Here is a 68,267-nt window from a genome sequence, read left to right as displayed (position 1 = left end):
TACAGAATGATTAAATTCCCTAAATAGACATAGGGTGATTAATAAAAGAGGGCATTGGAGTTCGTGTTTATGATTAAATTTCCTAAATCAGTGATGAGTGAGGTCCTTGTTATGGATTGAATTATGTGGCCCCCCAATATATATATATGCTGAAGTCCTAAACCCCAGCACCTAAAAATGTGACCTTATTTGGGAATAGGGTCATTGCAGACATAATTAGTTAAGACGAGGTCATACTGGTTTCTTTGCGAGAAGATAGCCATAAGAAAACAAAGAGACACATAGGAAGAATGTCATTTTCTGGCAGAGGCAGACATTAGTGTTATATAGCTCTATATCATGGAATGCCAAGGACTGCTGGGGAAACCAGAAGCTAAGAGATAGGCAAGGAGTAAATTCTGCCCTAGAACCTTCATGAGAGCATGGTCCTGCTGACATCTTGAACTTCCAGTCTCGAAAACTGTGAGAGAATAAATTTCTGTTGTTTTAAGCCACCCAGTTTATGGTTATTTGCTGCAGCAGCCCTAGGAAACTATTACAGTTATTATAGTTCTCTTCTCCCAGGATGTCCTGAACCTCTTTTTAGGTAAGGAATAGCAATTTCAATGGCACTAACCCCAGTTGCCAGAGCAGAGAGGCACTCAAAACACTTCCAAAACTGGTGTATCTCTTAATCTGCCGTAAAACTGGTGGCTTGGATATGTGTGAAAAACCGAGTTTTGGAGGATGAAGCTAGTCTCTATAGCACTGTCCAGCCCCTGGCTGGACTTATTTAGGACCTTAATATTTCTGCTAAGAGTTTAGGAAAGTGCAAACATTTCTCTCCCCACCCCCTGCTACTGCTACTTTGTGGTAAAAATAGACAATTCCTAAATTCACAAAGAGAATCTATTTAAGCAGAAGCTAAGAGTCATCAGCCCTGACTTCACTCAACCAGTACCAGTCTGCTTACCCCTGGACATCTTGGTAAGTAAGAGAAACAACTCTTTATTAAGCCAGTGATATTCAAGTTTTCTGCTGTTGATAGCCATTGCTAACTATAATGCCAATAACAAAGCATAAAACAGGAAAAAGAAAGGAGTCAATTCTTGTCTTTTGAATTTTAAAACCTAGATGTCAGGGTGGTAAAAAAAACCACTACTACCCTCAGGGTATGGGCAATAGGTTTGGAAGATTAAATGATGGCTACTCAACCCTTAGGCCACATAAATATTCCTTGGTCTGGAAATAATAAAAAATAAATTGAGTTATGGAAAAAATAAAATTACATTTCTTGTTACATGAGTTTCTACACTAAGATTTATACTTACCATATGATAACTCTCATTTGACTGAAAATGTTATTCCTGTCTTACCCTATGAAGTCTTGCTGCTGCTGCTGCTGCTAAGTCGCTTCAGTCGTGTCTGACTCTGTGCGACCCCATAGACAGCAGCCCATGAGGCTCCCCAATCCCTGGGATCCTCCAAACAAGAACACTGGAGTGGGTTGCCATTTCCTTCTCCTATGCATGAAAATGAAAAGTGAAAGTGAAGTCACTCAGTCGTGCCTGACTCTTAGCGACCCCATGGACTGTAGCCTACCAGGCTCCTCCGTCCATGGATTTTCCAGGCAAGAGTACTGGAGTGGGGTGCCACCGCCTTCTCTGTATGAAGACTTACTACCACTCAGAACAGTACTCGTGGTCGTTATCTGAAAATTCACTTCTATTCTATACTTCTTAATAGAAATCACCATTCTTTCTCTTCCCAGACTTGAAGACTTGAGGTTGTCCTTCACTTTTCCATCTTTTTTGTCTCAGGATAGATCCATTATTTCTTGCCTTTTCTTCTATTTCTCTTTCCTTCTCCCTCTCTCCCACTCTCTCCCCTCCCTTTTAGTCCACTTGCCTCCCTCTCTCTTCCCATTTCCTTCTTGAGGACTTCCATTATTGGGACTGTTGACATTTTTAGTACATTAATTCTCCCCCCTAAATGGAACTTCAGCTCCAGCAAAACTGATCTGTGGAGGGAGGTGTTCAGATAGACTGTCTCACACAAAACAACTAAAAATGCTGGATACTATTTTAAAACAAACAAAACTTCTTAAAACCATTAAAGAGATGACAAGACAATAAGGAATCATTGGGCCAAAGTCAATGTGGAATCTCAGAAACAGACAGGGAGCACAGAAGTCTCTTCTCTTTGAGGGTGTATGACAGATCCAGCGAACATGAGCTGCAATTTTCACAGCCCCTTGGGGCCTGGAGTAAAGAAAAAAGCCAGGGTCATGCAAAGTGGGTAGTGGTATTAGTAGGGCTGCCATTACCAAGTACCACAAATTGGGCGGCTTGAACAGCAGAAATGCATTTTCTTCACAGTTTTGGAGGCTAGAAATCCAAGATCAAGGCGTCCACAGGTTTAGTTTAACTCTGAGGCCTCTCTCCTTGGCTTACAGATGGCTACATTTTCTCTGTGTCTTCACTTGGTCTTTCATCTGTGCATGCAGCCCCTGGTGTCTTCTTTTGTATCCACATTTCCTCTTAATGAAGACACCAGTCAGGGAATTCCCTGGAAGTCCACTGGTTAGGGCTCGGTGCTTTCACTGACAGGGCCTGGGTTCAGGCCCTGGTAAGGAAAATGGGATCCTGCATGTCATGCAGCACGGGCAAGGGTAAGATAGTAAATTGTTTTAGTATTAAAAAAGAAAAAAGAAAAACACCAGTCAGAATGTATTACAATCGCCCTAAGGACCTAGTTTTAACAAAGCATCTCTTTCAAGTCCCTGTCTCCAAATACAGTCACATTCTAAGGTGCTAGATACTAGCCCTTCACATGCAAATCTGAGAGTGACACAATTTAGCTCATAAAAAAAGAGTACAGTACAAAACACACCCCATGCATTTGACCCCTCTGATGACACAGAACCAGAAGTAAACAACCTTTCCACCCTCTGTCACCATAGAGATGCATGGAAGGTTGCCTCAATGATGTGTAATGGGGGGTGAGGGCTCTCTCTGAGAAGCTGTATCCCCAGGCCTGCTCTCACTGTTGATTAGCAACCCCAATTCATTGGTTCAGAAAGTCTCATGCGCTTAATTCAAATTGGTCCTGCTGTGCTAGCGCTGACCTAAAGCAAACAAACTGCCAGGTATTTCTCCAGCAAAGATGGGTTTATTCAGGATCAGCAAAGAACTGCAATTGGGGGCCTACAAATGTGACACACAGCAAGGGAAGGAAAAGCTTTTACAGAGAGGAAAAGGAAGTTGGGGGGGCTAGAGTAATTGAAGAGCCCATGGCTTCTCATTGGTTGAGCCCTCACCAGGAAAGAAGTTCTTCTTCATGTTGGGATCTGCTATGGCATGGGGCATGAGTGGTCCCCCTTTTGGTTTCCAGACTCTTACTTAACTGAGATTTCCATTTATTAATTTTTAAATAGTAGTGCCTCTAAATGGTTGATGGAATCAAAATAAATCTCTAGAGAAATATAACTTCAATCTTAAATTCTGAAGAATTCTTAAGTCATTTTGCAAAAAATAAGCACCTCAGGGTTAAAATAAATAAATAAACTAAACAAAGGGCTGCACTCAATATGCCAGCAAATTTAGAAAACTCAGCAGTGGCCACAGGACTGGAAAAGGTCAGTTTTCATTCCAATCCCAAAGAAAGGGAATGTCAAAGAATGCTCAAACTACCGCACAACTGCACTCATCTCACACGCTAGTCAAGTAACACTCAAAATTCTCCAAGCCAAGCTTCAGCAACACGTGAACCATGAACTTCCAGATGTTCAAGCTGGTTTTAGAAAAGACAGAGGAACCAGAGATCAAATTGTCAAAATCTGCTGGATCATCGAAAAAGGAAGAGAGTTCCAGAAAAACATCTACTTCTGCTTTATTGACTATGCCAAAGCCTTTGACTATGTGAATCACAATAAACTGTGGGAAATTCTGAAAGACAGGGAATACCAGACCACCTGACCTGCCTCTTGAGAAATCTGTATGCAGGCCAGGAAGCAACAGTTAGAAATGGACATGGAACAACAGACTAGTTCCAAATAGGAAAAGGAGTATGTCAAGGCTGTATATTGTCACTCTGCTTATTTAACTTCTATGCAGAGTACATCATGAGAAATGCTGGGCTGGAGGAAGCACAAGCTGGAATCAAGATTGCCAGGAGAACTATCAATAACCTCAGATATGCAGATGACACCACCCTTATGGCAGAAAGTGAAGAAGAACTAAAGAGCCTCCTGATGAAAGTGAAAGAGGAGAGTGAAAAAGTTGGCTTAAAGCTCAACATTCAAAAAATGAAGATCATGGCATCCTGTCCCATCACTTCATGGTAAATAGATGGGGAAACAGAGGAAACAGTGGCTGACTTTATTTTTCTGGGCTCCAAAATCACTGCAGATGGTAACTGCAGCCATGAAATTAAAAGATGCTTGCTCCTTGGAAGAAAAGTTATGACCAACCTAGACAGCATAGTAAAAAGCAGAGACATTACTTTGCCAACAAAGGTCCTTCTAGTTAAAGCTATGGTTTTTCCAGTGGTCATGTATGGATGTTAGAGTTGGACTATAAAGAAAGCTGAGTGCCAAAGAATTGATGGTTTTGAGCTGTGGTGTTGGAGAAGACTCTTGAGAGTCTCTTGAACTGCAAGGAAATCCAACCAGTCCCTTCTAAAGGAGATCAGTCCTGGGTGTTCATTGGAAGGACTGATGTTGAAGCTGAAACTCCAATACTTTGGCCGACTGATGCGAAGAGCTGACTCATTGGAAAAGTCCCTGATGCTGGGAAAGATTGAAGGCAGGAGGAGAAGGGGACAACAGAGGATGAGATGGTTGGATGGCATCACTGACTCAATGGACAGAAGTATGGGTAAACTCTAGCAGTTGGTGATGGACGGGGAGGCCTGGCGTGCTGCAGTCCATGGGGTTGCAAAGAGTCAGACGTGACTGAGTGACTGAACTGAACTGAAGCACACACAGAGAGATCCAGGCATCATGTATGAGAAGCAGGATAAATAACAATGAACGAACATGCAAAGTCTTCAGATACTGAATTTACCAGACAACGATTAAAAATAACTGCAACAATCATGTGTAAAGAAATAAATGAAAGTTTGAAAGCACCTGCAAGTAACAAGAAAATTTTTAAATACTTAATCAGATTTGAAATACAAATAGAACTTATAGAAATAAAAAGTACAATAATTTGATTTTTTCCAGCTATTTCATACAAGTTTTAAACAAACAGAGAATCTGAAAGAAACCTGTACACTACTACCTAGATTCAGTAATTGTTAACATTTTATTATAGCTATGTTACATATTTTTGAATTTGCTGAACTATTTAAAAGTAAATTGCAGACATCATTAATAGTTTACCCCTAAATATGTTAGAATGTACTTCTGTGAAATAAAAAAATTTTTATAACTACAATGTCATTATCTTATTTAAGAAAATTAATAATTGACTAATGTCATCTCATATTGAGTCCATATTAAAATTCTGTCTGCAAAAAATGGTTTTTATAGCTGCTTTTTGTTATTTTATAACTAGCATCCAGTGAAGGCATTGATTTTGGCGGTTTCCTTTTCATTCCCTTTTCATCTAGGAGAATCCTCTCGCCTTCTCCCTCCCCAACTACCTGCCTGCCCCCACCTATGACACTGATTCTTTTGAAGAGACTAGCATGGTGAAGGCTTACGTTCTGGATCTATCTGATTGCTTCCTTATAGAATTCTTTACCTTGTTTTTTGATTTGTCTTATATTCTGGAAATTAAGCCTGGAAGTTTAAGTTTTGCCAAGAATATGTCACAGGTGATGCTTGTTTATTTCTTAACATATCACGTTAGGAACTTCCCTAGCAGTCCAGTGGTTAAGACTCTGTACTTCCACTGCCAGGGGCCTGGGTTCTATCCCTAGTCGGGGAACTAAGGTCTCACATGCTGTGCAGTCAAAAGAAAAACGAATACAATATATTATTCTGTCTCATTCTTAGTAATATTAACTTTAATGATTTGGTTGAGGGGATGATTGCCAGACATCTTCCCCAAAATGAAATTTTAAAAATATCTGGACAGTTTATCAATTTCTTATAAAGTTAAACATACATTCACTATATGACCCAGCAATTCTGCTCCCAAGTATTTCCCAAGAGAAGTGAAAACTTATGTTCATACAAAAACTTCTACATGAGTTGGTAGTAGCTTTATTCATAATCGCAACTGGAAACAACCCAAATACCCTTCAACTGATGAGTGAACAACTGTAGTACATGCTTACAACTGAATCCTATTTAGCAGTAAAAAGGGATGAAATACTGATATAGACAACATATGGGTGACTCTTTTTAAAATTTATTTATTTTTGGCTGCATTGGGTCCTTATTGCTGCACGCGAGCTTTCTCTAGCTGCAGCTAGTGGGGGCAAATCTTCATTTTGACGTGCCGGCTTCTCATTGCAGTGGCTTCTCTTGTTGTGAAGCATGGGCTCTAGAGTGCAGGCTTAGTAGTTGTGGCGCACGGGGTTAGTTCTTCTGTGGCATGTGAGATCTTCCTCGATCAGGGATTGAAGGATCAAATCCATGTTCTCTGCATTGGCAGGTGGATTCTTTTTTTTTTTTAATTTTACTTTACAATACTGTATTGGTTTTGCCATACATTGACATGAATCTGCCACGGGTGTACATGAGTTCCCAATCCTGAACCCCCCTCCCACCTCTCTCCCCATATCATCTCTCTGGGTCATCGCAGTGCACCATCCCCAAGCATCCTGTATCCTGTATTGAACCTAGACTGGCGATTTGTTTCTTACATGATAGTATACATGTTTCAATGCCATTCTCCCAAATCATCCCACCCTCGCCCTCTCCCACAGAGTCCAAAAGTCTGTTTTATACATCTGTGTCTCTTTTACTGTCTCGCATACAGGGTTATCATTACCATCTTTCTAAATTCCATATATATGTGTTAGTATACTGTATTGGTGTTTTTCTTTCTGGCTTACTTCACTCTGTATAATCGGCTCCAGTTTCATCCACCTCATTAGAATGGATTCAAATGTATTCCTTTTAATGGCTGAGTAATACTGCATTGTGTATATGTACCACAGCTTTCTTATCCATTCATCTGCTGATGGACATCTAGGCTGCTTCCATGTCCTGGCTATTATAAACAGTGCTGCGATGAACATTGGGGTACACGTGTCTCTTTCAATTCCGTTTTCCTCAGTGTGTATGCCCAGCAGTGGGACTGCTTGGTCATAAGGCGGTTCTATTTGCAGTTTTTTAAGGAATCACCACACTGTTCTCCATAGTGGCTGTACTAGTTTGCATTCCCACCAACAGTGTTAAGAGGGTTCCCTTTACTCCACACCCTCTCCAGCATTTATTGCTTGTAGACTTTTGGATTGCAGCCATTCTGACTGGTGGGAAATGGTATCTCATTATGGTCTTGATTTGCATTTCTCTGATAATAAGTGATGTTGAGCATCTTTTCAGTTGTTTGTTAGCCATCTGTATGTCTTCTATGGAGAAATGTCTATTTAGTTCTTTGGCCCATTTTTTGATTGGGTCGCTTATTTTTCTGGAATTGAGCTGCAGGAGTTGCTTGTATATTTTTGAGATTAGTTGTTTGTCGGTTGCTTAATTTGCTATTATTTTCTCCCATTCCGAAGGCTGTCTTTTCACGGCAGGTGGATTCTTAACCACTGGACCACCAGGGAAGTTCTGCATGAATCTTAAATGCATTATGCTAAGGGAAAGATGCCAGACTCAAAAGGCTCAACTGTGTATATTCTATTTATGTAACATTCTGGAAATATTAAAAAAAGTGGGAACAGAAAACTCTAACCCTAAACCAAGTACCAGTCTTTAAATCTCATATTGAGAGACAGAAGTTTCCAATGACCAACATACTCACACACTGTTTTCCTGGTGTGAAGGAACCTAGAAAGGTAAAATATCATTGGGAGGATTATAGGTAAAGGTAAAATCAGAACAAAGGAGTACAGGGGTAATTCATCTGGCTCAGAGTGAAGCTTTATGAATGGAGCAGATTTTGACAATTGCCTAATTAACACCCATTCCCCTCCTTCTTCCTAAAAGGACCAGACTTCAGGGAGGTATCCACCTTCCTCCACAAAGCCATATGCTTTACTAAAAACCAGTTATGTTTATCTCACATTCTTTGGCAGGGACAGCTTTAGGAACAGAATTGTGACTCAATTCAAACTGATGAAATCTGAAGGAAAGTCTCTCAAGGGACTTCCAGGGAATGTTTCCTTTCTCAATTAAAAAAGAAAAGAGAAAAAGGCAGAAGAGATGAGCGGGCTCTTTTTTCCTCTGGATGTTATTGTATCTGGATGTGATGTTTGCAAACAGGTGGATTCTCAACCACTGGACCACCAGAGAAGTCCAGACATTTCTAGTTATAGTATAGTCAAATTTATTACTTTTTCCCTTCATAGTTTATGATTTTATGTTTTAATAATTTTTTCACTTCCTTGATCAAAACCTGCTGATCCACAACTTTAGGGCTTTCTGTATATGCAGGTCAGGAAGCAACAGTTAGAACTGGACATGGAACAACAGACTGATTCCAAATAGGGAAAGAAGTATGTCAAGGCTGTATATTTTCACCCTGCTTATTTCACTTATATACAGAGTACACCATGAGAAACGCTGGGCTGGAAGAAACACAAGCTAGAATCAAGATTGCCTGGAGAAATATCAATAACCTCAGAGATGTAGATGACGCCACCTTTATGGCAGAAAGTGAAGAGGAACTAAAAAGCCTCTTGATGAAAGTGAAAGAGGAGAGTGAAAAAGTTGGCTTAAAGCTCAACATTCAGAAAACGAAGATCATGGCATCTGATCCCATCACTTCATGGTAGATAGATGGGGAAACAGTGGCTGACTTTATTTTTCTGGGCTCCAAGATCACTGCAGATGGTGATTGCAGCCATGAAATTAAAAGACGCCAAAAAAAAAAAAAAAGATGCTTACTCCTTGGAAGGAAACTTATGACCAACCTAGACAGCATATTCAAAAGCAGAGACATTACTTTGCCAACAAAGGTCCATCTAGTCAAGGCTATGGTTTTTCCTGTGGTCATGTATGGATGTGAGAGTTGAACTGTGAAGAAAGCTGAGTGCTGAAGAAGCTATGCTTTTGAACTGTGGTGTTGGAGAAGATTCTTGGGAGTCCCTTGGACTGAAGGGATATCCAACCAGTCCATCATATTAAAGGAGATCAGTCCTGGGTGTTCATTGGAAGGAGTGATGCTAAAGCTGAAACTCCAATACTTTGGCCACCTCATGCGAAGTTGACTCACTGGAAAAGACCCTGATGCTGGGAGGGATTGGGGGCAGGAGGAGAAGGGGACGACAGAGGATGAGATGGCTGGATGGCATCACTGACTCGATGGACGTGAGTCTGAGTGAACTCCGGGAGTTGGTGATGGATAGGGAGGCCTGGCGTGCTGAGACTCATGGGGTCGCAGAGTTGGACACGCATGAGCGACTGAACTGAATCACCCTCTGGCCTATATGAATGGTGCCCCCTGGAGCACTAGGTACATAGCACTCCCTTCTTAAGTTTTGCAAGGCAGTCTGACTTAAAGTCTTTAGGAGAAGCCCCTATAAATATGCTATCATGAAAGTTGCAAAGTTTTGCTCCTCTTACTTAAATCTTAATGAATCTATAATCTATTTTTGTCTCTAAGGTTAGGATCTAGTTGTATTTAGGTCCCAGGGTTATTGATTGGTTAGTCCATCCTTTCCCTCACTAATCACCATGACCTCACCTCTGTCATGGTGTCCATATAACTTTGTGTTTGTGTATGGTCTCTCTGTTCTGTGTTCTGTCTATCCCCCACCCATACCATACAATCTTAGTTACTGTACCTTATGTTTTGATATCTTGTAGGCAAAACTTCCACCTGTTCTACTTAAAAAGTGTCTTATTATTGATTTTTTGGTTTTGAATTTTAAAATCACTTTAGTAAAATGTTGGAGAAATTCTGTGGGATTTTGATTGGAATTACATTGAATTTATCAATTATTGTATAGAAAATTAGCATCTTTATAACATTGGGTCTTCCTACACACGAATATAGTAGATTTCTTCATTTAATGCCTATCAGTAAAGTTTATCATTTTCTTTACAAGGCCTTTTGCATTTTTGTTAAATCTATACTTAAACATATTTTATGTTCTGTTTCCCCATCTATCTACCATGAAGTGATGGGATCAGATGCCATGATCTTAGTTTTCTGAATGTTGAGCTTTAAGCCAACACTATCATGAATGGGATATTTTTAAAATTACAGTTCCAAACTATTTGCTGTTCATCTTTAGGAATAGTTTTAAAATATGCATTTTGGTTTTATATCCAGAAATATCCTTGAATTTTTCTGTTGATTTTAAAATTTGTTAGTTTGCTTAGATTTTCTGTGCAAATAATCATATAGTATACAATAACAATTTTTTCTTCTTTAAAAAATTTTTAATATATTCTTTCTTGTCTTACTACTGTGGCTAGGACTACTGAATAGAAATAGTGTTAGGGTGCATACTTGTTTTTTACTTTAAATGTTTTATTATTAGTTATAACACTGTTTACTCTGTGCTTTTAGTAAATATACTTCATTAAGTTAAGGAAGCTTTTTCCTCTACCTAGAGCATTAAGGATGTTTTTAGTTTTGTTTTGTGGAAGGATATTGATTTACATCAATGTTTTTTCTGTGTCTGATCAAATGGATCAAATGGTTTCTTATATTTTATTCTACTATCAAAATTACATTGAAAAGATTTTGTTATAAAATTATACCTGCATTCCTGAATAACTCTAGTTAAAAAGTAATGCATATATGTGTGTGTCTTATTGGATTTCTAAATTTTGGTTTAGTATAGCATTTTTATCTTGATTAACCATGAGTGAGGCTGAGTTTCCATTTACTGCTTTGTTTTCAGAAGGAGTTATTTGTCCCTATTGTTCCTTTTCTGGAATAATCTGCATAAGTTTAGGACCACCTGTTTCTTTTCTTTTTTTTCCTGTGTCTTTTTTCTTTCTTTCTTTTTGGTAGAAATCACCTGTAAAGTCATCTGGGTCTGGTTGTTTATTTGTGTAACTAAGTCAATTTTGTTAACTGTCGTTAAGTCTACTGATAGTTGAGTCAATTTTGGTAAATTATATTTTTCAGGAACCTGCCATCTATTTCCTAATTCATAGGCATAATGTTGTTCATAATATTCTCTTATTTTAAAAATCACTGCTCTATCTGTTACGTCCCTTTTTTTTCTTAATCTAATTTGTAAAAGGATTTCGATTTTACTTGTTATTTCAGAGAACTAGCTTTTGTATTTTGTTTTCTATTTTATTGATTTCTGCATTTTCCCCTTTAACTTTCCCTGGGTTAATTCTGTTGTTCCTTTATTAACCTCTTGATTACTGAGGTCCTCATTTTCTAACCCTCTCTAATATAACCATTTAAGGTTGCAAACTTGTCCCTTAGGTACTCTTAAAACTGCATTTCACAAATTCTGATATGTATTTTCTCGACAATTCAGTTTTAAATATTTTTCACTTTCTACTTGTGCCTAACAACCTGCCTTTGGCTCTCCAGACCCACTCACTGTCTTCTCTCTCCACTCTGCTCTCTGCCCCACAGGCTGTTGTGTCCTCTGTCTTCCAGTTGAGTCTCTTGGAGCTATCTGAGATGCTGCCTCCAGGCTGCAGTCCTCATTTTGTCCCAAATAAAACTTAACTCACAACTCTCAAGTTGTACATCTTTTTTGAGTCGACATTCTCATCAACTAGATTTAAGAGTTTCATTTGCTTTACATACTCTCTAACACTTGGTATAGTAAGTCACTGAATCATTCTGGTAAGTGTGGCATGGTATTTTACTGCAATTTTAATTTGTATTTGTCACAGGGAGGCCTGGCGTGCTGTAGTTCATGGGGTCGCAAAGAGTCGGACAAGACTTGAGCGACTGAACTGAACTGAATGACTAATAGGGTTTCCTTGGTGGCTCAGACTGTAAAGAATCTGCCTGCGATGCAGGAGATGTGGATTCAATCCCTGGGTCCAAGAAATCCCCTGCAGAAGGAAATGGCAACCCACTCCAGTATTCTTGCCTGGGAAATCCCATAGACAGAGGAGGCTGGCAGGCTACAGTCCATGGGGTTGCAAAGAGTCAGACACGACTGAAGCAACTTACCACTTAGCACTCATGCTGTCTTCCAGTTGGGTTGCTAGTAGAGATTCCTGGCAAGATATGGTAGAGGAGGAGGAGAGTGAGATTAGGGTATTTATTTTCCTGGTCTTATAGTGATATACTTACTGCTGCTGCTGCTGCTAAGTTGCTTCAGTTGTGTCCAACTCTGTGTGACATCATAGACAGCAGCCCACCAGGATCCCCCGTCCCTGGGATTCTTCAGGCAAGAACACTGGAGTGGGTTGCCATTTCCTTCTCCAATGCATGAAAGTGAAAAAGGAAAATGAAGTTGCTCAGTCATGTCCGATTCTGTGCGATCCCATGGACTGCAGAATGCCAGGCTTCCCTGTCCCTCACCATCTACCCGAGCTTGTTCAAACTCATGTCCATTGAGTCGGTGATGCCATCCAACCATCTCATCTTCTGTCATCCCCTTCTCCTCACGCCTTCAATATTGCCCAGCATTAAGGTCTTTTCCAGTGAGTCAGTTCTTCTAATCAGGTGGCCAAACTATTGGAGCTTCAGCTTCAGCATCAGTCTTTCCAATGGATATTCAGGACAGATTTCCTTTAAGATTCACTGGTTGGATCTCCTTGTGGTTCAACGGACTCTCAAGAGTCTTCTCCAACACCACAGTGCAAAATCATCAATTCTTTGGTGCTCAGCTTTCTTTATAGTCCAACTCTCACATCCATACATGACTACTGGAAAAACCATAGCTTTGACTCTGAGGACCTTTGTCAGCAAAGTGATGTCTCTGCTTTTTAAAATGCTGTCTAGGTTGGTCATAGCTTTTCTTCCAAGGAGCAAGCGTCTTTTAATTTCAAGACTGCAGTCACCATCTGCAATGATTCTGGAGCTCAAGAAAATAGTCTGTCACTGTTTTCACTGTTTTATCATGTATTTGCCATGAAGTGATGGGACAGGATGCCATGATCTTCATTTTTTGAATGTTGAGCTTTAAGCCAGCTTTTTCACTCTCTTCTTTCACTTTCATCAAGAGGCTCTTTAGTTCTTCTTTTCTTTCTGCCGTAAGGTTTGTGTCATCTGCATATCTGACACTATTGATAGTTCTCCTGGCAATCTTGATTCTAGCTGCGCTTCATCCAGCCCGGCATTTCCCATGATGTACTCTACATATAAGTTGAATAAGAAGGGTGACAATATACAGCCTTGACATACTCCTTTCCCAATTTGGAACCAGTCAGCTCTTCAATGTCCAGTTCTAACTGTTGCTTCTTGACCTGCATACAGATTTCTCAGGAGGCAGGTCAGGTGGTCTGGTATTCCCATCTCTTTCAGAATTTCCCACAGTTTGTTGTGATTCACAGAGTCAAAGGCTTTGGTGTAGTCAATAAAGCAGAAGTAGATGTTTTTCTGGAATTCTCTCGCTTTTTCGATGATCCAACAGATGTTAGCAATTTGACCTTTGGTTCCTCTGCCTTTTCTAAATCCAGCTTGAACATCTGGAAGTTCTCGGTTCACGTACTGTTGAAGCCCCACCTGGAGAATTTTGAGCATTGCTTTGCTAGCATGTGAGATGAGTGCAGTTGTGTGGTAGTTTGAACATTCTTTGGCATTGCCTTTCTTTGGGACTGGAATGAAAACTGACCTTTTCCAGTCTTGTGGCCACTCTGAATTTTCCAAATTTGCTGGCATACTGAGTGCAGCACTTTCACAGCATCATCTTTTAGGACTTGAAATAGCTCAACTGGAATTCCATCAACTCCACTAGCTTTGTTCGTAGTGATGCTTCCTAAGGCCCACTTGACTTTGCATTCCAGGATGTCTGGCTCTAGGTGAGTGATCACACCATCGTGGTTATCTGTTCATTAAGATCTTTTTTGTATAGTTCTTCCATGTATTCTTGCCACCTTTTCTTAGTATCTTCTTCTTCTGTTAGGTCCATACCGCTTCTGTCCTTTATTGTGCCCATCTTTGCACAAAATGTTCCCTTGGTATCTCTAATTTTCTTGAAGAGATCACTAGTCTTTCCCATTCTGTTCTTTTCCTCTATTTCTTTGCATTGATCACTGAGGAAGGCTTTCTTATCTCTCCTTGCTATTCTTTGGAACTCTGCATTCAGATGGGTATAACTTTCCTTTTCTCCTTTGCCTTTCACTTCTCTTCTTTTCTTTTCTCAGCTATTTGGAAGGCCTCCTCAGACAGCCAGTTTGCCTTTTTGCATTTCTTTTTCTTGGAGATGGTCTTGATCACTGCCTCCTGTACAATGTCATGAACCTCTGTCCATAGTTCTTTAGGCACTTTGTCTTTAACATCTAATCCCTTGGATCTATTTGTCACTTCCACTGTATAATAGTAAAGGCTTTGATTTAGGTCATACCTGAATGGTCTGTGGTTTTCCCTACTTTCTTCAATTCAATTTTCTTGAATTTGGCAATAAAAAGTTCATGATCTGAGCCACAGTCAGCTCCCAGTCTTGTTTTTGCTGACTGTATAGAGCTTTGCCATCTTCAGCTCCAAAGAATATAATCAATCTGATTTCAGTATTAACCACCTGGTGACGTCCATGTGTAGAGTCATCTCTTGTGTTGTTGGAAGGGAGTGTTTGCTATGACCAGTGTGTTCTCTTGGCAAAGCTCTGTTAGCCTTTGCCCTGCTTCATTTTGTTCTCCAAGGCGAAACTTGTCTGATCCTCCAGGTATCTCTTGACTTCCTATTTTTGTATTCCAGTTCCCTATGATGAAAAGGACATCTTTTTTTGGTGTGTTCTACAAAGTCTTGTAGATCATAGAACCACTGAACTTCAGTTTGTTCAGCATTAGTGGTTGGGGCATAGACTTGCATTACTGTGATACTGAATGGTTTGCCTTGGAAATGAACAGAGATCATTCTGTCATTTTTGAGATTGCACCCAAGTATTGCATTTCAGACTCTTTTGTTGACTATGAGGGCTACTCCATTTCTTCTAAGGGATTCTTGCCCACAATAGTAGATATTAGAGTCATCTGAATTAAATTCACCCATTCCAGTCCACTTAGTTCACTGATTCCTAGAATGTTGATATTCATTCTTGCCATCTCCTGTTTGACTACTTCCAATTTACCTTGATTGATGGACCTAACATTCCAGGTTCCTATGCAATATTGGCATCGGATATTTACAGCATTGGACTTTACTTTCATCAGCAGTCACATCTACACCTGGGTGTTGTTTTCACTTTGGCTCCATCCCTTCATTCTTTCTGGAGTTATTTCTCCACTCTTCTCCAGTAGCATATTGGGCACCTACTGACCGGGGGAGTTTATCTTTCAGTGTCATATCTTTTTGCCTTTTCATACTGATGATCAAGTTTGGGATAGTTGCTCTTTGTCATCCAAAACTTTAATTTTCCATTATTCAATGTACCACATTTTTGCAATTTAATTTCTTGAGCGTAATCCATGATTTTTAAAGAATGTATTTTCCATGATTTGGGGGACATATTTAAATATATTTTCTTGTGATTCTAAAGAACTTTCATATTCTTTAAAAATAAAAAAAAAATCTATCAAGGTTTTGTTATTAATTTCCTGTCTCCTTTCTTTTAGCTTATTTTTAAAATTTCAACAAAATCTTTTCTAGAGTCGTGGATATCACAATCTTTACCACTTTTTCATAAGATTTATTTAAAAACGATATCATGATATCTGAACCCTAAGACTTTGGAAATAAACCTACAGATCTCATTGTTAGCCTCTGCATTTAATGAAGATACAGAAATAATTGCACATAGTTTTTGTAGTCAGTGGTGTTAGATTAACTTACTTGGAACCTGATTTTGCATGATGGCTTCAGAGACACAGACTTTAGGATTAAGGCCTTTAGGAAGGAAGAGGTCACACTGTTTCTTGCTCTGGTTTTTCCTCTCCTTTTTTTGCAACTTTGTGTGAATGTGAACCAGTTTCCCAAATCCACCACTGGTTCCTGGGCTTCCTCAACCCACCTAGAAACTGTAGCAACCTGGGAGGTGTGTCATTTAACTGACAATACTCTTGATTAGGAGTACAGGCCAATCATATAACCCTATGGTTACTTTGGTTTGACTTGTTTTTAAAATTCATCTCAATAGCACATTTACAGACTTTTAGGATGGGTCAATTCTCCAGATGACTCATCTCCTCTTTTATTGGGCCATTTTTCTGTGTAGACGCAAACTATGTAGTTGGGAGGTAGTCTAAGAGCCGAAATTGAGTCTTTTTAACTTTATTTTCAAGGTAAGGGATCATCAGATTTAAGCGTACTCCTATAATTGTTTTTAAACATACTTTAAATCATATAATTAACAAAATAATGTTACCTTTGCTTAAAAATAAAGGATGCAGAGTACATCATGAGAAATGCCAGGCTGATGAAGCACAGGCTGGAATCAAGATTGTCGAGAGAAATGTCAATAATCTCAGATATGCAGATTAAGACAGAAAGTGAAGAGGAACTGAAGAGCCTCTTGATGAATGTGAAAGGGAAGAATGAAAAAGCTGGCTTGAAACTCAACATTCAAAAACTGAAGATCATGGCTTCTGATCCCATCACTTCATGGCAAATAGATGGCGAAACAACGGAAACAGTGACTTTATTTTCTTCAGCTCCAAAATCACTGCAGATGGTGACTGCAGCCATGAAATTAAAAGACGCTTGCTCTTTGGAAGAAAAGCTATGACCAAGCTAGACAGCATTTAAAAAAGCAGAGACGTTACTTTGCTGACAAAGGTCCGTAGAGTCAAAGGTGTGGTTTTTCCAGTAGTCTTGTATGGATGTGTAAAGAAAGCTGAGTGCCGAAGAATTGATGGTTTTGAACTGTGGTGTTGGAGAAGACTCTTGAGAGTCCCTTGGACTGCAAAGAGATCAAACCAGTGAATCCTAAAGGAAATTAATCCTGAATATTCATTGGAAGGACTGATGCTGAATCTGAAGCTCCAATACTTTGGCCACCTTATTCAAAGAATGGATTCATTAGAAGAAACCCTGATGCTGGGCAAGATTGAAGGCAGGAGAAGAAGGGGAGGACAGAGGATGGGATGGTTAGATGGCATCATGGACTCAATGGACATGAGTTTAAGCAAGCTCGGGTAGACGGTGAGGGACAAGGAAGCCTGGCCTGCTGCAGTCCATAGGGTCGAAAAGAGTCAGACATGACTGAGTGAACAAGAAGAAAGGATTAATAAAGACCCTCAAAGTCCCCTTTCACATGCCCTCCATTCCTCCTCTCTAGAGGTAACTATTATATTTTGACCTTTCCAGTGACCTTTCTATACATTTCTATTCTACACATTCTATTCTATTCTTTTTTACACATATACACACTTTTTTCCCTTGCATGAGGAAACTGAGACCTTGAAGGGAGACCTATTGCAAATTTATTGAACGAAAGCGGACTGGACAACCGTTTACTAAAACCTACAATGTGTCAGGCTCTGCGCCCAGAACTTTCTTTGCACTAATGATCCTGGTATTTTACTTCTGCTGCATGGGTTGCCGCACTAATCAGTTTGGAAGTTGGGAAGCAGGTGCAAAAGTCGCTTCGGTGTAGTGATAAAGTATATGTATTTTGATGCCAGTTGCAGGAAACCTAGCAGAGTTGCAGAAACAACAAAACAGTCATACGAAGTTGGGTCTGTTAAAAAAAAAAAAAAAAGCTTGTGAAGCTGAGACGCTAAACGTCTACTACTTCTCAAGACTTTCGGAAACTTATGAAGCGATATCGCATCTATGAGATTAGTCTTGGAGCTCAAAGAAGGCACCAGAGGTCGCAAAGGATGCGGCGGCAGGCAGCAACACAGCAGCCAACCGGGAGAGCCGAGAGCGCTCCCACCGTCTGGAAGTGCGCCTGCGCTGATGGCCGCGGGGAGGCGGGGCGGGGGGCGGAGCTTGGGGTGGTCAATGAGCCTGCGCAAGCCGTGAGGCGAGTTGGGGGAGGGCGTTCCGTGTGTGTCTGTGTTGTTGTTCGGCGGCAGCGGCGGCGGCGGTAAGATGGCTGCCCACGGGGGCTCCGCGGCGGCGTCGGCGCTGAAGGGGTTAATTCAGCAGTTCACCGCCATCACCGGTAAGAGACGCGGTTACCGGAAGGTGGAGAGTGGGGTCTGGAGCGGGCGGCCGGTGTGCCCCGGGCTTCTCTTTACCTTCATGCATTCTTCCCTCGGGCTTTACCCACAGCTCCCGTCCTCCCTCCTGAGGAAGAAGCGACGACGGCGTCGGGTCTCCGGGTTCAGGCGGGAGACACCCCCCCATCCCCGTGCACCCCATACCTTCATTCTCGGTCTTCTCGCAGTGTGGAGGGAGATCTCCCCACCCCCTTTCAGCCTAGACTCAGGGAATGGGCCGAGCCTATCCGCCCCCGCCGGCCCGGGGACCTGGGGGCGGGAGAGGTGGGGGGCCGCACCCGGGCCACCGCCCTCCTCCTTCATCATCATCTCCTCTTCTCTGTGCAGCCTTGGGGTGCAGCGCATCCCCTCACCTCTTTTTCCCTTTCTTCCATGGCCAGGTCATTCTTCACCCGTCCCTGGCCTGCCCTTCCCCTTTCTGGGCCCCTCGGAGCCATCACTGTGGCCCTGGCGTGTTCGGGCCCTCCCGCCTTAACGGCGAGGCTGGTGGGTTCGGCAGCGCCTTTACCGATCTCGGGGGATAGGCCACCAGAAAGCCGGGGGTGCTGAGGAGTACCCTCCAGACTGAGGTTTTAAGAAAAGAATGAGGGGGAACCCCCCAACCTTAATTGGAAAGATCTGGAGGAATCCTTGGTGGCGTTTCCCACCTCCCCATAATAAAATAATAAAGACTGAAACGATGGCGCCCAGGCCTCCTGCTGATAAAATAGGAATGACGGCAAAAACTTCTTTTAGACAAAATCGGTTTTTGGATGTCAGTATCCCCTAATCCTCGGTTTTTCTTTTCGTTTGGACCCCTGCGAAGGGCACACGCAGATCCTCTTACTGCCTGGAGGAAAGGCCCTAAGCCATTCTATGAATTCTCTGTGTCTTGTTCTCTCTGATGGTGCTGAACTTTTTTTGCATGAGTTATTAGAGGGCGGAGCAAATGATGAAGTTCTCTGTGGAGTGATTTGAGAGAAGAGTACTCCATGTGCCTGAGTGTAATTTTGCCGTTCTAGTTTGTCCTTTTGGAAGGAGGTCGGAATGTTAGCAGATCTATACTTTATCTGGTAGTTAGATGCAGGGAACATTGCCACTTTTAGTGTATCCAGCGTTTGATGTGCAAGCTGGTTAAGTGAAATTTTATATTTTAACCACTGCCGGTTGTTTACGAGCTGCCGTTTCATGGTTAAAGCTAGTTTTATTTTTTACTTTGCAAGAATAACTAGATGTTCGATGCATTGTCTAGCTTGTGGGCATGAAACATCAGGTCAAAGTTGATAAAATTTGTAACAAAATTGGGATGAAGAATGGAATGATAACTTTTCTTAATATTTTAAAATTGTGTTTGGAGTATTATATTAGAGATATAATGCATTTCCCAGTGTGTAAGCAGGTCATTATTAGGAAAATTTAAAAAATTATTGTATATATAATACATTATGTTTATACAGAAAAATCTTAGTAGTGAATCAGGTATCACTTTAGATTTTCTAGAGATGGTTTAAGATGCCACCTATTTAATTCCAGTTTTTTGGCTAACTGCTAACTACCACTTTAGTAACTCAGATTGTGTTAGACTTACATTATTTTTTCTAATGCAGCATTTTTGGTAGGTGTAGACAAAACCCAAATGTGGTGAGATGAAGTGACTCACATAATTGCTTTAATTCTGTTTCTGTCTGCTAGTCTTCATGGGTCCTTTCCTGGTCACAGGCCTTTCTACTCCTGAATCAAGTTGGAGACCCTCAGTAGACAGTGGTATATGGAAGTCTGCAAAAGGGAAAATACCTTAGATTGTTCTTAATGTATTATGGATTTCTAATAACAATTTTTTACAAGATTGTAATTAATTATTAGAAACACATAATTGACCCCTTTAGTCCATTTCATATATCTTAAAAAAATTGGTGGGATCTGTCCACATATATTTTAGATTATACATGACAAAAAGGTATTTGAAATTTATTTATTGCTAGATGAATGAAATGGACCTTAAGAACTTACACTCTATTTCAGAAATATTTTACTTACTTGGAAGCCCAACATTCTGATAAAAGCAATACATTTTCAAAAATATGAGTCTTGCCTCTTCTGTGGCATTTAGAAGTAGAAGAGAAAATTGAAAGAATTTTATTTCTCACTAAATAGAACAAATTTCTCCCTATGATATGTGAGTATGAAATAGTGACTTTGACTTTTAAAAAGTACTAAAAAGACATCTAACGTGAACTAATTTTGAAAAAAAAAAATCCATTCTCGCAATAACAATATTATTTATTTCACATATTATCTTCCAGTTCTTATTTACATATGTATTTCTTAAATTACTTTTAAATTATTCTTACATTATGGATCAAAATATATATAATTTAGAATCCTGAAAGTTGATTAACATTACATCATAAACATTTTTCCTATTATTAAACTTTTATAAGCAAATAGCCAGGGAAATGATGGTCTTCAAAGTGATCACACTGAGCAGTTTTGTACCTTTACTATTGATGCCATTTATATTATTTGAGGCTACATAGAAAACCTTCCACTTATTTTATAGTCTACCACATTTTATAGTATTGCTCAGTTTGATCTCCCTTAATATTCTCATACATGGCTTTGAATGACTGCTGACTACTTTCAGAAGTTATATCAATTCTCAAAACCTGAGGAAAGAATGTGTCACTGGATCTGAAGTTAATTCCAAAAGAACAATTTTTGAAAATGTTTTTGAATCATGGCAGTATCCCATTAACACCAACTTGAGCTGAGATCCAGCCATACATATACAGAATGCATAGATGTAACTAGAATAAATCATGAGATGAAGGATACATAGATGCTATACAGTGGGTAAAAAATACACAATCAGAAAACAGACTGAAGTGTGAGGTAATAGAAAGTGAGGCTGAGAAGAGTACAGGTGATTGCTAGTATAGCATTCCTTCATAAGGCTTGGTGCATAGTAGGCATTCACCAACCTTAGGAAATTATAGAGCCACTTTCCTTTACTCTTTCTTTAAAATTGTTGAATGAATCCATATTTGTTAAAGAAATTAGAAACTCTCGTATTATTTGGATTTGTGGTCCATTTCCATTCATATTCTGTACAATATATTTTTCTTGGTTAGTATTTAAGTTCTCTGAAGAAAGGTGGTTGCCAGTGTTCTAGATATTAAAAGAAAACCCTTTTGGAATTTTAAGAGCTATTTCAAAGAGTGTTAATGAAGTTTGAGTAAAAATTTAGGGAGGAAATACATTTTTTTGAGTTGTGAATAGACTCTTACTAGTAAACTCAATGTTTATTAATAGGCTACCAAGTGCCAGGCATGGTTCAGGTCTTGGGGATACTACCATGAATAAGACGTGGTGAGGCTGCCTTGAAAAAAGCTTAAAGGTTAATGGGAATACAGACACATAGGTATTGTAATACACTGGAATCATGGTAAGGAGCAGTTAAGGTAGCACAGAAGAAGGAGATCAAGAAATAATTTCTTAGCTGGAGGAGAGATAAACATGTGCAGAGACCTGAATGAGAGAGGCACAGATAAACATACAGGAACAAGAAAGGAGAGATGGTTGAGGGAATTGATGAGAATTCCCAATGAAGAGAGCATAGCTCCTGGGAGATGAAGTAAATGGGATTGAAGAGGTAAGAGGGTACCAGATTAGGTAGGGCCTTACAACTCATGTTAAGAAATCTTGGCTTTATTCAAAATGTTGTGGGAAGTTAGTGAAAAGTTTTAATTAGGGGAGTGACATGATAAGATTTGGGTTTTTTCAAACGAGCTACTTGGCTATAGTGGAAAAGAGGTTAGGCCTAGAGATGAGTAGAAGACTGTTAAAATAATTGAAGATACTGATGTCCTGAAATAAGATAAGGAAAGAAGTCAGAGGAGTCAGAATGAAGTTTAGGATTCTGTTTTCGACATCTAAGCATATCTAGTACAATTTGTGACGATTTAGAATAGTAGAAGAGGTTTAGGGAGATGATTAGTTCAGATTTAGATAAGTTGCTGTCTCTAGGACTTCTAAATGGGGCTGTTCAGTAAGGAAATGAATATTTGGATCCAGAAAGAAGAGTGACATCTAATGAGTCATGTTGATGGCAACTGAAGCTATAAAAGTGGATGGCATCTTGTAGGGAGAGTGTCGTGTGAGACTGTAACAGGCTGTAAAGCTGAAGAAACACATCAAACAGATAGTAAAGAAGAAAGTGCAAAGACTGGAAGAAACTAAAGATGTAGGAGGAAAACCAGGAGACTGTGGTATTTCAAACATCAGGAGTAGGGTGATACCTTAGATAGTATGTAGGCACTTTAGGAAAATAGAAATTATAGATTTTTCCTGGTTAGGGCTGGAAGACATCTTCGCAACCATACTGACCCATTTCTGAGTTAAAATGAGGAATTGAAGGCTCAGAGAAGTAAAACGATTTAAGGTTATATGTTTAGGTCAGTGCGTCTCAAACTTATTTGTAGGAAGAATCGCCTCCTCCTTAAAAAAAAAATCTTTATAAAACAATGTATTTTTCTGGCCATGCCACATGTGGCTTGTGGGATCTCAGTTCCCTGACCAGGGATCAAACCCAGGCCCTCAGCAGTGAAAGTGTGGTGTCTTAACCACAGGACTGCCAGGGAGTTCCCCATTGACCAATACTTTTGTAAAACTACAACAAAAATTTATTGCTTAAAAATTGAAATAAAAAGAACACATACCAAATATAAGCCTAAATCATGTTCTTTAAAAAAGGCATAATTTGCATACAGTAAAATTTAATGTTTTTAGTGTATAATATTTTTATATGTGCATACAATCATAAAGCCACAGTCAAGATGTAGGCCAGTTCTAGGCTCAGAATTTCCTCCTTCCCATTTGTAGTCAGCCCCTCTTCTTACCTGTAACCTAATGTTTTTGCCTATTGTCTTCTTTTCCAGAATGTCATATAAATCTGCGGTCCCCACCTTTTTTTTTTAGCACCAGGGACTGGTTTTGTGGAAGTCAATTTTTGCACAGACTAGGGGAGCAGGAGATGGTTTGGGGATGATTCAAGCATGTTACATTTACTGTGCACTATATTTCTAATCTCATGCTTGTGGCCTGGAGATTGGGGACCCCTGACATAAATAGAATCACCATGTGTGGTCAGGTTTCTTTTTAGTCTGGCTTCTTTTACTTAGGATACTGCGTTTGAGACTCATTCATGTCATTGTGCTATGAGTGGTTCCTTTTTATTGTGAATAATATGCCATTGTATGGATATACTGCAATTTGTTTATGCAGTGATGAAATGAATGGATAATTGTTTCTTGTTTGGGAGATTATATAAATAAAGCTGCTAAAAATGTTAGTGTACAGTGTATGAATGTAAGTTTTCATTTCCTTTGGATAACTAGGAGTGGGATTGTATGATAGGTGTGTAATTTTAAGGAATTACTGTACTATTTTCCTGAGTCTTAACCATTTTATGTTCCTGTCAGCAGTGTATAAGAGTTCCAGCTGCCCTTCTGGTATTTTTAATTTTCTATAACTATTTTAATAGATGTGTTATTGTAGGGCATTGTGGTTTTAATTTGCATTTCCTTAGTGACTAATAATATTATTTTTTCATATGATAGTTTGCCATCCAAACATCTTTCAAGCCCAACTTTATTTTATTAGCGACAACAGACATAAAATTACTCTTAATCAGATTGCTATGAAAGTTTCCGTGTCCCCTGCATTGTAAGGTGTATTATAAACCACCAGGGAAGTCCCTATATTCATTCTTTTTTAGATTCTTTTCTCATACTGGTTATCACAGTTCCCTGTGCTATACAGTAGGCCCTTGTTGGTTATCTGTCTTATGTATAGTAGTGTGTGTATGTTTATCCCAACTCCTAATTTATTCCCTGCTCCCCTCCAACCCACGTTTCCGCTTTGGTAACCATAAGTTTGTTTTCAGTATCTGTTTCTATTTTGTTAATCTGTTCCTTTGTATTGTTTTTTAAAAAATAATTACGTTCTACACCTGAATGATATCTTACGATATTTGTCTTTCTCTGCCCAACTTACTTCACTTAGTATGATAATCTCCAGGTCCATCCATGTTGCTGCAAATGGCATTATTTCATTCTTTTTTTATGGCTGAGTAATATTCCTCTGTGTGTGTGTGTGTGTGTGTGTGAGTGACATATCTTCTTTATCCATTGCTCTGTCAGTGGATATTTAGGTTGCTTCCATGTCTTGGCTCCTATAAACAGCACTGCAGTGAACATTGGGGTGCATGTATCCTTTCGGATTATCGTTTTCTCTGGATATATGCCCAAGAGTGGAACTGCTGTATCACATGGTAGTTCCGTTTTTAAGGAACCTCCATACTGTTCTCCATAGTTATTGTATATAAAATTAAAAAAGTATTTTCTATTCCTCAATGCTCAAAAACTCCTGGATGGGAAACTGATGAGGAGGTTGAACTTGCATTTTACTTCTTGCAACTATCACTGACTCTCATTTCCTTGGTAGACTGTCTGGCTTACTTTGTTATCATTTCTAGGGGAAATGTAGAATCAAAATGTAACCAATTTGTGTCCCTGTCATTTCTGTGCTCTAACCCTTTGGGAAAGAAAAGGTCTATAGAGGGATTTTTCTTTCTTTCTTTTAAAAGAAGTCTCTGTGACTGCTCTACTTAGGTTCCTTGATAATAGTGAAGAGACTATTTGGGCATTGAAAATAGTGTAGAGGATAGGTATAAGGGACTACTAAAGTTTGGAATGTCTCTTCATCCTTCGAGCTGTGGTAGAGACATAGACTACATTATAGGTTTGGTGCTCTTTCCTATATTATGTCGTTAATAGGGAAGGTGTAAACTAAGAGGCATCAAGCAACAAGGAGATGGCCACTGATAAATTGTGTGCCAAAGCTGGGTTAATGCCCTTTGGTGCCATTAGCAAGCTAAAGCCTATGGAAAAAAAGGTAATGGATAGGTAAAAAGAGCGCAAGCGGTGAGAAACAGTAAAGTGAGATTCCTGCTGTAGATATGATTACTGGGTTTTATGGACTGAGTTTTTGTGTCCTTCCCCAAATTCGTATTTTGAAATCCAGATTACCCCCTTGCCCAGTGTCATGGTGTTAGGAGGTGGGGCCTTTGGAAAGTGATTAGTTCATGAAGGTGGGGTCCTTATAAATGGGACTAGTCCTTAACAGAGAAGGAAATGACAACCCCCACCAGCATTCTTGCCTGGAAAATCCCATGGACAGAGGAGCCCTATCATCCATGGGGTCAAAGAGAGTCGGACACGACTTAGTAACTAAACCATCACTACTAGTGTCCTTAAACTAGAGACCCCAGAGAGTGTTTGGCCCCTTCCACCATGCAGGTACACACTGAGAGCAGAACTGTCTTATCAACCAGGAGGAGGGCCTGCGCTATACACCATATCTGCTGGAGGCTGACCTTTGACTTCCCAGCCTCCAAAATTGTGGGAAATAAATGTATGTTGTTTAAGCTACCCGATCTATGATATTTTTGTTACAGCAGCCTGAACAAACTAAGGCACAGCAGAATTAAGCTGTCCTGCTGCTACCTATAATATTGAGACCTCAAACTAAGCCCAGAACAGCTTTATAGATAGTTTGAATCTGCAAGCTGCTTTGTTGTTTTTGTTTTTTTGCCACAATATAGGGCATGTGGGATCTTAGTTTCCCAACCAGGGATTGAACCCATGCTCCCTGAAGTGGAAGGGCAGAGTCTTAACCACTGGACCACCAGGAAGACCCTGCAAGCTTCTTTTAAAGGTCTCCCCTTCCCCTTTAAAAAAAGATTTGTTCTTCATTCTGAATGTAATTAGAAGTTCAAATTTTTTTACTGCTGACTCATCAAAAATTGTTACTACCTCTAAGTATATGGGTAAAACTTGTAACTTGATTAAATTTGTTTTATTGCTATTCTTTTCCTCTATATCATTTAGGCCTCCTCACTTTTCCTCTGCTCTCTCAGTTAACTTTCTGTTCCGCTGTTTAGCTAAGTGGAAGTATTGTTGGCATTTCGGCTAAAACAATGTTTTGTTTTATAGGTCTGTTCTATTCATTGCAGAAGATTTAGCACTTGTATTAGTGTCCTGGGGCTGCTATAACACATTAATACAAACTACATTGCTTAGCATAGTTACTCTCGCAGTTCTGGAGGCCAAAATTCTGAAATGAAGGTGTGTGCAGTCTTTAGGGGAAGAGGGACATTTTCCAATCTTCTGAGGCACATCTGGCTTCTCTATTAAATGCCAGTAGTGCTCCCGACCCCGTATTCATGAAACATAATGGTATCTTACATTTCTAGATGCCTCTGGTACTTCCTGACGTTAAGAACCACTAGAACCTTTAATTATCCTTCAGTTATCTTTTGTTTCTAAAAGGATACACTTCGTGACACAGCAAGTGATAAAACTTAGAATGCCTGATTATACAAGCACAGATGGCTCAGATAATACGACTTTATTTAAAAAAGTGAATTGTGTACTTTGCTTCTTGAGTCCCTCTCTAATACTGCCTTCTTCAGTCATGCCAGGATTTAGCATGTGCTTCTTTTTGAAAAAATCAAATAGGTAGAGACCCTTTCTTTGGGAAAGCTCTTAGGTCATCCTGACAAGCTCCAGTGTTGGAAGTTATCCTGTGAAATTGTCAACAGGTTTACAGTAGGGCCCACTTTAGGATATGCTGCCTAGATTCTAGCACTAAATGGTCAAGTGAGGATTACAGATAGGAACAGCAGTTCCAAGCCGTGAATGTTGACACCTTCTGTCCCCAGCTGTCACAGTTATTATTTCCTTTATTATAGCTTTAGTGTCTTCAAGTCATTCCTGGTATAATCCCTTTTAATAAATTGTTTTAATCTGTAGTTCAATAGATCTATGGAATGCTCACTTAAACTTTTATTACAGTTTCCTTGGTCTCTACATCAGCTCTTTTTATTTTTTTGCCACACTGGCTTGTGGGATCTTCGTTTCCCTACCACGGATTGAACCCAGGCTCTGGGCAGTGAACGCCCCAAGTCTTATCCACTGGACTACCAGGAAACTCCCTGCATCAGCTCTTAATGCTTCTCCTGAGCCACACTGGTATGCTGTCTAGCTGTTACAGATTTTTTTCAGAGCAGATCCCTTTTTTGTATTTTACTCTTTATCCATAGCATTTACTTTTTTAGAGTAATGTTTTTGCTTCCTCTATTATACTGCTTTAAAAAAAAATGAATGTTTAACATGAATGAAACATATGTTCATAGCAGCAGATGAACGAGGGAAGAAAAACAGTGAAATGTCTTACTCTGCCTATTTACTCTCTGATGTAATGTGGTTCTCCATAGCTATAAATAAATATTCATGCTTCATACTTCATGTTATTTCATTGATGTATAGCTTGACTGGTGACTCAGATGGTAAAGAATTCGCCTGCAGTGCAGTAGACCTGGGTTCGATCCCTGGGTTGGTAAGATCCCCTGGAGGAGGGCATGGCAGTCCCCCCTAGTATTCTTGCCTGGAGAATCCCCATGGACAGAGGAGCCTGGCGGGCTGCAGTTTGGGGTCACAGAGAGTCGGACATGACTGAGTGACTTAACACATAGCGCACATCATATAACTGGAGACAATCTATTTTTAGTAACAGCCACTATTTGCCAATAAGGAGCTGTACCACATTCTTTAATGTGCATTTTCTTAATCCATACAAGGACTTCATGAAATTGGTAATATCTGCATTTTGTAACTGAGAAAAATGAAGGCTAGAGAAATTAGTGACTAGCTCAAAGTTACACAACTAGTGAATGACAGAACTAGGATTCAAATTCAGGTTTATCTGATAGTATCCAGGCTTTTAATGGCTCTGTTATACTCCCCCACATGAGAACAGAAGGAAATGTGAATCTTTTCTCTTCATTTTGGGGTATAGGACTGGCCAGAACAATAATTTTGATACTTTCTTTTGAACTGTTTGGTGTGTCTATCCCCAGGAGCTCTGTAGCTTTTTGATGCCCTGAGTTACTCCTCCGTACCACCAACCATGTGGCATTTCATGTAGGCCTTTCTTGTCTTTCCCTCCAAAGGCACTTGGGATGCTAAAGCCACTGACATCCCTGTTTTCCTGAACCAACTCCCCTACCTTATCTTAACGCTCAATTTATTGTTACTGGATGTCAGGTGGAAGTGGGTTTTAGGGGCTTTGGAGAAGGCAATGGCAACCCACTCCGGTACTTTTGCCTGGAAAATCCCATGGACAGAGGAGCCTGGTGGGCTGCAGTCCATGGGGTCGCGAAGAGTCGGACACGACTGAGCAACTTAACTTTCACTTTTCACTTTCATGCATTGGAGAAGGAAATGGCAACCCACTCCAGTATTCTTGCCTGGAGAATCTCAGGGATGGCAGAGGCTCATGGCTGCCATCTATGGGGTCGCACAGAGTCGGACATGACTGAAGTGAGTTAGAAGCAGCTGGTGGCTCAGGTGGTAAAGAATCTGCTTGCAATGCAGGAGACCTGGGTTCGATCCCTGGGAATATTTGCTGGAAAAGGGAATGGCTACCCACTCCAGTATTCTTGCCTGGAGGATTTCATGGACAGAGGAGCCTGGTGGGCTACATTCTATGAGGTTGCAAAGAAAGTGAAGTCGCTCAGTCGTGTCTGACTCTTTGTGACCCTTTGGAATGCAGCCCATTAGGCTCCTCTGTCAATGGGATTTTCCAGGCAAGAGTACTGGAGTGGGTTGCTATTTCCTTCAGGGAATCTTTCCAATCCAGGAATCGAACCTGGGTCTCCCGCGTTGCGGGCAGATTTTTTTTTTTTTTTTTTTTTTAACCATCTGAGCCACCAGGGAAGCCCAGAGTCTTGGGGTCACAAAGAGTTGGACACAACTGAGTGACTAATACTTCCACTTTTTTTCATCACGATTGAGTTAATCCACATTCTAAAATAATGGTTGTTGTTCACTCGCTAAGTCATGTCCGACTCTGCAACCCCGTGGACTGCAGTGTGTCAGGATTCCGTGTCCTTCATTATCTCCTGGAGTTTGCTCAAACTCATGTCCCTTGGGTCGATGATGCTATCCAGCCATCTCAACCTCTGTCACCCGCTTCTGCCCTCAATCTTTCCCAGCATCAGAGTCTTTTCCGACAAATTAGTCCTTCACATCAGGTGGCAAGAGTATTGTAGCTTCAGCACCAGTTCTTCCAATGAATATTCAGGACTGATTGCCTTTAGGATTGACTAGTTTGATCTCCTTGCAGTCCAGACGACTCTCAAGAGTCTTCTCCAGCAACACAATTTGAAAGCATCAATTCTTTGGTGCTCAGCCTTCTTTATGGTCCAACTCTCACGTCTGTACACAGCTGTTGGAAAAACCATAGCTTTGACTGTATGGCCTTTTGTCAACTAAGTGATGTCTCTACTTTTTAATACTCTGTCCAGGTTTGTCATAGCTTTCTTCCAAGGAGCAAGCATCTTCTAGTTTTATGGCCGCAGTCATCAAGTGCAGTGATTTTGGAGTCCAAGAAAATAAAATCTGTCACTGTTTCCACAAATAATTGATACATCCTTAACTCTTCAGTTAAGTGTTTATACTTTCAAAAAGGGTGTTTGTTTACCCAAATTTAATACCTTAAGTGGCAGCATTTTAGGCAGCATCATAAAGTGAAAAAATTTCTTAGGCATTTAGGAAAAGACTTTTGGGATAGGCAGACCATATTTTGATGGGCCAGCTTGCCTGAGGATTGGTTTTAAAGCTCCTGATTTTCATGGCATCTTCTATTTTACTTCAGAACTCACAGGTTCTCTAAATGGTTCCCATAACAGGGGTATTGAAATTCAGATAGTTGAAGAGTGATGAGAAGGATGACAATAACCATTTGAATGCAGTGGTCATTTTTATTTGTTTGTTTATGTTTTGCTATGCTGCGAAGCTTGTGGGACCTCAGTTCCCTGACCAGGGATTGAACCCTGGCCCCAGTATTGAAAGGGCTGAGTCCTAGCTACTGGACTGCCAGGGAATTCCCAGCAGTGATCATTTTTAAGCTGAATTTCCTTATGAAAAAATTTTAAAAGGAGTGAAAGCAGCCAGGATTGGTTGCTGTTATAGTAGAAGAGAGTTTCAGTTCCCCATCAGCATGTTCTTTGTACTTTTTGTGGTGCTTTAGTGCAATGTGGTAAGCACCTCAAGAAACAAGAGCCAGAATGGTGCAAATTTCAGCCACTTAATTCTCTGAAAAGAAAAAGATCAGTAGATGTCATTCAGAAACTATTTTTATAAGGCAAAAGTTACAGTTCATTCATCTCTTGCTAGAATAAACAACCAGAGTAGCTTACCTGTGTGAACCTTTTAATTTTCAGAAACTGCTGTGTAGATGAGTAAATTAAAATGGTGGAGTACAACAGACACTGAACTTTTAGACTAGCATTTAAGAAATAGAATAACATAACCCAGTATACCTAGACATAATGTAAACATACTAAAAAAGCACTGAAACAAAGCCTTAGGTTTTATGAGTAATAATATGGAAAATTTTCATCAAATCTGTGCTGTTTATGCCCCCAGTGAAAGTGAAAGTTGCTCAGTCGTGTCTGACTCTTTGTGACCCCATGGACCGACATATACAGTCCATGGAATTCTCCAGGCCAGAATATTGGAGTGGGACTGGAGTGGAGTTTGTATTAATTATCTAACATAAAGTTGTCTACTAGAATATTTGATTTCCTCTTTTCCTTCAAAAAGTTGAATTTGTTTTTGTTTTGAGATTTCATTTTTTAAAGTGTTTTCTAATGGTGAGAATGTAAATCTGTACATATTAGAACTTGAGAACTTATTAAAAAATTACATTTTATTGAAGTATAGTTAATTTTTGCAGTGTAGTTAGTGTACAGCAGAGTGATTCAGTTATACGTATTCTTTTTTCATATTCTCTTCCATTATGTTTATTACAAGATATTGAATGTAGTTTCCTATGCTATACAGTAAAGCCTGTTGTTTGTCTATTTTATATGTAGTTTAGAACTTGAGAACTTTTGGTTTAGCCTGACTGAGAATTTAAGGGGAGAGAACTGGTTTGAGAAAAGTAAGAACTGGCCAGTTGAGTGAGTATCCAAAGGCTGTAAGATAGAAGAGCTAGCAGAGACAAGGATAGGGATAAAGCCTTGTGGAAAAGTAGTGTCTGTTCCTATATCTGCTTCAGAGTGAGGAAGAGGGGTCACAACTTAGCAGGTGGGTATTTGGTATATTGTCAGGAAAAATGAGGGGACCGATGTGACTGCTGTCACTCTCCATATCATGCAAAGACATGGCACTATAAAGTGCCACCAGAGGATCTGCCTTGGTTACAAAGACATCTGCAGCCGGAAGAAATGGCACAGAGGGCTTAGTTGCTCTGTGGCATGTGGGATCCTTCCAGACCAGGGATTGAATCTGTGTGCCCTGCACTGGCAGGTGGATTCTTAACCACTGGATCACCAGGGAAAGTGAAAGTGTTAGTTGCTCAGTTGTGTCCGACTCTTTGTGACTCCATGGACTGTACCCGCCCCCGCCGCCCCCTCACCGGCTCTGTCCTTGGGATTTCCTGGGCAAGAGTACTGGAGTGAGTAGCCATTCCCTCCTTCAGGGGATCTTCCTAACCCAGAATTTGAACCTGGATCTCCTGCATTGCAGGTGAATTCTTTGCTGTCCGGGCCACCAGGGAAGTTCTTTTTTTTTTTTTTTTTTCAAACTAGCATCTTAGATGTGTATTTGTCAGCTTTGTGACAGAGCTTTAGCTACTCTTATCATCTGACCTTTTTTTGTAGCTTATGATTATCACTTTATATTGAGATAATACCATTTTTAAAACTTGTATGTGATGCTTTAAGTGGAAGTTTTATCTTAAGTTCATTTTTCCTAAATACCCACTTGCTGTTAGTGATTTCCACAGTGTAACCATATTGCTTTTATAAGGGAAACTTAAAACATAAATATATGTGGTTTAAAATTCAAAGAATAGAGGAATTCTCTGGCAGTCCAGTGGTTAAGATCCAGTGCTTTCACTGCCAGGACCCTGGTTCAGTCCCTGGTTGAGGAACTTAGATCCTGCAAACATTGGCTTGGCCACGAAAAAAAAAATTCAAAGGATATAGAAGGCTATTTTGATTGAAGTCTGGCGCTTCTTTCCCTGTGTACCGACTGGTTAGCTGAAGTACTATGGGATAGTTGTAAGCCTGCTGGATGTTGGTAACACGCAAGCAAACGACAGTGCTAGGGCTGGGGATACCGAGACAGAAACGAGTCCCTATGTTCAAGAAGCTCCTGCTCTTCTGGAGGAAACAGAAAGTAAACGAGCATTTAATGCTTGGCAGTATATCCATGTATGTAGTAGAGTATCACAGTGGTGAGAGTGGGGAGGAGGAAGTATAGAGGATGCTCAGCACAGGAATTGACAGAAGTAACGCTTACAGTGATTCCTGAGCGTGCATGAACTGGATGAAGGGGGAGATAAGGAGAATAAAGACTTCCCAAGCATGTAATTTGGTGTGGTAATCCTGAATTTGTAGGATGGTGAAGAGGAGAGGCAAAGCCAGAGAGATAGACTGAGATCTGATCGCAAAGGACTTGCCAGATCATAAGGACTTTGAAATTTATACTGTAGGTGTCAGAGAGCCATTAAAGAATTTTAAGCCATTTGTGTGTATTTGTGTTTGTATTTATGTGTGATAATTACACTTGTATTTTAGAACATAACCTCAGCAGCAAGGAGGAAAATGGAATGATGATCAGTTAGGAGCCTATTGTAGTAATCTAGGTAAGAAGAGTTAAAGACTTGACTTAAATATTTATTTTAAAAAATCTTTCAATATGCCTCACTGGGCTGGCAAGGAAATAAAGAATATTCAGAAGCTTAAATATTAAGTGAAATTGGGAATGAGATGTTAGCTAGGTTTAAGCTTTTGCCCGAACTGGATGGCTTTGAATTTCTCTTTTGATAGCCTTATAGGGCACAGGAAACAAGCCTGTTGCCTTTCTAAGGAGAAGAATCTGCAAAGAGACCCCTTCCATTCATGACACTGGGACCTTCGCATTTGGGGAGTAGTAGGAGAAATCTTCGCTGAGAATTTATAGCAAGGATTCTTAGAAGGTCACATTTCCCATGTGGTCATATAAAACTTCAGGCCAAGAATGTATTTTAAATAGCCTCTGTTTGGTAGTGCCCTCAGGTACCTTATAAAATCTGTTAAATCATCTTCTCTGAGAAGGGGTGTACCTTCAACCCAGGCTTCATAAATCTACAGATTAATACTCTAAGCCACTGGAGATCACAGTCAGAAAAATCACAAAATGCACAAGAAACCATGGCACAGTGGGCAAGAGACAGTGAGCACTAGAAACTGCAGGTAGTTTATCTTTTTTCTCTGTAATTCCTGTAAGTTTGATTCATATATTAGAATAAATGAAAAAGATCAAAGTAAGAGTATGAAGTAAGGGTCTCTGAAACATGACCAATCAGATGAGAAAAAAACCCAGAACTTCTAGTTATAAAAAATTAAAACTAAAAGTTCGTGAGGGCTTCCCCAGTGGCACTATGGTAAAGAATCTGCCTGCAATGCAGGAGATGCAGGTTTGATCCCTGGGTCAGGAAGATCCCCCTGGAGAAGGAAATTGCAACCCACTCCAATATTCTTGCCTGAAAAATCCCATGGACAGCAGGGCCTGGCGGGCTATAGTCCATGGGGTTGCGAAGAGTCAGATGCAGCTGGTCATAGCACAACACAAAAGCTCGTGAACAGGCAAAAGACAAATTGGCAGGGACTTCCCTGGTCCAGTGGTTAAGAAATCCATCTTCCAGTGCAGGGGACACTGCAACAGAAGGTCGATGCATCCCTCACTAAGACCCTTAAAAGAAAATGTCTGAGAATTTTTCAGAATTGGTAAAAGATAAGTCTTTATGGTTGAAGTCCAGTGAATCCTAAGAAGGATAAATAAAGTCAGCCCCAGCAAATCAGAGTGAAACTGCTGAAGACCAAAGACAGAGAAGATCTTAAAAGCAACTAGAGAGAAACAACAGATCGCTATAAAAATGTTTTTCTTTAGTCTGGCAGCTTACTTCCCACAAGCAGTAGCAGAAGCCAGAAGACACCGGAATGCTATCTTCAGTGTACTGGGAGAAAATAACTGTCAGCCTTAAAATAGAATATCCACTGAAATTGTCTTTCAGGAACAATGGCAAAATAAAAGGCGTTATCAGATCAAAAACAAAAAACCAACACACCATCAGTCTTGGCTGGAGGAGACTCTAAGGGACAAAATTCAGGTAGAAAGAATATCATCTCAAATGGAAAGTCTGAGATGCTTTTTTTTTTTCTTTTCCATTGTGGTTTATTATAAGATATTGAATATAGTTCCTTGTGACCTGAGATACTTTTTAATGCTCACAGAATGTCCCACCAAATAGATTTACAATTTAGATTCTACTACTGTTAGCCATTTATGTTGTCCAGTTTTTCTGTATTAATTGAAGTTATATTGGACATGTATATAGACATGATTATGCATGTATTTTATATAGATTTATTTAGACTAGATTTATATAGATTATTTAGATTTGTATAGATTTATGTAGGTTTATCTAGACTACAAGTCCAAATTACTGGGTCAAAAATTGTAAAGGGTCTTTTTATGTTTCCTGATAACATTTTATAAAATTGATTTCTTAGGACTTCCCTGGTGACCCACTGGCTAAGACTCTGCGCTCCCAATGTAGGGGGCCCAGGTTCAATTCCTGGTCAGGGAACTAGATCCCAAATGCTGCAACTAAGAGTTCATATACTTCAACTAAAGATTCTGCATGCCACAACAAAGATCGAAGATCTCATGTCACACAACTAAGACCCAGTGCAGCCAAATAAATAAATATTTTTTAAAAATTGATTTCTTAAAGGGTTTTACCAGTTTACATTGTGTCAAACAGATTATGTTTGCTTTACTGTACAAATAAATGAGTAACTATGTAATAGGACCAGCTTTAAATGATGAAGATTGACATTTTGTAGCAGATTTTGATTTAATTATATGTTTGACAAAAAATGTAGCTTCTCTCCCATTATTACAAAAATGCTTCCTTTCTGATAGAAATAGAAATTGCTAACTGAACTGCATTCTTTCTAATGAAGTAGTTCTGACTTTCTAGGATATAATGTTTCACTTTATTTTTCAGTTTATTACAAATATTGAATATGTAGTTGGTTTATTTAAAGAAATAGCAAATAAATGCTTTATTTAGTTTTTGTTTTATTATGAAATTTCACACTAATCAGGCAACAGTGTAGAATTAAATAATTATTTTTAAAAAAAGAAAGCAAGATCCTCTATGACCCATCTCCTAGAATAATGGAAATAAAAACAAAAGTAAACAAGTGGAACCTGATTAAACTTAAAAGCTTTTGCACAACAAAGGAAACTATAGGCAAGATGAAAAGACAACTCTCAGAATAACAAACACACGAAAAGATGCTCAATATCACTCATTATTAGAAAAGTGCAAATCAAAACTACAATGAGATATCACCTCACACCAGTCAGAATTAGTCACTTAGTTGTGTCCAGTTCTTTGCGACCCCATGGACTGCAGCATGCCAGGCTTCCCTGTCCATCACCAACTCCTAGAGCTTGCTCAAACTCAATGTCCATTGAGTCGGTGATGCCATCCTACCATCTCATCATCTGTTGTCCCCTTCTCCTCCTGCCTTCAGTCTTTCTCAGCATCAGAGTCTTTTCAAATGAGTCAGTTTTTTGCATCAAGGGGCCAAAATATTGGAGTTTCAGCTTCAGCATCAGTCCTTCCAATGAGTATTTCAGGACTGATTTCCTTTAGGAAGAACTGGTTGGATCTCCTTGCAGTCCAAGGGACTCTTGAGAGTCTTCTCCAACACCACAGGTCAAAAGCATCAATTCTTTGGCACTCAGCTTTCTTTATGGTTCAACTCATATCTATACATGACTACTGGAAAAACCATAGCTTTGTCTAGACGGCCCTTTGTTGGCAAAGTAATGTCTCTGCTTTTTATTATGCTGTCTAGGTTGGTCATAGCTTTTCTTCCAAGGAGCAAGCATCTTAATTTCATGGCTGCAGTCACCGTCTGCAGTGATTTTGGAGCCCAAGAAAATAAACAGTCTCTCACTGTTTCCATTTGCCATCTATTTGCCATGAAGTGATCGGACAGGATGCCATGATCTTCGTTTTCTGAATGTTGAGTTTAAGCCAACTTTTTCACTCTCCTCTTTCACTTTCATCAAGAGGCTCTTTAGTTCTTCTTCGCTTTCTGCCATAATAGTCATTCTTCCAGTCAGAATGGCCATCATCAAAAGGTCTACAAACAGTACATGCTGGAAACCCTCTGGCACTGTTGGTGGGAATGTAAATTGATACAGCCACTATGGAAGATGGTATGGAGATTCCTTTAAAAAACTAGGAACAGAACCACCATATGACCCAGCAATCCCACTCCTAGGCATATATCCTGAGGAAACCAAAATTGAAAAAGACACATCAGTGTTCATTGCAGCACAGTTTATAGTAGCTAGAACATGGGAGCAGCCTAGATGTCCATTGACAGATAAATGGATACAGAAGTTGTGGTACATACACACAATGGAATATTACTCAGCCATAAAAAGGAACTTGAGTTAGTTCTAATGGGGTAGATGAACCTAGAGCCTGTTATACAGAGTGAAGTAAGTCAAAAAGAGAAAGATGAATATCATATACTAATGCATGTATATGAAATCTAGAAAGATGGTACCAAAGAATTTATTTGCAGGACAGCAGTGGAGAAACAGAGAGTAGACTTAAGGACATGGGAAAGGGGAGGGGAGGGTGAGATTTATGGGGAGAGTAACATGGAAACTTACATTACCACGTGTAAAATAGGTAGCCAATAAGAATTTGCTGTATGTCTCAGGGAACTCAAACAGGGGCTCTGTGTCAACTTAGAGGGGTGGGATGGGAAGGGAGATGGGAGGGAAGTTCAAGAGGGCGGGGACATAGATATACCTATGGCTGATTCATGTTGAGGTTTGACAGAAAACAAAATTCTGTAAAGCAATTATCCTTCAATTTAAAAATAAATTAATTAAAAATTCTAAAGAGGGAAAAGTACTATTAATTTCCTTGGGCATTCTGTCTTCTAATGTGAACTGAATGTAAGAAAATGTCTTTGTTTAACTTTTTTCTTGTTTTTATACTATTTCAGGTGCAAGTGAAAGTGTAGGGAAACATATGCTTGAAGCCTGCAACAACAATCTGGAGATGGCAGTCACTATGTTTTTGGATGGTGGAGGAATCGCTGAAGAGCCCAGTACCAGTTCAGCAAGTGTCTCCACTGTCAGACCACACACAGAGTATGAATTTAATATTTATTATTAGGAGCTACCTGCTGCCAACATTGAGCAGTTACGTTTTTGTCAGTTAGGTTAATTCTCTATTTTGAACAAATAAAAAGTTGAAAGCATCTGAACATATCAGGTGACAATTTTTATACTTACGTGCTTTAAATTCTCTAGAGCACTGTCAAGTCTATTATTTAATCCTCAGAAGAATCCTATAGGTGGGTATTATTATCCATGTTTTACAGAGGAAGCTGAAGTGTAGCCATTTCCCCAAGCTATGCAGCAGTTAAGTAGCAGATATGCAAGTAGAGCCCAATAAAAGTCAGATTTCCCATTTTTAGATTTTCCTACATTGTCCCAGGAAAGTTTTGAATTGTCATGAAAATTTTTTGAAAAAAATTCTAATCCTTTATACTTTAAATAACTATAGGTATCTGATGTTTAGAAGCACCTTCAGCATATAGAAGTGTAATATATGGAGAATAGTAATGTACTTATCAAATGATAAGTACATTGATGTTTTCCACCCTTTACATTTGATACCAACGAGAGTTTAAAATGAGTATCTGTTAGGCAAAATTCCAGTAGTCTTTGGAAAATATTAGAGGTGAATGATCCTCAAATGAAAAACATTGATTTTTGAATCAAAATTTCAAAGATACTTAAATAAGATTTTAATACAGATAGCCCTTTATAACTCTTTAATGTTTACAAATGATAGAATAGGCCAAAGGTGCAGATTTTATATTTACTAAGTTAGAAACAGAAAGTAAGCCACAGAAACATTCCAGGACATGATTGCTTATTTTTTTTAATCTAGTTCCAGATTCTAGAGTAGTATACTGTTTCCCCACAAAGTGTGAACTTTAAAGATTTTTATTTGTATCTTATAAAGTTTTTTCCTGTCTGTATTGGCTTTGTATTTCAAGTTCAGTAATCCAGTCTCCACCAACATAACTCAAATCTTTAATGGAAATCAATATGAAAATATGATTTAGTTTATAACAGGTATTCATAGCTGACTTGGGGGGACATACCAGTCTTCACTGTTTAAAACATGTTTTCTTAGTTGTACTTAAAAATACTTTTGATTAATGGATGTCTTTTCCTCCTGAATTACGTTATAATTTGGCTTAGATTATTTGTATTACTAATTGATTAGCATTTGATAGTGGCACCTACTTCCTAAGCAAGTGTCAGTGGCTCAAATGGTAAAGAATCTGCCTGCAGTGCAGGAGACCCAGGTTTGATCCCTGGGTGGGAAAGATCCCTTGGAGAAGGGAATAGCAGTCCACTCCAGTACTCTTGCCTGGAGAATCCCCTGAACAGATGAGCCTGGTGTGGTCCATGGGGTCTCAAAGAGTTGGGCACAACTGAGTAACACCATAGCCTACTTTGTAAATAGGTTTTCTTTCTATACAGTTCACCTTCTGTTCCATTCTTCCATTTCATTAGTTAATGTCTTTCTGTATAAGGACTGCTAATTAAGCCATGGCCCTAATTGATGTATTTCATCAGATTTAAGACTTGTTTCTAGAGTAATTAAATTGCCTTCTGTGTGAAAGTCACTCACGTGTGTCCAACTCTTTGCGACCCCATGGAGTATGCAGTCCACGGAATTCCCCAGGTCAGGATACTGGAGTGGGTAGCCGTTTCCTTCTCCAGGTATCTTTCAACCCAGGGATCAAACCCAGGTGTCCTGCATTGCAAGCGGATTCTTTACCAGCCTAGCCACCAGGGACACCCAAGAGTACTGGAGTGGGTAGCCTATCCCTTCTCCAGGGGATCTTCCCAACCCAGGAATCAAACCGGGGTCTCCTGCATTGCAGGCAGATTCTTTACCAGCTGAGCTACCAGGAAGCCTTAGATTGAGATAATTCTGTACATGCATACACATTCACATAAAATGTAAAATGAAGTATACCAATAATGGAGAGATCTATTCAGGTAAAAGTTGTCTGTTAAGATATCTTTTTCTTAAGATAATGGCCTGTTCTTTGGTGAAAGAGATTTAATAGAGCGTCTGTTTCTTCCGAGTATTGCCGTTCTGTTTGTGAGCAGTGACTGAAATCCAGTAGGAAAGAGTTTTTAAAGTAATACTGAATTATCATTTATGCTTCACTCATTTGGCTTATTGTAGATTTCTTGGTCTGACTAGTTCTTCTTTATTTACAGTATGTTAGTTTTTGTTGACAAATGAGTATTGATACTTCATTAAATAAAGCATGTTTTGATGTTTCAACTTTTAGGTGTCAAAAACAGAGCCTTAAGCTCAGTTATTACTATCAGAAACACCTGAATGAAAAACATTGGCCTAAGTTAAATTAACATTTAAGAGGAATATATTAAATTTGGAACTTACTACATGCTATGAACATTAATCAGCAGAGTTTTGCATTTGAGTTAAAGCTAAAATAACCAAATGATATATAAAAGAGATATGTACCATTTTTACAGTATATCTAAATGAGTACTGTTCACTAGAAGAGATGGATTATTAGTAAACCCTCTGGAGGTAAACTCTGAAGAATTTATAGGCTTTTAAAGATGAGTGTTTTTTCCTGTTATTAGTGTCTCTTTAATGAATAATCAAGAGTGCTGCCTAGGTTGGACTTCCCTGGTGATTCAGTGGTAAAGAACCGCCTGCTAATGCAGGGCATGCAGTTTGATCCCTGGGTCAGGAAGATCCCCTGGAAAAGAAAGTGACAACCCACTCCAGTATTCTTGCCAGGAAATCCCATGGATGGAGGAACCTGACAGGCTACAGTCCTTGGGGTCACAAAAGAGTTGGACATGACTTAGTGACTAAACAACAAAACAGCAACTACTTACTTTAGTTCTCGTCAAAACTAGCATAAAAGTAACTGCCTGTTTAAACTTACATTAATATATCTGTGTTTTAATTCTCTATTTAATGTAGTAGTGACGTAATATTGCTTTTATTAAGCTCATATTTTTCCATTAATTTATTCCTGAACCTTTTTTGTGTGTGTATAAATTTCCTATCTTCTTTTTCCTTAAGAATTTAGGGTAGGAAAAAAAAAAAGAAAGGCACAGTATTTTTTATTTTTACGTTTGTTTTCTTTCTTAAGCCCGTTTGCTCTGTCTGTGCCAGGTACCTTGTCCCAGTTGATCTCTATTTGGAAATCACCCAACAAGCACTTGTCATAATTTAATGTGGTTCCTTAAAGTCACTGAGTCTGTTGTTCATTTTACTTGTTAATTTGAATGTATTCATAATAATTACAGTGAGAATAGGTAGCAGAAAAGTTTTCATTTGGATATTTTCCCACTTATTTCTTTTTTCTTAATAGAGAGGAAGTTCGTGCCCCAATTCCTCAAAAGCAAGAAATACTGGTGGAACCAGAACCTTTGTTTGGTGGTAAGTTTACCTTTTTTTCCTAGCTTTATTTGCCTTTATTGTTGTCTTCAGGATTTTAATGAAGCTATCAAAAGATGTGAAGGCTTGCTCAGAAATTATTATTTCAAGTACAATCAGTTCTTACCTTGTAATTCCGTACTCCACTGAGGCAAGTTGCACAGTTGGTTCTTTCTGAGGAGTGAATCAGATTAAAAAGTTGATAGCTTTTTCAGAAGGCCAAAAGGAGGAAAATAAGCAAAAGGAATTGCTGCCTTATAATGGAAACAAATCTATCATTAGATAAAAGACTCTGATTGGTTTTTTTTTGAATACCCATTTGACTGCCATGTCCTTATTGTCTTGATACACTATATCTTCACTCATTTTTATTTTAATGTATTTATTTATTTGGCTATACCAGCTCTTAGTTGACGCATGTGGAATCTAGTTCCCTGACCAGGGATTGAACCCAGGTCCCTTGCATTGGGAGCAGAAAGTCTTAGCCACTGAACCACCAGGGAACTCTTATTTAATTTCTAGAAGTGCTATTCCTGTATTGAAAAAAGGAGAAAATAATCTCTAATCCATGCAAAAAATTATGGTATCAGTCTGGGGTGCATAGAGAAGATGGTAGGAAATAGAACATTGATTAAAGAAAAATTATAGTTTTTTTTATAATACAAAAATTATTATTGTATTTTATTAAAAATATTTATTTATTTGGCTGCATCAGGTCTTAGTTGCCGCGAGGCATGTGGGATCTTAGTTCCCCGACTAAGGACAGAACCTTTGTCCCCTGCATTGGAAGGCAGATTTTGTTATTCTTTAAAAATTTGGGTGGGGGCGATAATTGCTTTACAATATTGTACTGGTTTCTGCCATACATCATGAATCAGCTACAGGTATACATATGTCTCCTTTCTCTTGAACCTCTCTATCTCCCATCCCATCCCATCCTTCTATGTAGTTACAGAGCACTGGGTTGAGCTCCCTGTGTCACATAGCAAATTCCCACTGGCTGTCTGTTTTACGAATGGTGGTGTGTACGTTTCCATGCTACTCTCAATTCGTCCTGCCCTCTTCTACTGTGCCTACAAGTCTGTTCTGTATGTCTGTGTCTCCATTGCTGCCCTGCAAATAGGTTCATCAGTAACATCTAGATTCCATATGCATGCGTTAATATACAATATCTGTCTTTCTCTTTCTGACTTACTTCACTCTGAATATTGGGGTACATGTGTTTCTTTCAGTTATGGTTTTCTCAGGGTGTATATTCAGTAATAGGATTGCTGGGTCACATGGTAGTTCTATTCCTAGTTTTTTTAAGGAATCTACTGTTCTCCATAGTGGCTGTATCAATCTACATTCCCGCCAGTAGTGCATGAGGGTGCCCTTTTCTTCACATCTTCTCTAGCATTTATTGTTTGTAGATTTTTTTAATGATGACCATTCTGACCAGTGTGAGGTGATACCTCATTATAGTTTTGACTTGCATTACTATAAAGCTCTTAAAGGAAAACACCAGCAGTACAGTCTTTGACATACATCATAGCAAGATCCTCTTTGAGCCACCTCCTGGGGTAATGGAAATAAAAACAAAAGCAAAATGGAAATATACAAATGGGATTTAATCAAACTTAAAAGCTTTTGCACAATGAAGGGAACAAACAAGATTAAAAGACAACCCTTAGAATGAGAGAAAATAATTGCAAACAAGATAACTGACAAAGTATTATTCTCCAAAATATACTATAGCTCATGCAGTTCAGTACCAGAAAAACAAATAACAATCAAAAATGGGCGAAAAACCTAAACAGACATTTCTCCAAAGAAGACATACAGATGGCCAGCAAACACGTGAAAAGATGCTCAGCGTTGCCTATAATTTTATTTTAACAAGACTTACCTTTTGTGAGCCAGATATTTTAGGCATTAAGAGGTATATTAAAACTACAGAAGATAAGGAACTTCCCTGCCAGTCTAGTGGTTAAGATTCTGCACTTCCCACTGTTAGAGGCAAAGGTACCATCACTGGTTGAGAAACTAAAATTTTGCCTGCCGTGTAGTGTGGCCAAAAAAACTTAAAAAGAAACCCAAACCCAGAAGAAGAAGTTATGATTTGTATTGTGTATATTGAGAATAGTGATGCCAAAAAATAGGTCTATAAGAAGTCGGTAGGCAGGCTAAAAGAAGAAATAAGCTGTAAGAAAAAGATGAAGAAAATTATATAAACCATGTCTTTTGATTTGAAAAATCCAGATAGTTGAGAGTTTTAAGATTGATCTTTAACCTGGCAGCTTTGGAGTTTACTGTAGAAAGAAATAAAGAATGTACTCTCCAGCATCAGAAATAAAGATGAGAGGAAGATTCAGAAATAAAAGATGGGAGAAAGAGCACTATAAGGTCTGAATGCCAGGAAAATCTCATGGATGGAGGAGCCTGGTAGGCTGCAGTCCACGGGATCGTTAGGAGTTGGACACGACTTCACTTTCACATATTGGAGAAGGAAATGGCAACCCACTCCACTATTCTTGCCTGGAGAATCCCAGGGACAGGAGAGCCGCGTGGGCTGCCGTCTATGGGGTCGCACAGGGTCGGACACGACTGAAGTGACTTAGCAGCATTGAAGAATAATATGTGCTTTCTGCTTTTTTTTTTTTTACATATAAATGTAATGGAGCTCAGGAATAATGCCCTTGGAAGCTTTCTCTTTCCTTTATTGCAAGGAATAAGGCAGGATCTTTGGGTGGGGAAGACTACAGTAAATGGGTTCTATGCTGTTTTACTGTTTGAAGCAAAAGAGTTTCTATTTGAAACATCACTTTCTTTTACCTCTGGTTTGATGAGAGTGGGGCGTAAGAATGACTTTATACAGTTAGGAAGTCAGTCTTAACTTTCATTAGTAGACCTTCTTATAACTTTGAAAAGGTTTTTGGAGAACTGTTTTCTTACTAGGAGTAGTATCAATTTAAAGTGTGTTTCTCAAAGTGTGGTCTGAGAGTCCCTGATACCCTTTCACTGGGTCTGTAAGAACAGAACCATTTTCATAATAATACTAACTGGTTATTTGCCTTTTTCACAGTGTTGACATTTGGGCTGATAAATGAGAAGCAATGATTGGTCAAACTACTGCCATCTTAATTAAATCAGGACAGTAGAACCAAACTGCTGCTACTTGTTGAGTTCTTCACTGATACACACTTGCAGTTTTTAAAAAAAGCCAATTTTACTTATTAATGTTCTTGGCAAAGCAATAAAAATTAATTTCATTTGATCTTGACCCACATTTTTAAACTATTCTTTTTGATGAAATAGGATATGTACATAAAGCACTTCATATACTGAAGTGCTCTGGTTACTTTAAGGAAAAACACTTGTACTTGTGTTTGAGTTGAAACCTAAACTAGCTGCTTTTTTTTATGAAACACTATTTTTCTTGAAAGATTACTGACAAACTGTAGTTATTTAGAGTTAGGCATTTGGCAGACATTTTCTTGAATGTGAACAAAGCCTGTTAACTGCTTCAAGGCAAACAACTGACATTAATTGTTGCCAGTCATTTAAGGAAAAAACAGCTTTCATGCAGAACTTAGAATTTTAGAAAGTTTATGTCCATGATTGTGATCTTGTTAGCTTCCTAGTATTTAAAGGCTTTCTAATGAGATTCAGTTCAGTTCAGTGGCTCAGTTGTGTCTGACTCTTTGCGACCCCATGAACCGCAGCACACCAGGTCTCCCTGTCCATCACCAACTCCCGGAGTCCACCCAAACCCATGTCCATTGAGTTGGTGAGGCCGTCCAACCATCTTTTCCTTTGTCGTCCCCTTCTCCTCCTGTCCTCAATCTTTACCAGCAGCAGGGTCTTTTCCAATGAGTCAACTCTCCGCATGAGATGGCCAAAGTACTGGAGTTTTAGCTTTAGCATCAGTCCTTCCAAAGAACACCAGGGCTGATCTTCAGAATGGACTACTTGGATCTGCTTGCAGTCCAAGGGACTCTGAAGAGTCTTCTCCAACACCACAGTTCAAAAGCATCAATTCTTTAGCACTCAGCTTTCTTTATAGTCCAACTCTCACATCCATACATGACTGCTGGAAAAAACCATAGCCTTGACTAGATGGACCTTAGTCGGCAAAGTAATGTCTCTGCTTTTGAATATGCTGTCTAGGTTGGTCATAACTTTTCTTCCAAGGAGTAAGCGTCTTTTAATTTCATGGCTGCAGTCACCATCTGCAGTGATTTTGGAGCCCCCCAAAAATAAAGTCAGCCACTGTTTCCCCATCTATTTCCCATGAAGTGATGGGACCGGATGCCATGATCTTCGTTTTCTGAATGTTGAGCTTTAAGCCAACTTTTTCACTCTCCTCTTTCACTTTCATCAAGAGGCTCTTTAGTTCTTCACTTTCTGCCATAAGGGTGGTGGCGTCTACATGTCGGAGGTTATTGATATTTCTCCCAGCAATCTTGATTCCAGCTTGTGCTTCCTCCAGCCCAGCGTTTCTCATGATGTATTCTGCATATAAGTTAAATAAGTAGGGTGACGATATACAGCCTTGACGTACTCATTTTCTTATTTGGAACCAGTCTGTTGTTCCATGTCCAGTTCTAACTGTTGCTTCCTGACCTGCATACAGGTTTCTCAAGAGGCAGGTCAGGTGGTCTGGTATTCCCATCTCTTTCAGAATTTTCCACAGTTTATTGTGATCCACACAGTCAAAGGCTTTGGTATAGTCAATAAAGCAGAAATAGATGTTTTCCTGGAACTCTCTTGCTTTTTCGATGATCCAGCAGATGTTGGCAATTTGATCTCTGGTTCCTCTGCCTTTTCTAAAACCAGCTTGAACATTTGGAAGTTCACGGTTCACATATTGCTGAAGCCTAGCTTGGATAATTTTGAGCATTACTTTACTAGAGTGTGAGATGAGTGCAATTGTGTGGTAGTTTGAGCATTCTTTGGCATTGCCTTTCTGCTCAACTGGAATTCCATCACCTCCACTAACTTTGTTTGTAGTGATGCTTCCTAAGGCCCACTTGACTTTACATTCCAGAATGCCTGGCTCTAGATGAGTGATCACACCATTGTGATTATTTGGGTCATGAAGATCTTTTTTGTACAGTTCTTCCATGTATTCTTGCCACCTCTTCTTAATATCTTCTGCTTCTGTTAGGTCCATACCATTTCTGTCCTTTATTGAGCCCATCTTTGCATGAAATGTTCCCTTGGCATCTCTAATTTTCTTGAAGAGATCTCTAGTCTTTTCCTATTCTATTGTTTTCCTCTGTTTCTTTTCATTGATCATTGAGGAAGGCTTATCTCTCCTTGCTATTCTTTGGAACTCTGCATTCAGATGTGTATATCTTTCCTTTTCTCCTTTGCTTTTCACTTCCCTTCTTTTCACATCTAATAATAATCTTCTGATGAAATTAGTGGTGACATTAACAGATAGTTATTTTTTTTAATATTTTATGATGAAAAGGTCAAATTTGGAATGTTTTGCATAACTCAGTGAACAAATATTTTCAAGGCACCAAAGCACACTGTTACAAAATTGTACATGGGTGAAATACCTGTTCTGATCAATATGTATTTGTATATGCAATATATATTAGATATCTGCTGCTGTTTAACAAATTGTTTCAAAATTTAACATCCTGAAACAACAAACGTTTGTTATATCACCATTTCTATGTGTTAGGAATCCAGGTGTGGCTTAGTCGGGTCCCTCTTTTATGGTCTCTCAAGCATATAATCAAGGTGTCATGCAGGGCTACAGGCATCCCAAAGCATGACTAGAGGAAGAGTCTAAATTCACTTATGTGGCTGATGGTTGACTGGAGACATCATCAGTTCCTTACCACAGAGCAAATGAGAGAGCCAGAGAGGACAGCTCAGGATGGAAGCCACCATTTTTGTAACCTAATTATTGGAAGTGACATCCTGTCACCTCTGCCTCATTCTGCTTGATCCTGCCCATGCTCAAGATGTTCACGCACAGGTCATGAGATAGGGATAATTAGGTGCTGTCACAGAGCCTGCCTACTACATAGACCAGTAGATTTAAATGGAGCAGAGTATGAAAAGTTCATTGATAATATTTCAGATTCCATGTTGCTACCAACCTTTGGAAATGGCAACCCACTCCAGTATTCTTGCCTAGAAAATCCCATGGACTGAGGAGCCTGGTGGGCTGCAGTCCACAGGGTCACAAAGAGTCGGACACGACTGAGTGACTTTACTTACTTATTTACTTACTTACCAACCTTTAAGAAATTACCTCTGATTGAGTTTGGTGTAGGAGCCAAGGAAAATGTTCACAATTATCTTAAAACTGTTAAAATACTCTTCTCTTTCACAATTTACATGCCTGTGTGAAGTTAAATATTTTTCTTCATATACTTGAATTAAAAGAGTAGCAACAGATTGAATGCAGAAGCAGATCTAAAAATTCAGGCGTCTTCTCATACCAGTTATTAAGAGAGATTTGTGAAAATGTGCAACAGTGCTACTCTTCTCATAAATTTTTTTTTTCTCTGTTTCTCCCCTATTCTGACTGTGAAGCTCCAAATGAATCTCTTTTAGCTCTTTGCAGCTTAGTTTCTTTGACCTCAGTGACCAGTACTCTTACTTTGTGGGTAGTAGAGTAAGAACAAAGAGGACTGATGTTTACTTTTAGCATATGGTTTGGAAGAGTCTGGAAACCATGTATGAAGAGGCAGGCAGGAGTAATAATGGTCCTGAAGCTAGAGGTGTAGTGGCCTGAGGAGAGGTTCTTGCTTAGACTTAGGATAAATAAGGGGGAAACAAATGGGAATAGGTCATGAGTCCAAGAAATACGAGGGTAGTTGAAAAGCTAGCAGTAAGTACCTACGATGAATCTCTAGGAGATTGAGAAGGGCTAAATTGGAGGCAGGGTTGGGGGAGTGAATATGTATATGTGTAAAGAACGTAGAATGTTGATTGGCCTGCCATTGGTAATTTAAAAATAGAAAAAAACTACCTTTTATATATTATGTACTACCTCTCTAATAATAATATGCTTTCTTAAGCAGCTGTTCTATGTCTTACCCGAAGATAATTCTTATTATGGTTAACAATTGGTTAAAACTTTAATTGTTATGGGTAAATAGTACTTGATAATGAGTTTTAAGAAATCATTGAGAAATTATTACTGCTAGAAACATATTTAAGATAGGAACTCTCAAATAAAAATAGTTCCAAGATTGAAAATAATATTTCTTGCTTCTTCTATATAAAGGGAGGGAGAGAGAAATAATGCAATATTTAAATTTTATAAGTTTAATAAAATTTAAAATAAATTTGTATAATTTATTCAATAAAATAAAACAATTTATATGTAAAATTCAGGTTAAATTTGAAATTCAAAGCAAAGTTAAAATATAGTAGCCTCTCATTTTTACCAAATTCCTTTTCCTAGAGATAATATTGTGATTCTTTAGTGTAAATACTGATATGCATATGTGCATAAATGATATGTGCTAAATCACTTCAGTTGTGTCCTACTCTTTGGGACCCCAAGGACTGTAGCCCACCAGGCTCCTCTGTCCATGGGATTCTCCAGGTAAGAATACTAGAGTGGCAAAATGGATTAAAGATCTAAACGAAAGACCAGAAACTATAAAACTGTTAGAGGAGAACATAGGCAGAACACTCTCCAACATAAATCACAGCAGGATCTTCTATGACCCACCTCCCAGAATATTGGAAATAAAAGCAAAAATAAACAAATGGGACCTAATTAAAATTAAAAAGCTTCTGCACAACAAAGGAAACTATAAGCAAGGTGAAAAGACAGCCTTCGGAATAGGAGAAAATAATAGCAAATGAAGCAACTGACAAACAACTAATCTCAAAAATATATAAGCAACTTATGCAGCTCAATTCCAGAAAAATAAATGACCCAATCAAAAAATGGGCCAAAGAACTAAATAGACATTTCTCCATAGAAGACATACAGATGGCTAACAAACACATGAAAAGATGCTCAACATCACTTATTATCAGAGAAATGCAAATCAAAACCACAATGAGGTACCATTTCACACCAGTCAGAATGGCTGCAGTCCAAAAGTCTACAAGAAGGTGTGGAGAAAAAGGGAACCCTCCTACACTGTTGGTGGGAATGCAGACTAGTATAGCCACTATAGAGAACAGTGTGGAGATTCCTTAAAAATCTGGGAATAGAACTGCCATATGACCCAGCAATCCCACTCCTGGACATACACACCGAGGAAACCAGAATTAAAAGAAACACGTGTACCCCAATGTTCATCGCAGCACTGTTTATAATAGCCAGGACATGGAAGCAGCCTAGATGTCCATCGGCAGATGAATGGATAAGAAAGCTGTGGTACATATACACAATGGAGTATTACTCAGCCATTAAAAAGAATACATTTGAATCAGTTCTAATGAGGTGGATGAAAATGGAGCCGATTATACAGAGTGAAGTAATCCAGAAAGAAAAACACCAATACAGTATACTAACACATATATATGGAATTTAGAAAGATGGTAATGGTAACCCTGTATGCGAGACAGCAAAAGAGACACAGATATATAGAACAGTCTTTTGGGCCTTGTGGGAGAGGGAGAGGGTGGGATGATTTGGGAGAATGGCATTGAAACATATAATATCATATATGAAACGAATCACCAGTGCAGGTTTGATGCAGGATACAGGATGCTTGGGGCTGGTGCACTGGGATGACCCAGAGGGATGGTATGGGGAGGGAGGAGGGAGGGGGGTTCAGGATGGGGAACACATGTACACCCGTGGTGGATTCATGTTGATGTATGGCAAAACCAATACAATATTGTAAAGTAATTAGCCTCCAGTTAAAATAAATTTAAATTAAAAAAAAAAAGTACTGGAGTGGGTTACCTTGCCCTTCTCCAGGGGAATCTTCCCAATGATATACTGACAGATAATGCTTTAAACAAATAAGTAATTTTTTAGCATGTGGTTCTGCATTTTTTTGTTATTTTTCTGTTTTGCTTTTTACTCAGTAGTTCTTAAAAAATTACCCTATATAATGGAAAATGCAGGCTGTTGCGAAGGATGCTTTGAACATGGGATTGGGGAACTTTAATAGTTTCTATCTGATCTTACTATCTAATCATCATTTCTTACAGAGTATTGTTCTAGTTACATGCTTGCTGGGCTTGCCATAAGCCAACTTAATAACTGTCACCCATATTGAAAGAATCATTAAATGTCCTTATTTAATGTATATAAAGACCTGGTAATTAAAAAAAAATTTTATATTATAGTTGATTTACAGTTGTGTGTTAGTTTTAGGTGTACAATAAAGTGATTCAGTTACACATAATATACATGTATCTATCCTTTTTCAGATTCTTTTCCCATTTAAGACCTGGTAAATTTTTTATGTTTAAGAACATACAGGAAGATAACATTTTGATGATTGCTTTTGAAACTTTATCTGTACAATACTTAAGAATTGGGTAGTAGACCTTATTCAATAGTATCAGAAGATATTGGTTCTGTTTATTTCTCTGTAATTATAGGAAAAATTTACACTCTAAAATTAAAATTGTTTTTTGGTGTTTATAATTCTACATGTGTGCCACTTACTAAGAAGTAGTTCTTAAATATTATGGTTTAAAATTTACTCAAATATTGTACTAAAGGGTAAGCAGATCCTTTAAAATAACCTGAATTTGGTATTTGGAGCATGTGTAAGATTCATCTCCATGTTGAATCATGCTCACAATCTTTCTTCCTGTCTTATTTTACATAAGTTTGGCCAAGTCTTGACTGGACCTTAATTTTCTTTTTTATATAACAAAATGTTGGTCTGAAGATGGTTATGTTAAGTATATATGAATGACTTGAAGGTTTTAAAAATATTTTATTTTTTGGAAGAGGACACTATTATCAATCTGAGTGTCTTAAAATAAGAAATTCTTATAGATAAAGATATTTTAGAATTGTTAAAAAATTAATGTTTAAGCTTTTGTGTCAATTCTGTTTTTTTCTCCTAAAGCTCCTAAAAGACGACGGCCTGCACGTTCAATATTTGATGGTTTCCGGGATTTTCAAACTGAAACTAGTAGGTATCTATGGATCAGTTTATCATCTCCTTTTCTCTTCCTCCTTCTCTCCGCCTCCATTCTTGTCTTTCTCTCCCTCCCCGTCTCCCACAGATAAAACCAAGGTGGAAAAGCACCCATACACTCCCCTTCAAGTCAAGACCCTGGTTTGTTTTATATAATTGTTTTCTTGAAAAAAAAGATTAATATTAGGCCTAATAACTTTAAGGATTCATCTTATTTAAAAAAGTAAATTATGAATTCAGTCTGTGATTGTTATTAACTCCCCCTTGCTGCTGCTGCTGCTAAGTTGCTTCAGTTGTGTCCAACTCTGTGCACCTCCACAGACGGCAGCCCACCAGGCTCTTCTGTCCCTGGGATTCTCCAGGCAAGAATACTGGAGTGGGTTGCCATTTCCTCTTCAGTGTGTGCAAGTGAAAAGTGAGAGTGAAGTCGCTCAGTCATGTCCAACTCTTCACAACCCCATGGATTGTATGTAGCCTACCAGGCCCCTCCGTCCATGGGATTTTCCAGGCAGGAGTACTGGAGTGGGTTACCATGTCCTTCTCCACCCCCTTGAGCTGAATTATTCTAAATTCTAACCTACTTGATTATAGAAGAATAAGAGAGGTGGATATAATATTAAAAATCTAATAATTTACAAACTTAACCCATTTCTGAATGAGCACTTAAATGCTGACTATAATAAAATAAAAACTGATTTTCCTCAGGAACCTGATATGTCAGTTAAAGGAACGACTACAATGAAAATGATTATTATAGGGAATGAAAAATAGAAGAAAAAGCCATAATACCCCACGCAGCCACTATTAACATTTTGGCTACAGCTGTTTTAAATAGGTTTTTGTCTTTCTGTGGAATAAATCAGAACGAGAATCTTGACCATCTACTTTTAGTGGATTTAGTACTGATTTAGTAATGGAACCCTAAAGAAAAGGACAGATATGTTTAGAGAATATGTGAGGAACTTTTGGACCATATTTGATTTTGTAATTATTTATAATGAGTTCATTGAAGCTCATATAGGTCTTATAACTTGAGAGAGTGGAATCCAGACTGACATAAGGCATCCAGGGAATCCTGTGCGCTCCCAGGAGCAGATGACAGCGGTAGTCATTGTCTCTCACTGGCAGAATCTTTCAAGATTGGGAATGTTGCTAGAAACAGCTGGAATGTAGCTAGATAAATTAAGGTGACTTTCAGAATTAGATAAATGGAGATGAAAGTATGCTTAAGTTCAGTTTGAGTATGTGAAGGAAATATTTTGAATAGTGACTCTTAGATAATTTTTGCCTTTATCCCTACCTTTGGATAGAGAGCACCAAGTCTTAAGACTTTCCCCCCAACTCACTTTGTATTATTTTTCAGAGTCAGCCTTAGATCTTTGCATTTGAGATCAAGCACATTGTTCATTAGTTCTTACAATTGATACATTTTCTTAATTGGGAGATTTCATGACTTTTATGGCTAATTGAAACTTTCTTATCCTCCTGTGTTGCAGTTCGGCAAGAACAGGAATTAAGAAATGGAGGAGCAATAGATAAGAAACTAACTACCCTTGCAGATCTGTTCCGGCCACCCATTGATTTGATGCATAAAGGGAGTTTTGAAACAGTAAGTTGTTGGAGATTCTAAACCCAACCTGTGAATCCTTTTGCAGTTTTTAGTGGCATTTTTCTAAGAGCAAAAAAAAGTTTTCAACATACAGAGAAATTAATGTCTTAATGAGATATCTAGAAAGTTACATTGATTTATGTTTCTACCACCAGTATATGATATTACCTAATAAAATCACTTTATTGTGTGGCATCATTTTAGAATCTGCCATTTTTTTAAATTTTTTTAAAAAATTTTTTAAAGTTTATATGTCTTTGACTACTACTGGGAATAGTCTCTGTGTGTTTTGGCCATTTGTGAATTGTTTATAGTTACCTTTTACTCATATTTTTGTAAGGATCCAGGTGTGTTTGAAAAGAGTATCTCTAGTTGCAAAATATGTTCTCCTTCAGTTCTTGGTTTTAATTTAGCTGAAACCAAAGGAAAACCTTCTGGAGCAGGTTTATTTGATTGTCTGATAAATTATAAGCTCAATGAGGGCAGGGGAACCATGTTTCTTTTTATTATGGTAATCCTTTTGATCCAGTCTCTAGCATTTAATAGGAACATGATATTTGTTAAATGAATGAGTTTAGTTGGGATTTTAAATATTCTTCTGTTGGTGTTCAAACAGCTTGATTTTGTGTGTTGACTGGCATGTTAATGCTCTGTTGAATCAGAAGAGCATTTCTATAGCTGTGTATCACTTAAATTTCAGGTAAGTCTGTTAGGATAAAGTAGGGCAAACACTTAACTACAAAAATGACATTAGTAGCTACATATTTGGAAGTGAATTATGATTGTGTTTTTAAAAACATTTTGCCCTTTAACGTAACACTTACACTAGCCTAAGTGAAATATTTAGGTTAAGAAATTTATTATAAGCTACTGCTTTCTGCATTCTTTAATTTTCTGAATTATAAAACCTGAAGGTGTTTGGCTGCATGTAACAAAATCCAAATAATGGAGGTTTGACCAGATGTGTTTCTTTTTGTTGTGTAAATAAAGTTCAGGGAGTCTGATGTCAGGTTATCAGCTCAAAAATGTCAGGTTAGATGTCTCCAGTTTTCTTCATCTTTCGCTCATGATCTTTAACATGGCAACTGCCTATCCTTTCTAATAACCATTGACGGAGAATAAGATAATATGTAAGAAAGAAAAATGATCTGAGTTTGTTTTGATGTGCTTTCTATTTTCATTAGCTTCTGTGTTGCTCAGGGGCTTAGTGAAGTAACTCTGAACTTGACTTAATTTGGACACTTTGGCCTCATAAAAAGCAGTTAGTCTGCTGCTTGTTCATTAAGGGAAGATGTGAATCTTTCAATATTGTCATCTGGAGTTTGATTCAATTTGTTGTATCACCTTTTATTCTTTGTATTTTGTGACCTATGTTTTCAACTGTATTTTTTCACTGATAATACTCAACTTTATCATTTACAACTCTTTAAATGATAAAAATATTCCCAGAAAAAGTAGGCATTTCATTATGATTAATGATATATCCATTAGTTTTATAAAAATAGAGAAGCAATATGCAAAATTAAGTTGCTGAAACTTAAGAGAGATGAATGTTAAAAATTAAAGGAATAATGAGGTTGCAAAGATTCGGACACGACCAAGTGACTTTCTCTTTCTTTGGTTGCTCAGGCAGGACCCATAGGTTTGGATTAGATGTAGATCTGAGCTACAGTTTTACAAGTTTAGAAACTAGACTTTGTTGTTTCTTAGTGTAACTAGAGGTAGACCATGTTCAAGGGTTCTGCCTCATGCCTGTGAAGTTCATTCAATATTTAACAAGGCCACCTATTGTAAGGCCTTGTTCTAGGGGATGGCTATTATATTTATTGGAATAAAGATTTAACTCCATGTGAGAGAGACCAGGAATGAAACAATAGCTTAAACAAGATAGAGGTCCATGCTTTTAGGATGGTTCTACTCTATGAAGTTACTAGGGATGCAGCTTTTCCTGTCCTCTTCTGCTGTTCCTTAGGCCTTGCTTGCCCTTGTCTGCATGATGCAAGGTGGCTAACCACCATCTTTGCTTTTCAGTTACTATGAAGGAGGGAAGTGACTGAGAAGGGTACACCTTTTCCATTTAAAGGAACAACTTAGAAGTCACACACATCACTTCTCACATTCCATTGATCAGAACTTAGCAATGTGGCTACACCTAGTTGCAAAGGATACTAGGAAATTAAGATGCTTAGCTGAAAGTTGGAAATTCTGTTACTAAGGTGAAGGGAAAAATGGGTATTTGTTATCTGTAAGCAGCTTCTGCCATAGGAAGGTAGTGGTGAACAAATTATACAAAGTCCTTTGACATCAAAAAGTTTATAATCTGTAGGGAGAAACAGACTAAACAAAAACCAAAAACAATATCTATATAACATATTTAGTATATATATATGTTTTATGTATGTTTGACACACAAAAATTTCAGGTTACAGTAGTTGCTGGGAGAAAGTATAAAATAGAGTAAGGGAAGGAGAGAGAGGACTCTTGTTTGGGAACAAAGTGAGATAATGTAAACCATAGAAGGATCTTAGGGAAGAGTAGAAAAACAGTTAAGTGTAAAGATACTAGTGTTGGAAAGAGTTCAGGCATATTTTTGGTATAGCCAAGGAAATTCATGTAGCTGGAGCTGAGTGAACAAGGCACTTAGGGTGAGTTATCTGACCTGGGGAAGGAAATATTTCTTATGTTTTCCTCTTTCCCTCTTAGCATGTAAGTTTCTTCTTTCCCCATTAGCATGAATACAGGGATTTTGTTTTATTTACTGTTCTGTGTCCATGGTGCATAGAAGGGTATCTGTCACACAATTGCCCTCCATAAATTATCTAGTGGTATAATCTAGAGTATATTGTAGAGAAAGAATCAGAACAATTTCCATAAAGTATTTCTTGTTTTCATAACAAATGCATGTTTATTTGTAAAATTGCCATTCAGTTGGACATCCAGTTGGTTCTTCTAAAAGTACTTTAATTTCCAAAGTACTTGCTATAAATGCAAATTAAAATATTTTAATTAAAATGTAAAGAACTGACTCAGTAACAAAATACATAAGATAAAGTTTTTCTAGATAAACTTTATACATAGCTTATCTTTTTATTCAAATTAAGCAAAAATTAGAGAAAAATTAAAAACCAACAAGGAGGGACTTCCCTGGTGGTCCAGTGGTTAAGACTGCACTGCCAGTGTAGGTGTGGGTTTGATCCCTGCTTGGGGAACTAAGATTCCATATGCCGTGAGGCACAGCCAAAAAAAAAGCAACAAGGAAAAATAATAGTTTCCATTTGCATAAGAAAGTATAGTGCATATTTTAGTATATTTCGTTTTCAACTTTATGCATATATATTTATTGAAATAGATTAATTTTTCCTCTATATCCTCTTTACGTACTTTTCCAACAGTGTAGGAGGGTTCCCTTACAGCCTCTCCAGCATTTGTTTTTTGTAGATTTATTTATTGATGGCCATCCTGACTGGTGTGAGGTGACACCTCGTTGTAGTTTTGATTTTTGATTTGCATTAAAAGTAATTTCTTAACATCTTTCAGTTGCTTTTGCTTATATAAGGCTTCTCCCATTGTAAGCTTTGTGCAGGAAGGGATTTTTTGGTTTGGTAACTGCTATAACTCCAGCATCTATAGCTGTACCTGAAACATGGTAGATATTCAAATGTCTGTTGAATGAATGAATCTGAATGAATGAAAGCATGACTGTGAATAGATGAATTTTTAAAAACAGTAGCAGATAGCTCTTATTGTTTTTGAACTCTGCCTTTTTAAAATTTTTCAGTGTTACGTGGGGTTTTTTTTGTTTGTTTTTTTGGGTTTTTTTGGTCAGTGTTGAAGTTAAGGCAGACTTAGTAAATTTACCTTATAGGGATGTGTATTATTTAGTCTGTCCCTCTAGAATGTTTTTTCTTTCTTCACAAATACTTTTCTTCAGTTAAAGCAGTATAATTACTCACTTATCACCCATTTTTTAAATCCACATGCTTGCTATAGGCAAGGGATTAAGTGGAATATTATTACTTCCTAGAAGCAAGGAGTTATTAGATTTTATATACTTAGAAATAAGCTTTTGACCGGTTAATTGTAGCTTTCTGGCTCATTATAAAGCTACTTCCTATTAGAACTTGGATTTTCACCTTTGGAATCAGTAATGAATATTATAAAATTATTTTCTCTGGAAGATGTGTATAGAAAAGTAGAATAACAATTTTTTAAGATTGTGTAAACCTGCTTATTAAACAGAAGATAGTCTTACGTTTTCCAATACCTCCAAAATGATACATGTTCTTCAGTTATTATTAATCTGAGTTTTAGCTGATTCTTAAGACTTTCCCATGTCACACTGATTTGGGGAAAAAATATATTGTTTCTCTGACAAAATCATTTAGAAGCTATGACTTCCATTTCATTGTTTCTATAAGAGGGTTTGAGGTAGCTTTTGCTCATTTGCTTTTCTGCCATCCTTTTCCAGTTCAGTAATATTTCTTAGATCATTGTTGTGATAAGGCAATGTAAGGGGAAAAAAAAGTACACACTCATAACTGATGCTTGTGCCGTAAATTGGAGAGTCTTTTGGAGATCATTCTGAAACATCCTTTCATCTGTAGTTTCAGTTTTTAAATACACACCTAGGAAAACAACCCTGAGAGAAAAAATCCTCAGCAGCTTCTAGTGAAAGATTCATAGAGTGAATCTATAAAATGCCATGTGCCTAATAATTGAGATGAATATGATATTTGGAAATGTGTGTAAAATGATGTTGAAAAAAATAACAAACTAATACACACATACTGGTTACAGTTATTAAAAAGAAGAGGTATATTTTTGGATAGGGATTAGTAGAGAAAGCACGATAGAATTGTGCCCTTGTTTATGGAATCTTTTTCAGGTGAAGAGGTTTACATGTTTACCAGTGCAATAAAATCCAGCCACTCTAATAAATAACAATGGGTAAAAGGAAAACAATTCATTTAAATTTGAAAAATGCTTGCAAATGGACTGTATAATTATACATGTATATATAAGCAAAAATGTAATTAATGTTTATACACAGAAAACTCTAGGTGTCATACTTGAGCGAAAAAACTTAGTATTTACATGGAAAGAAGATAACTTCTGAATTCTGAAACACACCTGTTACCAAGTAGAAACTTTCTAATAATTGTTATGTAACTTTATTCTTACAGGCCAAAGAGTGTGGCCAGATGCAAAATAAGTGGCTGATGATAAACATTCAAAATGTACAAGACTTTGCATGCCAGTGCCTCAACCGTGATGTATGGAGCAACGAAGCTGTGAAGAATATTATCCGGGAACATTTCATTTTCTGGCAGGTGGGGAGAGTTAATCAAACATTTTATAGCATTTTACTTTGGTAGTATGTGGTGTCTAGGAGGAGGAAGTAGGTTATAAGCTAAAAAAAAAACAGCTGAATTAAATTATTACATATGAAAACATAAAGCCACCCATAATGCCTAAGATAGTAAAGACAAAAGAAAATTAGAGCATCAGTGAAGGGAAGGAGGAAAAAACAGAAGCAAGCCAAAAAAAAAAAAGAACCAAGCCATATAAACCATATAGTACGCATACTTCAGAAGAATTTTAACATCATTTTTTAACCATCTTGATAAGAGTGTATAGCTGTACTGTTTAACAGAAATGTAATATGATTAAAATTTTATTGTAGCCACATTTTTAAAAGTCAAAAGAAGCAGGTGATTGATTTTAATATATTTTAAAAATCAGTATCTGTGATATAAAACTAATGTTAAAATATTGATAGAGACATTTGGGTTGTGGGTTTTTTTTTTTTGGGGGGTGTTAATTTTTCAGGATCTAGTATGTATTTTACATTTACAGTATAGCAGTTAGGATTAGTCACATTTCAAATGCTTCAGTAGCACATGTTCTGGGGGCTACTGTAATTGATAGTGCAGATGTAGAAGATTTGAAGGAATTGAGAAACTTTTGTTTAATATGTTGATTTTAGCTTGAGTTTGGTAATCTTTAACTGTATGTCCTTAAATTTGTCACTTAGTCTTTCTGGCTCTGGTTTCTTTTTATATAAATTACCATGCTAACAGTAGGTGCTGTTGTTCCAGCACGGGTTCAATCTCTGGTCAGGGAACTAAGATCCTGCATGGTGTGCAATGCAGCAAAAAAAATTTTTATAAAAAATAAAAACTTCTGAATTAATTTTTTCCCCATTCTAAGATATGCTGTTAATATTAGTAATTTGCCAGTTCATTCTTTACAGGCCCCTGAATTCAGTAAGTTTTTTTCTGAACAGTAACCTTTTATTCAACAACTATTGATTGAGCATCTGTTTGCCTAGAGGTATGCTGGGCACTTGAGTTGATAATCTTAACATATTGTGATTTATTAAGATATATGTAGTTGAGAGTCAGAAGTGACATAGATGGACAGGTGACTTGAAAAGGAAGAACTGGGTCAAGGAGGAAGGATGGATTGCTGTATTTCTGTAAGGGTCAGAAGTGACTCTGAAGGCAGGAAGTGAAGAGTTCACATTAGGTGACCTTCATTTTCTCTGTAGGCAATGAGAGCCTAATATGCCAAAGGTGTTTTTGGAGAATTAATAGCTGTTGGTATATAACAAGGTACTTTTTTAAGAGGCTGATTTTTTTTTTTAATATGTATAATGACTTAACAGGTCTATCACGACAGTGAGGAAGGTCAGAGATACATACAGTTTTATAAGCTAGGGGATTTCCCCTATGTTTCCATCTTGGATCCACGGACAGGTAAGGTGTATTTCAGCTTACGGCCTTTAACCTATCGTGTATGTTTCAATTACCTAAATAATCTTCAATTTTATCTTGGGTCCAGTTTCAAGATTGTCTGTAGTAATGTATATGAAAGGTTCTTGTTCATGTGCCTCTGAATTACTTAAAAATCTATTGATGTGTGTATTTAGGGAGTTTGTTAGGAAACAACTTTGGGAGATGGTAGTATTTTAAATTTGCAGTTCTGTTCTTTCAAAGAATAACAGTTAATCTTATCATTTTTAAGGATCCCCTTAGGTCATTTATTTAAGACTGTTCAGATACTCATTGTAATCCCACCAGAGAAGCAGAGGGTAGAGCTAGTTTCATTATTAATTGATTGAGTTTTGTATATGTATTGCTTTGTCTGAATCTCTTCTTCCTAAATAGCAATAAATGATAACCAGCAGATAACGTAGTTGTTCTATCATGAAGGCTGGGAATCTCTTAGGTTCGTTATAATTAATGTATCTTCTAGGTTATGAAGACACTAACTTAAGTGGTGATGGGTGGGGATATGTTCCCAGTAAATTTTAATTGTGGTATCCTGAAAGAAATACTTAGTGAGAATTCAGAAAGGATGTTGGTTTTATTATATTTCTATATCCTGGTTTTTAATCTTTAGGTCAGAAGCTTGTAGAGTGGCACCAGTTAGATGTATCTTCTTTCTTGGACCAAGTAACGGGATTTCTGGGTGAACATGGGCAATTGGATGGACTTTCTAGCAGTCCCCCCAAAAAATGTGCCCGTTCAGTAAGTATGACTGAGAAGTGGTGATGGGCAATTAAATATAATTGTATAGAAGTGCCTTGTGTAAAATGTTTGAGGTTAAGATGGTAAAGATAATAATGTAAGTGGCAGACAGTTAAAATATGTGGCTGTACAGCATCTTACATTTTGATAGTTTCCCACATACGGGTTCTTTCTTCTCAGTGAAATTGCAAGATTCATATTTCCACTCTCACTTCCCGCCAGGGTCAGGCATGGGACCTAAGGCCTGGATTTAGAACTGAACAATGTGAATGTTTAACACTGAGCAGGGCAGCTCACCTGTGAGCCCAGTAACAGAGAAACCCACGTTTTGAGAGGCAGTACTGTTTGGACTGTTGGAATCCATGTTTAAGCAGCAGCAGAAATGATATTTTTGCTAGAACATCTCTCATGGTGTAGTTGGGCATTATTTCTGATTACATAGCTTTAGGCCCTAGCTCTCAGGCCCACCTAAAGATTATTTCTATATTTAATTCTATAATATGCTATTACTAGGCAGACCTACTTGATAATTGATAGCAAAATTAGTTTTAAGTAAGAGACCTTCAAAGTTGTGGGAATCTTTCATTGATTATAGGAACTATTTGGGTTTGATGGCAGTGAGGATGGAATTAATTATAGAGAATCTGACTTTAGTAGTCTAGTACCATGCAGTAATGAAACAGTTTCTTAAATTATTACTGAAAGTAAAGTGCACATTTAAGGAGAGGCTATGAATACTTGCCAAGGGTTTGTATAGAATTCATTTTTCTTCCTCCATTACTCATGAATTTTACTTAAGTAGAATTCTTTTTTAAGACATCAAAAAATCCAGGAAGTTTCTGTGACTTCGCTGAGAGGGTTTTCTCATCTTTTGCAATCATAGGCTGAAATTGTCAAAATCCAGAGCCTGAGCTTTCGAGTTGCTGAATTACAACATAAATTTGGTTTAATATTTCACCAGATGTCTTATAAAAGTTAAGGAACTTGGTAGGGAAAAGAGTGGGGCCATAAAATCGGACAATTACATAGGGCTTATTTGGGTGACTAGTACCTCAGACCCCACTTCTGAACTAAATAATTCTCTGACTTAAATTCTGATCAACTCTGTACAAGAGAAACTGCAACACATAATAGCTTAAACAAGGAAGACATCTTTTCTCAATAAGAAGTTCAGAGGGAAGCAATCTAGGACTTGACTGCTGTGGATGTCATCAAGGAACCAGGTTCTTTCTCTTTTTCTCCCCCCACTTCCATCCTTAGTCTTGGCTTTTGTCCTCATGATTATGGTATAGATGCTGTGCTCCCAATATCACAGTCTAATGGACAAGGAGAAAAGAGGTGATATCTTTATTACAAAGATAAACAGCCACAGATAAAGAATTCTGCTTATTTTTGCTGGACACAGTTGCTTGGACACCGTTGAGGTACCTTTTAATAAGGAAGCAAAGATCCTAATTGTGTCTATAAAAGGAAGCATGCCCCACTAAAAAATTCCATTTACCAGTTTCCCTTGCAGCTAAAAAAAAATTGTGGAATGGAACTAAAGCATCACTTACAGAGAAAGTGAATAACTAAGTGCCTGTATTAAAAAAGAAAGCCTCAAATTAATGACTTAAGTTTCCATCTTAAATGAAAAAGGACCCACACAGAAAAAAATTAAATCAAACCCAAACTATGCAGAAAGAAAAGGGGAAAGAACAAAGATCAACCAGTAACTTAGAAAACAAAAGAAAAAATTAAATGAAACCAGAAGCTTATTTTTTAGAAAGTCAATAAAATTGGTAAGCCTCTAGTCAGATGGTCAGGGGGAAAAAGCCACAAATTACCAATTACAGGATTGGGAGAGGAGCCATCCATGTAGATATTACAGTTATTGAAGAAATAAGTAATACAGTGAATAACTTTATGTCAAATACTTGACCCTTTAGGTAAAAAGGACAAATTCCTAAGAAGACACAACCTGCTAAAGCTCATTAAAGGAAAAACAGATACCTGAATAGTCCTATTAATATATCTATTAATTAAATTGAATTTGTAGTTTAAAACTTCCACAAAGAAAACTATGCCCAGGTGGCTTCCCTGGTAAATGTCTTTAATTTTTAAGGAAGAAATAATGCTAATTCTACACAAACTCTTCCAGGAAACCAAAGGGGAAGAAATACTGCCTAGTTCATTGTGAGGCCAGCATTAACTTGATATCAAAACCAAAACCAAAAACTGAGCTTTGTTTTACAAGGAAAACAAAAGACAAAGAAATTAAACCAATAACCCTTATTAACAGGGATACAAAAATTCTTGACAAAATTTTCATAAATGAGTCTGATTTATAAAAAAGCAGTGTATTCTAACCAAGCAGTTTATAAAAAAGCAGGGCATCCTAACCAAGTGGGTTTTAGCTCAGGAATGCAAAGTTGGTTTAATGTTAGACAACCAGCCAATGGAGTTCACTAAAAAAGAAAACCATATTATCTGCCTCAAGTACAAAGTTAAATAGAAGTAGGATCTTGTAAGTTAGGAATCAGAGGAGAATGAATGTTGAATAGGAAGCCAGCAGTATCTACTATGGTGGCAGTCTTTAAAATCAAGCTGCATGCTGTGTAATATCATTATTTTAAACCTACAGTTCACTTAAGCCATTGCTGGTCACATGGGTACATCTACTTGCCTTTTTATTTATTTATATATATATTTGGTGCTAAATTAGCCTTAGTGAAAGTGAGTGAAAGTGAACTCGCTCAGTCCTGTCCGACTCTTTGTGACCCGTGGACTAAGTCGCTTCAGTGTCCAACTCTGTGCGACCCCATAGACAGCAGCCCACCAGGCTCCCCCGTCCCTGGGATTCTCCAGGCAAGAACATTGGAGTGGGCTGCCATTTCCTTCTCCAATGCTTGAAAGTGAAAAGTGAAAGTGAAGACGCTCAGTCGTGTCCGACCCTCAGCGACCCCATGGACTGCAGCCTTCCAGGCTACTCCGTCCGTGAGATTTTCCAGGCAAGAGTACTGGAGTGGGGTGCCATTTACTTCTCCAGGGGATCTTCCCAACCCAGGAATCGAACCCAGGTCTCCTGCATTGCAGGCAGATGCTTTACCCTCTAAGCCACCAGGAAAGTCCAATTTATATATATTTTTTGGTGCTAAATTAGCCTTAAGTAAGTAAGTAAAGTCGCTCAGTCGTGTCCGACTCTTTGTGGCCCCATGGACTGTAGCCTACCAGGCTCCTCTCTCCATGGGATTCTCCAGGCAAGAGTACTGGAGTGGATTGCCATTTCCTTCTCCAGGGGATCTTCCCAACCCAGGGATCAAACCCGGGTCTCCTGCATTCCAGGCAGACACTTTAACCTCTGAGCCACCAGGGAAGCCCCAAATTAGCCTTAAGTTGCCTTAAAATTTAAAAAAAAATTTTTTTTATGTTATTGGCAGATAGGGTAAGCTAAATTGAAACTCCTTTAGATTTTTGTTAGCAACCTGAACTTTTTATTGTGGAAAATTTTAGAACAGAAGGAGTTTATTGAGCTTCTGTGTGTCCATTAACTAATTTCAGTCATTAACAACTTGTGGTGAGTCTTGTTTCAGCTATACCCCGTCCTTTGAAGCAAATCTCAGGATTCATTGTTTAATTTAGTATTAATTCTTCGGCATGTATCTTTAAAAGATAAAAGATTCTTTTTGTTTTTAGAAATAATCACAGTATCCCTAACACACCTGCAGAAAATTAACTGTAGTTCCTTTATATCATAAAATATCCAGTGTTCAGCTTTTGACTATCATAAAAAATCTTTTTGTATAGTTTGGATTCACTCTAGTAATGCCTATTTTTCGACTCAACAAGTTTAGTGAAATCTGTGACAGTAGGACTTTTCCACAGGGAGAACTGTTGACAGTCGCTTTTCGTGGTCGGTCACAATGAGAACCTTCATTGAAATTAAGTTTGGAAAAATGTAGTTGTTTTTTCATATTTTTTATACAGTATTTTGTTTTGTTTGAATGTTAAAGATCTGACTGTTAGATTTTTTTGTAAAATGATCATTACTAAGTTATTTATTTACTGATAGCCTTCTGTGTGCCAAAGCAGTGCTGGTTAGTGAGCAAGATAGACATTTTTCTTTGTGCTTAGTCATGTTAAAGACTCATGTTTTGACTTTTATATTTAAAACCTTAATTCATGTCTTGTTCTGGGCAAGGAATAAGTTGTTTTCTTGATTTTATTCACTTTGATTTCCCCCACCCCACATCCTGCCAAGTCCTGTGCTTGCAATCATTGTGCCAGATGGTGTGACAGTTTTTATTTTTGTGTTTAAAATGCCATTCCAACTTGGCTGTTTAAGACAAAGTTGTTGCCCTCAAATAGCTTAAAATTTAGTAGAAGAGATACATCCAGCAGACAATAATAATGGCAAGCTGACTGTTTGATTTCCCATGCCCTATTTGACTTGATTATTTTTTTGGTTTAACTGTTTTCTTTTTCTTTCTACCCATGTTGTATGACTGCATCTTGCAGGAGAGCCTTATAGATGCAAGTGAAGACAGTCAGCTAGAAGCTGCCATCAGAGCCTCCTTACAAGAGACACATTTTGATTCCACACAGACAAAACAGGATAGCCGCTCAGATGAAGAATCTGAATCTGAACTTTTTTCTGGCAGTGAGGAGTTCATATCTGTTTGTGGCTCTGATGAAGAGGAGGAGATAGAGAATCTTGCCAAGTCTAGAAAGTCTCCCCACAAAGATTTGGGGCATAGAAAAGAGGAGAACAGAAGGTCAATGACTGAGCCCCCTGCCAGAACTGAGCCTGGAACAGCCACAAACCACCAAGGATTGCCAGTCATGGATTCAGAAATATTGGAGATGTCACCTGAAAAATCAGATGGAATAGTAGAGGGCATTGATGTAAATGGTGGGTCACATTTTAAACTTCCTTTACTTAAAACTTTAATATTACTGAAGAGAATTATTTGTTTAAATTAGTGTTCTGTCACACAGGTATATATATATATTTTTAACCCTTTCTTTAGGACCAAAAGCACAGCTGATGTTGCGGTATCCAGATGGAAAAAGGGAACAAATCACTCTTCCAGAGCAAGCTAAACTACTAGTAAGTTATATCTAATTTACTTGAAGCAGAAAAACTAATTGGTGTAATTTGCTTGATGATTCTTTGATATGGGTGTTGGTTAGGTCTCTAGCTGGAAACTTCACTGTGGTGAATCTTTAATTCTCACTGCTTTATTTCCTCCCCACCTTATCTTGGGCATCTTGCGTAGTCTGTTCTAGTCAAGGCTTCTCTGTTCCATAGCTGCTTGCAGTAGAAACCCAACTGAAATTATTACCTGGAAAAGGAGTGAGGTTTATTTAAAGACTGTCATGGGGCCTTCTGGATTTCCTAGTAGTTAAGAACCATGACTATTTTCTGTGTGTTTCTCTTGTGGGGCCTGTTGAGTTTCCCGCTTGTGATTCTCTGCTTCATACCATTCTTCTCTCTGTATTCTGATGACTGTTTGGAAAACAGCCTGTACATAATCCGTAATAGGGATGTATTGAGAGCTTTTCCTCTAGAGTCCATAGCTGATAAGCCTTTCTTTTGTGTTTTTCAACTCCTGGAAAAGAGAATGAATCTGACTTGTTTAGATTAGCCTATGAATGAATCCTCCTTGGGTCAAGTGTTTATACCTGGCCATTGCTGTGGCTGAAAATAATTAGACTCTTAAAGACTGTGATGAATGCAGGCAGGCCCTAGCCTCTGGTGTTAATACCTAGAATGTCTCCTAGTCTAGTAATTGGAAAGGAATGGGAGATGAAACAATGAATACAAGTATAGACCACTTTTTTGAGAAGATTGGTTTTGAATCTAGAGTGAGGAGTGAGCAGCAATCAGGGGAAAAGATGATTGAAGGAGAGACTAAGCATGTTTAAGTCTGATGGGAAGCATCTGTAGAAAAGATGTTGAAGATACATGTAAAAGAATAGTTTGTGGTGGTGGCATGGCAAGAGAAGGCAAGAAAGGATTCAGTGCACAACTGACAAGATAGGATGAAGGATGTATCTTCCCTGATAAATAGCAGGAAGGAAAACTAATGAAATGTTTAAAAATGAGGATAATAATTTTATAAACAGAAATTAGGTTTATTGATGAGACAGTAATAACCCTGAACACTTCAGTGTCATTTACTGGCTATTAATTATTGAGTACAGGTAGAGTATCTCCCCATGCAAAGTGTTATATTGCCATTTCTACAAGAGTAAGCTTCAGTTTTTATAACTTAAACTTACATCTTATCTGATATAAAAATGAATATTGTGTATTTTTTAATTATTCATTATGTTCTGTCTTGTGTTCCCATTTAACAGCTTTGTCTTTTCTCTTGTTTTTCATAGGCTTTGGTGAAGCATGTCCAGTCTAAAGGATATCCAAATGAACGTTTTGAACTTCTCACCAATTTCCCTCGGAGGAAACTCTCTCATCTGGACTATGATATTACATTACAGGAGGCAGGCCTTTGTCCTCAAGAGACTGTCTTTGTACAGGAAAGAAATTAACATCATGGCCTGACCTCTCTCAGCTTACCCCTTTTTTTCCCTTTTTCTGTGAGATACCATGTCACTGAGTATGCATTTTGGCTCATAGGACCATAGAGCCAAAGTTGGGCAAGCAAGTCACCTGCCTTCTCTTCTGTTTCTTGTTCTCTCCTGTAATCAGCCTCACCTCCCGCCCTCCCCCCCCACCGCCTTTTTTTCCTCCTCTCCCATTTCCTTCTTTTTCCTACTTTTTTCTCTCTTTCTTACCTAATCTGGTGACCAAATGGAAGTGTTAGGATAAGACCTCCTAGTACTGGCAGCAGGAAATGTGTGTTCCAATAAGTGGTCTCTTACACAGCACTTTTAGGGGACCAAATGAAATGTTACTCTTCAGACTCCTTTGGTAAAGGAATGGCCAGATTCAGAATAAGAACAGCCTCTCTGTTTTGTAAGCCCTTTTTTAGTAGGGAGAAGAAATTCTCTAACACACGTTTTGTTTTGTTGTTCATGTAGGAAATACCACGTAACAAAGTGCCCAGGCTTTTGTTTACATGGAAGAAACATCCTTTATAATTACTGCTCATTATATTTAATATTTTTCTCAAAGAACTGCCATCTAGAATTATTTCCATGATATGTGTTATTGACAGAAAGAGTGTTAAGTTAGGGTGAGTAGCATGGAGTGGCTTTCAATATCCTAGCCTGAGACAGCTTTCTTCGTTATTACTCTGTAAACTATCTTGATCCTGCTAATCTTGGAATGGACATTTTGTGAGCACGTTGTGGTGACTAGAATAGGAAGGTACTTGCTGTTTTTGCCAGTACAGCATATTAATTCCTTTGGCCCTTCCATTGTTTGGGTCCACAAGTGATCTATAGGAAGGCAGCTGTTCAGTAATCATGAGTACAATGGCTTGTAGTTGTAACCACTATGGTTATTGATTGTCCTATGTGCTTTAAGGCATACTTAATGTATGCCCTGGGGGAAAAAGAAGTTGAAGCTGAGAGTTGCTAACCATGTTCCTTTGGTTAGAAATAATGATTTATCTTTTACCCTTGGTTGGAACTGTCTCTGAAAGGCTCTGGTGATTGAATGAGCTTAATTCCTCATGCAGTTTTTTACAAAAGGTATCAAAACTGAAAACTTAGCTCTAATAGGAGGACCTTTAAAATCAGTTCATAAGACAACATTTAGTAATGGAAGCGGGGAAGATTACCTGTAATTTTCGGGTGTGAAGTTTTTTCTGCCAACAAAAGCCACATTCAAATTGTAGTTGGTGAGCACTTTTTTCAGTGTTATTTAGAAGAGGCCGTCTTGAATCTGTAATACGATTAGACTTACCAGCTTCACATTATGCTCAATTCTTACTTTGAGCTTTTGAGTCCTCTGAACGGGTAGTAGTAATTCTGGTGGCAAAATCAGAACTTTAACTTGTTGTAAAATCATAATACAGAGTGAACCTGTTTTGTTGATTGGGATTTAGATTGATTGATTATTCTACTTGAGGAACATA

General features: G+C 38.2%; 1 protein-coding gene across 1 annotated transcript; it reads left to right on the top strand.

Annotated features, from left to right (window-relative positions):
* The first annotated feature begins 18,157 nt into the window (after window positions 1–18,157).
* Window positions 18,158–66,774, top strand: UBXN7 (UBX domain protein 7). Its single transcript, XM_068980440.1, has 11 exons — window positions 18,158–18,246; window positions 37,506–37,653; window positions 40,956–41,023; window positions 51,031–51,096; window positions 52,599–52,711; window positions 57,895–58,041; window positions 59,379–59,469; window positions 60,116–60,243; window positions 64,741–65,134; window positions 65,253–65,332; window positions 66,613–66,774. The coding sequence occupies exons 1-11, from the start codon at window positions 18,174–18,176 to the stop codon at window positions 66,772–66,774; spliced, it is 1,470 nt and encodes a 489-aa protein (XP_068836541.1). The 5' UTR covers window positions 18,158–18,173.
* The last annotated feature ends 1,493 nt before the right edge of the window (window positions 66,775–68,267 follow it).

Source organism: Capricornis sumatraensis, chromosome 1, assembly GCF_032405125.1.
Source record: "Capricornis sumatraensis isolate serow.1 chromosome 1, serow.2, whole genome shotgun sequence".
Classification (NCBI taxonomy): Eukaryota; Metazoa; Chordata; class Mammalia; order Artiodactyla; family Bovidae; genus Capricornis; species Capricornis sumatraensis.
The sequence above is the reverse complement of the archived record's forward strand: the minus strand, read 5'-3'. Positions and strand labels throughout refer to the sequence as shown.

Coding starts and splice junctions, on each gene's coding strand:
- UBXN7 (XM_068980440.1), top strand. CDS start 18,174: ATGGCTGCCCACGGGGGCTCCGCGGCGGCGTCGGCGCTGAAGGGGTTA. Junction 41,024..51,030: donor ACCAGAACCTTTGTTTGGTG/GTAAGTTTACCT, acceptor TTTCTCCTAAAG/CTCCTAAAAGACGACGGCCT. Junction 65,333..66,612: donor CAGAGCAAGCTAAACTACTA/GTAAGTTATATC, acceptor TGTTTTTCATAG/GCTTTGGTGAAGCATGTCCA.